General features: G+C 51.2%; 4 protein-coding genes and 1 long non-coding RNA gene across 12 annotated transcripts in view; 2 read left to right on the forward strand and 3 right to left on the reverse strand.

The window, feature by feature from the left end:
- Window positions 1-1,295: 1,295 nt before the first annotated feature.
- On the reverse strand, window positions 1,296-10,298 carry ZNF428 (zinc finger protein 428). Of its 3 annotated transcripts, XM_081216389.1 has the most exons (4): window positions 10,206-10,283; window positions 9,246-9,382; window positions 6,168-6,371; window positions 1,296-1,854 (listed from the first exon to the last, which is right to left on the reverse strand). In XM_081216389.1, exons 3-4 carry the CDS (start codon window positions 6,241-6,243, stop codon window positions 1,322-1,324), a joined length of 609 nt encoding a protein of 202 aa, XP_081072515.1. In that variant the 5' UTR covers window positions 6,244-6,371; window positions 9,246-9,382; window positions 10,206-10,283; the 3' UTR covers window positions 1,296-1,321. The 3 variants fall into 3 exon arrangements, with proteins under 3 accessions (XP_081072515.1, XP_081072516.1, XP_081072517.1); XM_081216390.1 differs by lacking the exon at window positions 9,246-9,382 and having other exon boundaries at window positions 10,206-10,298; XM_081216391.1 differs by lacking the exon at window positions 10,206-10,283 and having other exon boundaries at window positions 9,227-9,766.
- On the forward strand, window positions 4,311-6,208 carry SRRM5 (serine/arginine repetitive matrix 5; the record flags this gene model as incomplete). Its single annotated transcript, XM_081216388.1, is given in 5 exon segments — window positions 4,311-5,204; window positions 5,208-5,431; window positions 5,433-5,600; window positions 5,602-5,698; window positions 5,702-6,208. Coding segments are annotated over 5 exon segments (1,890 nt in total).
- A 1,984-nt stretch (window positions 10,299-12,282) lies between the features above and the next one.
- On the reverse strand, window positions 12,283-25,460 carry CADM4 (cell adhesion molecule 4; the record flags this gene model as incomplete). Its single annotated transcript, XM_081216817.1, has 9 exons — window positions 12,283-12,625; window positions 13,133-13,261; window positions 14,073-14,245; window positions 14,644-14,734; window positions 14,861-15,025; window positions 15,445-15,579; window positions 15,847-15,999; window positions 16,307-16,453; window positions 25,397-25,460. 9 exons carry the CDS (start codon window positions 25,458-25,460, stop codon window positions 12,516-12,518), a joined length of 1,167 nt encoding a protein of 388 aa, XP_081072943.1. The 3' UTR covers window positions 12,283-12,515.
- An 8,766-nt stretch (window positions 25,461-34,226) lies between these two features.
- On the reverse strand, window positions 34,227-49,336 carry PLAUR (plasminogen activator, urokinase receptor). Of its 6 annotated transcripts, none has more exons than XM_081216512.1 (7): window positions 49,122-49,334; window positions 47,418-47,528; window positions 45,995-46,138; window positions 38,792-38,884; window positions 38,082-38,216; window positions 35,702-35,848; window positions 34,229-34,805 (listed from the first exon to the last, which is right to left on the reverse strand). In XM_081216512.1, exons 1-7 carry the CDS (start codon window positions 49,171-49,173, stop codon window positions 34,552-34,554), a joined length of 936 nt encoding a protein of 311 aa, XP_081072638.1. In that variant the 5' UTR covers window positions 49,174-49,334; the 3' UTR covers window positions 34,229-34,551. The 6 variants fall into 6 exon arrangements, with proteins under 6 accessions (XP_081072641.1, XP_081072638.1, XP_081072637.1 ...); XM_081216511.1 differs by having other exon boundaries at window positions 34,230-34,805; window positions 38,792-38,944; window positions 45,995-46,135; window positions 49,122-49,333; XM_081216510.1 differs by having other exon boundaries at window positions 34,230-34,805; window positions 38,792-38,944; window positions 49,122-49,327.
- Window positions 49,337-67,197: 17,861 nt separating this feature from the next.
- The window catches only part of LOC308606345, a 3,970-nt gene continuing 1,837 nt past the window's right edge, over window positions 67,198-69,330 (forward strand). The window contains exons 1-2 of the long non-coding RNA XR_014013803.1: window positions 67,198-67,336; window positions 68,998-69,129. This is a non-coding gene — a long non-coding RNA (uncharacterized lncRNA). The remainder of the gene's footprint in view (window positions 67,337-68,997; window positions 69,130-69,330) is intronic.

Raw genomic sequence — 69,330 nt, forward strand, 5'->3', positions numbered from 1 at the left:
TTTCTCAGGTCTCTGCTTAGGTCTCTGTCACCTCCTCAGGGAGGACTACACTATTTAAAACTGCACCCTCTTCCAGAACTGTTCTCCCTTCTCTTCTCTATTTTTCTCCACAGCACTTACCACCATCCAGCATATGTTACATCCTTTTTGTTTACTTTTTGTTTACTATCTGTCCCCACCGGTGGCCCCTTTCCACCTCCATGTACGCTCCACGAGGACAAGGATTTTATTTTATTCACTGGTGTGTTCCCAATGCTTAGCACACGGCAAGTATTCAAAAGATATTTGTTAAATGAATTAATGGATCACGGTCCCTACCTCGCAGAGTTATTCTAAGGACCCGATGATCTCATGTAAATAAAATGCAGCACTCTGTAAGTGCTGGGAAAATGGCAGCTGTAATTATAATTAAAGTTCTATTTTTGTAAGTTCCTAGATGCACAACTTCTCTAAGTCAATATACATAAAGCTCTTGGACTGGCACTTGGCACCCGGGAAGCGCTCAGGAAGCAGAGCTATGATTATAATTAAAGTCCTCTTTGTGAAGGTTCTTGGATGAAGTGGCAGAGAGCACTAGCTGTCTTCCACAAACCGTTTTCTGGGCACTTGGCTAGACCGCCTTTCCCAGACTCCCTTGCCGCAGGCTGTGGCCATGTGACTAATCTCTCAGCAAAGGAACATAAGTGGAAGCACTGTGTGCCACCTCCAGGCTGGGGCCTCTAAGAGAACACGTGTACCTCTCCAGGCTCTCTTTCCTCTTCCTCTGGCAGAACCCAGGCCATGGACACCCAGCCATGACCATGTGAATGACAAAAGGCTTACAGGATGGCCTGGGTCCCCAAATCACCATATGGAGGTTACCTGCCAACCTGAAACACCCATCCTGGACTATGATGTGAGCAAGAAAATTCTGTTGTGTTTGAGCCTGTACATCATGGGGTCTATGATGAAATACATGGGAACCACACTGAACATATGCACTTAGTAAACGTTAATTATCTTGGCAACAACGATCCTTAGCTTTCCCCAAGGAGCCCAGGGATGGTGAGGTAAATGCCCAGGCACATGCCTTACACACTCGAGCTTACACACACACATACACACACACACACACACACAGACCTCAAATGCACACTCGGCCGACACACAGAATTTGGCTTTTATTCTGGCTTTCACACAACTACTGCTAAGACGACACAGATCGGTGGGACCCCATCCCCGTGACCACCGCGACCACCCTGATGTCCTCAGCCCCCTCCTCCCACCCCACCCGCCCCACCCGCCCCACCCCTCTGCCAAGCTCCCTAGGTCGGGGCGCTGCCTACACCTCACCCCGGGCATGCAGCATGAAGTGCCCGTGCAGCTCCCCGAGGTTGTCAAAGGAATCCTCGCACTCGGTACAGTGGTAGGCGCCGCCCTCCTCCTCCTCCTCCTCCCCCTCCCCCTCCTCCTCCTCCCCCTCCCCCTCCTCCCCCCTCCCAGCTGGTCGGCCCTCCCCAGCCCGAGGCGGCTCCTCCTCTTCCTCCCCGAGGGCCCTACTTTCAGGAGCTGGCGCTTCCTGGGGGGCTGTAGCGGGGCAGCAGAGCCGGCAAGGCGGGGTGCCCGGTGGGGCCTCCCCAAGGGCGGAGCGGCCACAGAGCTGGCAGGGCTGGGCTGGGGGGCCCGGGAGCTGGGCTGCACGGGGGGCCCGGCGGGATGGGCCCCCCCGGCCCCCCCCCAGGCGCTGCTTCACCTTGTAGCCGGGGTCATATTCGGGATCATCAGTGGTCTCCTCTTCCTCCTCCTCCTCATCTTCTTCCTCTTCGGAGTCCGGCTCTGAGAGAGTATATTCGGAGTCAGAGGAATGCTCGGGGCCTAGAGGGGGCGGAAGAGGAAAGACGGCGGCCTCAGGGGACAGAGGGCTGTGCCCGGCTGTCCGCTCCCTGAGCCCCGTTCAGACGCGCCACAGTATGGAGAGGGCGGCCCGGGCCCGACCCTGCTCTCCCCACAGATGGATCCGCATCGTGCCGAACAGGCCGTATCTGGGTGTCAAGCAAATGAACGTCTTGCAAGAACTGCACCTTAGGGGTTTAAAAAGAACAAAGTAGGAGACGTAGGAGTAATAAAAACAACAATGACAGTGTCCACTGCTATTTTAAGAACCTTGTTTTTTATATATTAACTCAACGAATCCTTACAACAACCCCGAGGGAGGTACTATTATCCCTAAGTGACAAGTGGGGAAACTGAGGCACAGAAAGGTTAGGCGACTCACTGGCCTCCAGTCACACAGCTAAACGGGGAAACAGCTAAATGTGGGTGATGGCCTACACTGGATCATTTTAGGGAGACAAACACTCGAACGGGTACTTTGGCAAATTAAAACATATACATACTCTGATATATGTGGTTTTATATATATATATATATATATATATATATAAATATCTAGTTCAGTGAGTTAAAATATTTATTTATAAGTACAGATATATTACTGTGATTTCATGGCTATGGAGGACATGCCTAGGACAAGTTTAGGTTTAAAACAAAAAGAAAAAAGGGAAAGTCAATGTACAGGAAGGGTGACACCAACAACTGTTACGGGGGGGTGTGGAGAGGGGAGCCCCCACTACGGTGGCAGCAAAATACCAGCTTCTACAGACGTGGTGGCAGGAGCCTGCCCAAAGCATCTCCTAGGACTGTGACAGCCTAGCCCTGTACCCACTGGCCCCCCTTCCTCAGTTTCCCCTGGCAGCGTACGGGAGCCCCGTTCCCACTGAGCCGGCCCCATTGCCCCCTCGCGTCCCTCGACTCCCCAGGCCGGCACCCACCTCGGGGCCTTTGCCACCCTTTCTGCAGGCGGACTAAGGCTTGATCCCTCCCCTCTGTCACATCTGTGCTCAAGTGTCACTTCAGTGACACCCTGGTCAGTCTGTCTAAGCAGCAATCCCTCCCTAGCACTCTCTACGCCCCTAACTCTGCTTTAGTTTTCTCCTCAAGGTATTGTATGCAACACCTGCTTATACATTTACTGCCTGTCCCTGAAAGCAGGGACTTCGTGTGGCTCATGACTGCGTCCCTAGCGTCTAGAACACTTTCTTTGTGCCTGGCATTCAGTTTGACGGAGCTTTTCTGCGGCTTTCACACGTGCCATTCCCTCTGCTGGGAATGTCTCCCGTTATCCTTTAAGGACCCAGAAGGAGGCCTTCCTCCCTGGTGAGGGCATCCCAGATCTCCTAACCCCAGGCAGCCGGTCACTTGTTTTTGCCCCCTGGCTGTCCTAGCCCCGTCCAAAGTCCTTTCCCCACCAGACCAGCGGGCAGGCCTGCTCTGACTCATCGCTGGGTCCCCAGCATCACCCAGCTCAGAAGAACAAGTTATGTTTGCTGAGCGTCCGTCCTTCCCTGCAGCTCTCTCTGTCTCTTGTTCCTGCCTCTGTCCTGCTGTCTGTCCGCCACTTAACAAATGTTTCCCGAGGCCTTGGCGTGGGCTGGTCCCTCTGCCTGGAACACTGCTCCCCACTCTATCTGCCTGGCGATCTCCTCCTCACCCTCCAGGGCCCAGCACAGGCTCTGTCCTCTGCGAAGTCACCACCCCCGCCGACTTCAGGCAGAGGGTCTCTCCCCTGTTCCCTCCACCCTGGCTCCATCTCCCCTGTCGCTGTCCTAAAGGCTGTAGCCATCTGGGCCCCAGAATGTCTCCTCCTTCAGGCTAGAAACCCCTCAGGGGCAGCTCTGACTCATCTGGGGTCCCCAACGGGACGTGTGGATTGAATGAACAAGGGTGGCCCGGCTCTCCCTCCTCCAGGCCTTCGCCTCTGCTCTTCTCCCACCTGGGGCGACCCTCTCCTTCTCGACTAGCCAACTCCTGCTCCTCTTTAAGGCTCCAGCTCCACGTCACCTCCTCTGTGAGGTCCTCCCTGACTGCCCAGGCGGTCAGTGCCTCTCTCGTCTGGGGTCGCCCTGCCCCCTAACACACACTGACAGCCTGGACAGTGACGGTCTGGGTCTGGAGACTGGAGACTCCTGGAAGGCAGGACCTGGGCCTGACCCATCTCTGTGTCCCCAGCAACGCTGAGCATAAGGCAGCCTGGGGAGGCATTTGCTGAACGGCTGCAAACCACAGACGAAACACCTCCAGCTTTGAGCTGGGGCCCCACCCCTCTTTCTCCTCCCACCCCTGACTTCACACCACCTCCCCTCCAGAGTCTTCACTGCCCACTGTGACTTCATGAAGTTCGCCTGGGAAAGGCAATCAGGTGGTCACCCACGGCTACCAAGCCTTTTGTGTCCACCGTGACTTCCTGGACCATAAGCCCTTTCGCAGCCACCATGCCTTCTCCATCTGCGAGAGCTCGGAAGCCCAGCATGTCTCCGGCGTCCGTGGGACCCTCGATGCCCTCAGCGTCTCCCAATCCTCCTGCCTCACTGAAGACCACCAAATCGGCAATGCCCAACAGCCCCTCAGTGTCCACCAAACCTGTGACCGCCCCTAACTCGGTCACGAGCCCAAGCAGTTCCGAAGCTCCCAAATGGGCAAGTACAAAGGCAGCCCCTTGTAACCAGCCCAGCAGCAAGTCCCGAGCCCATGGCAAGGCCCGAACGCCTAGCAAAGCTAGCACTGACACCAGGGCCAGCACTGACACCAGGACCAGCAAAGCCAGCAAGGCCAGCAGGGTAAGATGCCCCCGGCGCAGAGGCACCCACAGCCGAGGCAGAACTCCCGGCAGAAGGGGAAGCCGCAGCTCCAAGAGGTCAGCCAACAGGGCCAGCACTCCCAGCAGGATAAGAACTAATGGTGCCAGACCAGGTATGCCCAGCAGGGTGAGAACTCCTACTTCCCAGCAAAAACAGAGTTGGGGGAAGAGTTACAGCCAGCTGAGAACCAACAACCGGGAAAGGAGTGACAGCCAGCCTAGAAATGTGAGCAGAAAGAGGAGCTACAGCCCCCCAGGAGCCTTGGATATGGGGAAGAGTTCCAGCCTGGCTGGAACCCCCAGTAGGGCAAAGAGCTATAGCCCCGCTAGAACTCCCTTTGAGGAGAAAGGTCACTGCCCATCTCCGTCATCATCGAGGAGGGTGAAGAGTTATAGTCAGAAGATCACCCCCAGCAGGGGATGGAGTTACAGCCCTACTGAAGTGTTCAGGAGGGTAGAGAGTTACAACCAAGGTAGTGCACCCAGCAGGCCCCAAAGTCACAGCCAGTCTAGCACCCCCAGCCAGCCCTGAAGTCGCAGCCGGTCTAGAATGCCCAGAAGGGCAAGAAGTCGCAGTAGGGAGAGGGCCCACAGCAGGGTGAGAAGTCACAGTTGGAAGAGAAATCATAGCAGGGCAAGAAGTCGTACCCGGAAGGGAACTCCCAGTCAGATGGGAAGACATAGCCACTCTAGAATGTGCAGCAAGGGGAAAAGTTATAACCAATTTAGAACCCCCAAAAGGGAAAGATGTTACAGCATCTAGAAGCCCCAGCACGGAGGGAGGTCACAGACGATCTAGAACCCACGGCAAGGAGAGAGGTCGCAGATGGTCTAGAAGCCCCAGCAAGGAGAGAGTCCACAGCCGATCTAGAACACCCAGTAAGGAGAGAGGTTGCACCCTGTCTAGAACCCCCAGTAAGGAGAGCGGTCAGACACTCCAGAACCCCCAGCACGGAGAGAGATTACAGCCAAACTAGAATCTCCAGCAAGGAAAGAGATCACAGCCGATTTAGAACCTCCAGCTAGGAAAGAAATCACAGCCAATCTAGAACCCTCAGAAAGGAGAAAGATCACAGCCAAACTAGAACCTCCAGCAAGGAAAGATATTACAGTCGATCCAGAACCCCCAGAAAAGAGAGTGCTCTCAGACGATCTCGAACCTCCAGCAAGGGGAGAGATCTCAGCCAAACTAGAACTTCTAGCAAGGAGAATGATTACAGCCAATCTAGAACTCCCAGAAAGAAGAGAGACCACAGCCGATCCAGAACTTCCAGCAAAGAAAGCGATCACAAGAAGGAGAGCAATCCCAGCCAATCTATAACCCCCAGAAGTCTCAGCAGGAAGGGATCCCCTAGCAGGGCAGAGAGTCCTAATCAGAACAGAAAACCTAGCGAGATAAGGAGCCACTCCCCGTCAAGATTTCTCAGCGGAGCCCCAATCCCAAACCAGGAAGATAGTCAAGCCAACACCACCACCTCGAAGGCCATCTCACCTGGAGAGAGGTCCTCATCGTCTTCCTCCAGGCTGGCGTAGCCCCCAGTCTCAGCCGGCTCACGGGTTTCTGTCATGGCCAGGGGAGGGGACAGGAGACAGGAGCGAGCAGCAGCTGGGCAGTGTCCCTCCCTGGCCAGCTTTCCACAGCCACACGTCGGCCACAAGTCCTCTGAGGCAGGATGTCAGCAGGTAGAGAGGGATGCTGGACAGGGGAAGGAAAGGCCTGTGATGACTCAATAAACTTTTACATAGCATCTGCCTCCCCAGGACTCAGTGTGCTCAGTGTTGTGGGCAAGGAAAAGATGATCCCAACCCTGTCCTTGACTGCCTAAAGGGCCTTGACTGCCTACACAGCCTTCACTGCAGGCTCTGCCCCTCTGTAGGCCTTAATTTCCCCATGTGGTTCTCTTTCAATGGGGTGGGGAAGGGTAATATTCCAAATATTTAACAGCGAGTACCAACATGGGCACCAGTCAGAACTGAGAGGGGAACATGGGCCTACGGCAGGCATTAACCCTTTACTTGCTAGGCTGTGGGAAAGTCTGGGGCAGGGGGAAGAGTCCAAAGTGGCAGCTGGGGGTAGGGATCACTTGGAATAGTGGTGATATACCAACCAGTCTAGAAGTAGGTCCATATTTTAAAAACTAGTATGGTTGCACTGATTTGTGAATGTCAGCCCTAACTCTTTTTTTTCTTTTAATTTAGTTTTTATTTATTTTTGGCTGCACTGGGTCTTCGTTTCTGCACACGGGCTTTCTCTAACTGCGGCGAGCGGCGGCTACTCTTCCTTGTGGTGCACGGGCTTCTCACTGAGGTGGCTTCTCCTGTTGCGGAGCACAGGCTCTAGGCGCGCGGGCTCAGTAGTTGTGGCTCGCAGGCTCTAGAGCGCAGCAGTTGTGACGCACAGGCTTAGTCACTCCACAGCATGTGGGATCTTCCTGGACCAGGGCTCGAACCCGTGTCCCCTGCATTGGCAGGCGGATTCTTAACCACTGCGCCACCAGGGAAGTCCCTGCCCTAATTCTTTATCAATTTACACCTTGGCAAGATGATGCCTAGGTTTGAGTCCTAAATCTGCCACATTCTAGCTGTGTAGCTTCAAACAAAGGACCTTTCTTCTCTAGCCTGTTTCCTTCTAGGTACAAAAAGGGCTTCTAGGGCTTAACTTACGTACTTGTAACCACATTGAGACATTATTATCTCCTTTGCACAGATGAGGAAATTGAGGCACAAAGAGAATTATCACACCAACTGGTAGGTGGGTGAACTACGATTTGAAGCCATGTCATCCTACCTCTCATAAAATGATCCTTTAGCGGAAAAGATTTTTTGAAGATTCAGTAGGCTCGTTGATATAAATTGGTGGTATGTGGCAGGTACTCCATGAGCAGTGGCTATTACCACCCGCAACCCCAACCCTCTATAAACCCCCACCATTCCAGACTTCTCACCTCTCCCTGTGCACAACAGGACTTTTCACATCTGTGGGTCTTAGTAAATCCTACAACTGCTGTCTGGAATGTGCTCCTTCCCCCATGTCTGCCTGGAGAACTCTTACTCTCTCTCCAAAGCCCACCTCAAACAGAAGAACCTCTATACTTCTCCTCAGCCAAACACCACCTCTGCCTCTTCCAAGAAGCCTTCTCTGACTCCTCTTTCTCTCCCTCTTCATCAATACTCCCTACACACACACACGCGCACACACACGCACACACACACACAGCACTTCTTGTTCTCCCACTGCGCTCCCTGAGAGTAGAGAGCCAGACAGAGCAAGTTATGAAGGGGCTGGCAGCCTCAGCTGCACCTCTTATATACCAAGGCCTGTGCTGGGCACTGGCTAATATGGTGGAAAACGCATGATTCCCTTCAAACTCTAGGGGTCGAGTTTAATGCTGGGGACTAAAGAGAAAAAGATTAGGATTGAAGCCTGGAGGAGGCTGGGGCACGGGAAAGCTGGCATCAATGGCAGGTGAGCTTTCTAAAGACACTTGGATTGGGCTTTAAGGACAGAGAGGATTCATAACTGGCAGAGGAGAGTTCTCCTAATACCCTATTGCCTATAGGGCTCCATTTCATTTGGGAACTCTACTTTATGCCAGGATAGGTTGCCAGATTTAGTAAATAAAAGCATACAATACCCAGTTAAATTTGAATTCCAGATAAAGAGTCTTTTAGAAATGTACACCTCAAATACTGCATGGAACATGGGTATATTAAATAGTTCTTTGTTGTTAATCTGAAATTCAAATTTAACTGGGGGTTCTATATTTTAACCGGCAACCATACACCAGGGACAATCAGAACTTCCTATGGGATTAGCAGGAGACATTGCTCACCAGTGCAGCCTACCCTTCCCCAAGCCCACATCACACAAAGCCCATTCCAGAGTATTCCAGATGTGATGTGGAGGCAGTCCTTGGTGCCTAAGTCCCATTCCTACAGTGAACATGGCGGCCAGACAGGCTTCTACGATCTTAGAGGGGCATAAATGAGGTTCTCTCACTACCATAACGCAAACAGTGCCGGAGACCCCACAGTGTCATGAGCCTACAGCAACCAACTCCCAAGATGCCGTGCGCGAACGTAATAGGCACCCATTCCCACAACGCCAGGGAGAGGAGGCAAGAACAAAACCTTAGCCAGGACCATAAGGCCCAGTCCCCACTGCTGCTGCAATTTTCCCCAGGATGCCTCGGGCCTATAATGACCACCTTCCAAGGCGCTCTTCGACGAAGCACTCCAGGCTTCCAGGATGCTCAGCGGAAGGTGTATGACAAAAGGCACGGTTCCCCACAAGAAGCAAGGATAATCCCAGAATGCACCAGGCCCATAACGACTAGCTGACAGACTCCCACAGTGCTTTAGGGCACGGCGTCCCATTTTCCCAGGATGCCCCAGGACGGCACGGAGAAGCGTTGGGGGAGAAAAGGGAGCCTGGATTTCGCCCTCAAGCCATCACGGCCCAAGACTGCGGCCGGCTCCTCCGTGACGGGAGCCGTCACTCCCATCATGCAGCGGTGCCGTAGTGCCCGCTTCCCAGCATGCCCCGCGCACCTCCATCCCGGACACTCACCGGCGCTGGCGGCCCCAGCTCCGGCTCGGCGGCAGCGGCTGCACGCCCCGGCTTTGCGCCTGCGCTGCAAGTGGGGTAGGAGGGAGTGCGAGGGGCGTGAAGAGCCTAGGGCGCTTGCGCGGCGAGATAGACCATTCCTGTAGCATAGTGGGAAGAGGGGCTGAGTCGGGCCATCGACAAGGCTCGAGCAGGGGGTTCCGGGCCTTGCCCCTCGCTGTCCGGGTTTACTTGGTACAGTCCGCAGCCGGACGGAACGAGAAACTGCAAGGCTTGCGCGTGCGTGATCGATCATGAACGCGCCTTACAGAGAATGGGATGCGCTGGGGGTGGGGTGGGGTGGGGGTACCAGCTCTGCCTGGATCCTGGACCTGAGGCCTGCTCATTTGCATAATCTTAGCGCGGGACAATGGGAGGCCTCGGGCGGTGGAAGAGCTGATTTGCATATTCCCCGGAGGGGCCATACTCCGGAGCGCATTGATTAGCATATGAGGGGCTTGGTGGGGGGGAATGGAAAACGCCGGGCAATAGCGCACGCGCACAGGGACTGCGGACTAGCGCGAAGCGGGCATCCTCAGTTCAGTCGGAATCAGTTTGCATCCGGAGAGGGGGCACAAGGGACAAGACCCTTACCAACCCTCACAACCCTCTCCCCATAACCAGGATAAATATTTATTGCTCTCTTGTGTGTCAGGCCCTGTGCTAGAGGGCACTATGGTTTCCGCGGTGAACATAACCGGCCTCTATCCTGCTGGCCACCCAGTCAAAGGAAGGAGATTCACACATAATCAGAACCACAACCCGGAGTGGTCAGACTTGGGATGAGTAAAGCAGAGGAAGCTGTGGGAGCCACAGGAGGCGCCTGCCCCAGGGAGTCTTTCTGGCAGAGGGAACAGCAAGGGCAAAGGCCTAGGGGCAAAAAAAAATTGCTTGGTTGGAGAAAGTGAAAGCACTTTACTGTACCTGGAACAGAGTCAGAGAGGGGGAGGTCTCCTACAGGCGTCGTTAGGAGCTCAGTCTTCACGATGAAGGTATAGGAAGCTATTGTAGAATTCCAGGCTTCCTGGACGTGACTCACATTCCAGTTTAAGATTCTCCAATGAGACCCCGTTACATTTAGAAAAAAATCCAAACCCTTTATCATGGCCCAGGAGCTATACACATGGTCTAACCCTGCTCATCTCTGACTTCAACCCCCATCCCCATCCAATCCTGTCTACTTCCACTTCCCCTCTAACACCCCAATCTCTTTACCATCTCAGGTCTTTGCCCTTGCTGTTCCCTTTGCCTGAAAATGCTTTTCCCTCTGATCTTCGGGTAGCTGCTCTTGTGCTCATCATTCATATCTTGGCACAGATGTCAATGTGACAGGCTTCCTCTGATCTTTTTAAGATAGCACCTCCAGATTGGCTTTAGAGAAGTGAGCGGGTTATGGATAAAGCAGGATTGGCTATGAGGTGATGGTTGTTGAAGCTGGGGTGACAGATGCATGGGGCTTCATTGTCCTGTTCTGTCTACTTCTGTATGTTTGATGTTTTCCATAATAACAAGTTAAAAGAAAACAGTACCCGCATCCCCTTACTCTGTATTTTATATTAATAGTACTTATGGCAATCTGAAGTTAAGTTTTTATTTTGTTTTGTTTTTTCCGTCCTTGCTGTAGTCTGGTTTCCTCATGAAAGCTTTGTGAAGCTAAGACCGGAGTCAACCTTTTTCACTTTGGGTTCTCAGTGCCTAGAACAGGATCAAGTTTGTGCTTAGTGCTAAGCTGTCTGGAACACCTAACATTTGCCTGTTTTATTCACCATGGCATCTCCAGCCCTTTGAGCAGCGCTTGGCACTCAAGTAAGGTCAATGTATTTCTGACTCAAAAATTAGAATCACTTGTCTAAAATGTAGATGAATGAATGAGGGGCCTGGAATGCCAGGCTAAGGGGCTTTGACTTGATCTAGAGATGAGGGGGAGCTAGGGAAAGACTTTTGAGCAGGGCAGGGACAGGTTTTGACAGGGCAAGATGTGAGTAATTGAAAGCTCCTCTGGAGATTGATGTTAGGGGTGGAGGTAAGCCAGGGGAAGGGTCCAGGCTATTGGGTGGGGATGGGGTAGCTCAGTGGCTACTGAAGAGACAAGACTTGGTGACTTTTGGCTGAAAGACTGACCAGAAAACAAACAGGTTTCTTGGAAGGGTGGAGGCGCCCTTGGAGAAGTAAGGACCCTCTCCTGGCCTACACCGTCCACCAGCAACCATCACCCTCCCTCCCTCCTCCCTCAGTTCAGCACCCCTCCCAACATGGTACAGCTCTGGGCAGAGGGACAGACACACAGCCACCCCAAACACTTGTTCTCTCCTCAGTTTAATGGTGGTTAGTGGGATTGCCAAACCCCCTCCCCGTTCCCCTCCCTGCCCCGTACAAAATGTGTGTGTGTTTATTTTTTTAAACAAGAAAAAGGGGGCAAAAGCCAGGAATGGGGGGGAGGGGGGCGCAATCTGATATTTTCATACAGATTTTTGATTTTTTTTTAATATATTATATATAAAACCATAGAGAGCAACGCACCCTCCCCCCAGACTCCTTTCCCCCTCCCCGGGGGGCCTGGAGGAGAGATGGGGAAGGCCCCCCAAGGAGTGGGTGGACAGAGAGACAAATATGGAAGGGACAGATGTGAGGGAAGGAGGTGGAGGGAAGGAGAGCCCAGGAGCCTGGGGAAGCGGGGACTGGAGAAAGGTTGGGGCTGTCTCCCTCATCGCCCCCATCAACGTTATGACACAAAGACACAGAATCCCTGTTTCCACACCCTCCCCCCACCCTTACCCCCACCGTGCAAACATGGCTTTGCAAAGAGGTGCCCAGAGCTCTGTGGAACTCCTCCAATGGCTGGCATGGGGTCTGGGACCCCCAAAGATATCTCTGTTCCCCTTCCCTGCCCACCCCACCCTTCCCAGAATCTGACCCCTCCCCACAAGACCTGGTTCTGCAGCCTAGGGGCCTTGGCCTTCCCCCAGTTATCTTCCCCCAACCCAATCCCTACCGCCCTCCCTGGACTTGGGGGTCTGGACCTTTGGCCCTTGCCCCCGTGGGGGACCCAGACCTCTGGGCCCTTGCTTCTGGCCCTTGCAGAGACCCAGGCATCCGACACCCCCATCCCTGCCCAAGCGTCTGAGGTGTTAGTGGTGGGGGGAGAAGCCCACCATCCCAGACTCTGGTAAATGTCTTTGCAGCTGGCAGTGGGGTGGACCCCAGCCCAGGCCCATGCCTGGGGTGGAGGTGGGGTCAGATGAAGAATTCTTCTTTCCTCTTGTGTCCATCGCTGCCATTGAGAAAGGCTTCTCTTGCTTCTCCCTGCTCATCCAGGCCACTGGCCTCATGGGTCAGATAGGAGCCTGAGGGGTGACAGACCCCGGGGCAGAGGCAACAGATAAGTGTGGACCCAAGAGTCAGACAGGGAGGCCGACAAGACATACCAGACGAAGGAAGAGAGAGAGACGGAACATACAGGGAGAGGGAATCAAGTCCAGGGAATAGCAAAACGGGGGCAGAGGAAGAGGTAAAAGCAGAATTAGGAAGACTCCAAAAGTTCACGGAAAGATCAACCCTTATCCGTTCTCTTGATAGTATCCCCTTGCTCCGCTCCCAACGAACTCAGCAATTAGAAATTCAAACGCATGGCCTTAATTCAGCTTCAACCCTTCACCTCTTTTAGGGTCCTGGACCAAAAGACCCGCCCCTTTTCGGGATCTGGGCCTCAGGTTTCAAATCCTGGATCTAGGTTCCTCGCCCTCCCGGCTCTACGCCCGCCCTCTTTCGAATCGGGTTTTAGGCCCCACCCCTTCCCGAACGCCACAACCAACCACACCCCTCGCTGAATTTGAGACCCCGCCCCCACTCACCCTTCTGCCGTACTGAGCACCAGACCATGCCCACCAGCACACAGATGATCAGAAACACCAGTAGCGCCAGGATGCCGCCCACAATGGCGTACGGCACCGACGTCTGAGCCTCTACCACCGCACCAGGGTCTGCCAAAGGGACAGGGGGCAGGCCCAGGTCATCAGAGGACGGTCCCAGCCCGGGCCAATCGCTGCCAATCTCTTAAACCATTCTGCACGCCAGGTCCAACCGCGCCCCCTTATGTGCCACGCCCCTCAAATCACTGCCACCTGGTGGCCCCTTCCCTTGGTGCCATTCTTAATGCTCCGCTTCCTCAAGGAATGCGTGTAGGTTTGTACAATGCCCGACCCGGCCCCCGAGTCATTTCGCTAACATCTACCTGCCTCCTCACCCCCCGCACCACCCCACCCCCCAGAGAACAGAAAGAACACATCCCTTTTCTTTTGACTTCAGGTCCAAGTCCCTCTCCATCTTGTCTGAAACGCTCCAGGTATTTAAAATGCTGAGCTAGGGCCCAACCACTCCAAAATTCCTGCCCCACCGTTATAGGAGCTAAACACATAACACTTATTTTGTGCTAGGGGCCTCCAACCGCTTTATATATTTAGCTCATATAGTCTTCACAACAACCCTATGAGGTAGGTGCTGTTGTTTATTTCCACTTTACCGATGAGGAAACTGAGGCACGAAGTTACCCGCAACAGGACGCTGCAGAACTGAATCTGAACCCAGACGATCAGTCTGGCCCCAGAACTATAAGAACTCCGTGGGCTTTTGACCCCCTGGAATCATTCTTTGTACAGGCCGGGGCCTCAAACACCATCCAATCCAGCCCGCCCGTTCCCAAGGCCCAGTCCCACACAGGACAGTGCGGACACCCCGGGAGGCCCCGCCCCTACCCTGAGCCCTGCCCCCAGGCCTGCCGCCGGGCGTCCTCACCGTAGACCACGAGCACATAGAGCGCCCTCGCGTGGCCGTGCTTGTTCGACGCCTCGCAGGTGTAGGTGCCATTATCCGCGGATACCAGGCCGGGCAGCGTAAGCGTCTCCCCGACTGCCTCGGCCCGCTCTGGCAAAGACTCATTACCGCGGTTCCAGCGGATCTGGTTTGGCCTGGGCGGGGGTATATAATGAGAGTTAGGGACGCAGGTGCCAGCACCCGATTCGGACGTCTCAGGAATCTAGACATGCCGCATCTCCAAATAAGAGGGTCCTTATTAGCCCTTTCCTTTCTAGAAAACCAACAGTCCTGGACCCAGCTTCCACCCATCACCAGGGTCTCAGGAATCCCAGCCTTTCCCCCAGCCCCTTCCACCCTGAGAATCCAGGAGTCCGGGACCCCACGGCCTCCTTCCTCACGATCTAGCTCCAGACCCCTCCTTTCTCAGGACTCAGAAGTCTGGGCCGTAGCCCCCTCTGTTAGCCCAGTCCCCTCTTTCCTGAGACACAGGTGTCCAGGTCCCCAGCCCTGTTCTCCTCAGGACCCTGGAGTCTCAGGCCCTAGAGCTCACCTGGGGTTCCCCGTCACAGCACAGGTCAGCACCAGCGTGTCTCCCTCCCTCACCACGGCTTGGGAGGCATGGATCCGGGCCGTGGGGGAGTCTGTGGGCAGAAGTGAGATGAGAGAGTGGCTGTCCGGGTCATCATGCAGACTAGGAACTCCCCCCGCGACAGGCGGCGGGGGTTGGTACACTCCCTCCCCCGGGTGCTGGCCCGCCAGGCACTTACACTGCACATCCAGCACGTACTGCGTCTGTTTGCTGTGTCCGGAGGGCAGCGCCTGGTTCTGCGCCTCGCAGATGACGATACCGCCGTCGTCCTTGCGGTCCACACGAAGCCGCACTGTGCTCGCCACGCTCCAGACCTTGCCATTTTCCTGGCTGCTGCTCACTCCTGCCAAGACCCGCCCATACACTGTCAGGTCGGGGGCGGGGGTTATGGCTCCGCCCACCGAAGGAGCACCCCACCCCCAAGCCAATCCCGAAGCAGGCTATTTGCCAAGCTCCGCCCCTTATCCACAGCCCTCGCCTCTACCTCTCCAAACCACGCCGTCCTCGAAAGAGGCCCACCACCCCACGTGGCTCTTCCCAAAGCTCACCCCTCTTTCACCCCACGCCCTCATCTATCAGTTCATTCAATAGCTATATATTGAGTGACTAGTGTCTTCTCAACCTGTGCACTCTTCTTCAGGCCCCGCCCACATATAAACCAGCCCTTCCCAAGCCATGCCTCCTGGAACGCCGCCTCTTCGTAAGTCCCGCCCTTCGCTGGCACCTCCCCCGCCCACCCCCATCCCTGACCCCAGGTAGTACCTTTCAGCTCCTTTCGGTCCCGGTACCAGCGCAGGACGGCGGCCGGGCGGGACCGTGGAACGAGGCAGCTGAGCTCCACCTCGCCGCCCTCCACCGCCTGTTCCCGGACCTCCACTATAGGATTCTCCGGGGCCACTGCCGCAGGGAGAAGGGGGCAAGGAGGAGGTCAAGGGAGGCACCAAGGTGGGCTCAAAGTAACCAGGCTGCGGGATTCCAGGGACCAAAGGGAACAAGGGTCCCAGGTGGCAGGGGTCAAACAGAGGCCAGAGGTCAGGAAGGCCGGCCTTATTTACTGGGACCAGGTGTCCAGGAGGTTACGAACAGCCAGGGTCAGGTCTCAGGATAAGGGACAAGCAGAGGAGAAAGGAGAAGGGATGGGTCTGAGGAGGGGGAGGCCGTTACCCAGTACAGTGAGCGTGGCAATCTGGTGGTGGGTATCCTCCGTGTAGAGCTGGCAGAAGTAGCCGCCCTCGTCCTCCAGGCGCGCATCTGAGAGCCGGATCCGTACCCGGCGTGGGGAGAACTCCTCAAGCTGGAAACGCTCATCCTTCAGGGCTAGAGAGTGAACGACAAGAGTGAACTTGGGGCATCCTGACCTCAGAAGTCCCAGCCTTTCTCCAGGAGCTTAGAGTGCAGCCCTCTGCCTCTTTTCTCCAACCATACGCATGCGTCTAAGGTGCCCACCTAGTTACTCCCTTGGGTACCCAGAACGTTTCATGCCCTCCCACCCACAGGATCAGGAGCCCAGGCCCCCGGCCCCCTCCTTCCTCAGACCCTGGAGTCCAGAGTCTCAGCTCTGTCCTCTGTCAGGCCCCAGCCCTCTCCTCCTTCAAGACTCAGGATTCCAGACCCCAGCACTCACCACGGGTACCATTGAAGAAGAGGGTCTGCCGGGCGGGGTTCTGAATGACAACTATAGATCCATCATACTGGTGCAGACGGCAGGTTATCTCGGCCACCCCACCCTCAGCCACTGTTACATTCTCTGTCTGTACTTCCTGGGCTGCCCCTGGACCAGCAGACAGAGAGACAGGATAGGAGACTCATTGAGGGGTGCAGTTCAGTCTTTGCTCTCTCCCTCTGTTCCTCGCCCATCCAAACCTCCAATCCCTCTCCTTTCCCTCTCATTCAGTTCATCACACCCAACACTTCCTGCAGGCTGGAGTTCGGGAGATGGAGAAAACCTGCCCCCTGCTCTAGAGGAGGTGCAGTCAAGATCCAGCGGAATATGCTCTAATGGGGGTAGCACAGGGCACGCTGGGAGCCCAGAGGAAGTGGAGACTAAGACCACCCAGGGAGAGGGGTGATCAGGGAAGGCTCTACAAGAAAGCTCCATTGGATCCACATTTTAAAGAGTGCACAGGAGTTCACCAGGTACGGGAAACTGCTATGTGTTCACCAAACCCCGTCTTTCACACCTGAGCACATGTTGTAACTTGTCTGTAGAGATGGCCACGATATTCTTCCCATCCCTGTATGTGCCCTTTGTGAGCTGACTTTGCTGCTCTTCCCATTAACGAAGCACTCTGACCCTGCGAATCTGGGGAGGCCCTGTGACTTTCTTTGAAGTCAATATCACTTTGCTAGAAGTGATATTGTATGAGTTCTGGAACCTAGGTCTCAAGAGACCTTGCAGCTTCCGTGCATGCCCTCTTGCTGCCCTGACACTGTCAGGCGAACATGCCCGAACCAGCTTCCTTGAGGATGAGAGACCACATGGAGAGAGAAGCCCAGCCAGAAGCCAGCACCAACTGCCAGCCATGTGAGTGAGGCCATCCCAGACCACCCAGCCCCAGTGGCACCACCAGGTGACTGTAGCCACATGAGTGACTCCAGGTGAGACCAAGAGAAGAAATACCCGACTGATACAGTCCAAATTGCTGACCCCCAGAGTCATGAGCAAAAAGCATAATTGTTTGAAGACACTATGTTTTGGAGGGTCTCTTAACACCGCTCAAGTTAACTGGTACCACACTCTATTAGGCTACATTTCCTAGGATCCCTTGTGCTTAGGTGGGGCCATGTGACTGATTTCTGGCCAATGGGCTGTAGGCAGAAGAGAGAAACCCCTCTTCCAGCCTGGCTCATTTCACTTGCAATCCTTCATACTGGCTGAATGCAGAGGACTCCCAAAAACCCAGAGGAGGACAGGATCACAAGCTAGAAGGAGCCCAGGGCCCTGACTTCCTGCCCCCTGTGACCTGCCTGCATAGGACTGTAGCATGAGTGAGAAATACACTTTTTTGTTAAGCCATTGAGATTTCAGGGCTGTTGTTACAGCAGTTAACTTACCCTGATCAATCCAACAGAGGGACGAGGTAAGGGGTTAGTGAGGGGGTGCTTCCAGCCAAGGAAACAGCGTAAAGCTCAAAGCTGAGATTCATCAGCATCATCATTGTCACTGTCATCTTCAAAACAACAATAACCATAATAGCTTCTGTTTATTAGGCACTTCCTGTTCCAGGCTTTGTGCTAGGGGCATTACCTATATAATTTCCATTTAATCACCACAATACCTGAACAAGGGAGGCATTATTATCAATCCCCAGTTTTTTTTTTCCCCAGTTCCCATTTTATAGATGAGAAAATTGGTCCAGAGAGAGAAAATGACTTGGCCAACGTCACAGCCTGAGAGTGGCAGAGGCAGTGTCTGCCTCCAGATCTTTCTGATTCCGTAACCTGCATCCACATCCATTCCTGGTTCTCTGGGTGAAAAGTGTCCAGCATTGGTGAGGGGCTGTGGGATGTGCTTATGAAGGGCCTCAAATGCCAGGCTAGGAGATTAGCTTTTATCCTGAAGGCCAGTGGAGAAACTGAAGCAGGAAAGAGCCATGATCAGATCTGCTTATTTACCTTTAAATGCTGGACAACTAGTGCTTCATGTCGCTTACATACTGTCTCATTCATTCATTCGAGCAGCGGGGAGGTTTTCAGGGGCTGGGTGCCCAGAGATGAGTCACATGAGGTCCCTGTCCTGCAAGGCCTTCAATATTTATGGGGAGGTAGACACAGATCACTGTAAAATCCCATCAGAAGTGGTACGGTCCCTGTAAGAGGGACAGGTCATCTGATTTGGGGGGCTGAGGGGCGGAAGAGATTAATTCTGGGGAGAGGAGGCAGAGACAGCTAGCTTCCTACCCAGCAGCCATTCTTCCCTTTCTCTTTAGAAAAAGAACCCTGGTCGTATTTTACGGTTGCCCTATATCCAGCAGAAAGAGAAATTTCCCAGACTCCTTTGCAGCTAAGTGAGGCCATGTGATAAAATTTTGTCCGACTGGATATCAGGAGAAGTGTCATGTGATAATTTTGAGAGGACTTTCTAAAGAAAGGGGATAAGTCCTTTTTCCACCAGGTCACCTTTATGGAATTAGGATGTGATAGAATTCTGGAACCAAGAGCTGGAAGGTGCCTGGGTCTCTGGTGATGACATGGAGCTGCCATAAAAGGCCTGGATGCCTACTGCTGGCTTCTTTTACCTTTGAATATAATCTTTGTGAGTTTAAGCCACTATTAGGGGTTTATCTAGTCCTTCCCAGAGTATCAATTTTAACATGTCCAATCCTTGCCCCAAATACTTTCCTTCCCACGTTTTCTCAGTCTCGGTAAATGTCACAACCTGGTTGCTCAGACCAAAATACCTAGAAATCATCCAAGTTTTCACCCTTTCCCTCACCTCTAACATCAGCAAGATCTATCCATTCTATTTCCAAAATATATCCCAAACCTGTTCACCTTTGGCTACCTCACCTACCATCACCTAGTCCAAGGACACCATCTGTTACCTGGTCCTTCCAGAGCTATTCATGAGTCTCCCTTCTTCCCCACCTGCCTCCCCGCCAGGCCAGTCTCAACACAGCCAGAGTGTTTACAACACTCTGAAGGCTGTCCATTACACTTAGAATAAAGTCTAGACCCCTTCCCTGGGTCTTCAAGGTGTTTGGTGGTGGCCCTTCTCTGACCACAGTTCCGACCACCCTCCTGCCACTCACTTCACTCTCGGCTCACTGGCCTTGATGTCCCTTAAACATGCTGAGCTTGTTCCCACCTCAGGGCCTTTGCACTGGCTCTTCCATCTGCCAGGAATGTTCTTCCCCCTGATCATCCCAGGACTGCCTCCTGTTCTCATTCAGGCCTCTGTGCCTCAGATCAGAGAGGCCTTTGCTCACTCCCTGTGCCTTCCCCTCCAGAACACTTCCTGTTTCGTCACAACTGTTTTATTTCCTCTATGGAAATTTCAGTGAAATTATTTTATTAATTTGCATACTTGTTTGTTGTCTGTTTGTCCCTCATCGCTCGAATATACACCCCATGAAGGCAGGGATGTAATCCCTTGGGTTTACTGCTGCACCCTAGTGCCTGGAAGTGTGCCTGGGGAGGCACATGCATGGGGATGTCTCTGGGGAGGCTGATGCAGGAATCGCACGAGTCAGGCAGGATCTCATTTCATCCTCACAACAACTTTCTGACATCACATTATTCTCATCTTAAACGCCTGGGTGGATCCCAGCTGGACCACTTGCCATCTGTGTGACCTGGGACAACTGGCTTAACCTTTCTGAGCCTCAGATGCCCTGTCTGTGAAGTGGGGATGATGCCAATGCCTGATTCACAAGGATTAGCCCAGGACCTGAGGCTCAGGGAGCCCTCTGTGCAAAGCTGCTGTTATTATAACCTCCGGAAACATGCCCATCCACCTGAAAACTGGCCCATCCACCTGAAAACTGGCCTGCCTGCACACTCTGGCACTTTAAAAAAAAAACCATCTTGAAGCCTATCCGTGGATCCTGGACCTCAGGACTAGCCCAATGCTAGCCCCCCATTTTATAGATGTGGAAAACGAGGCTCAGGGGTCCCAGGCAAGTCAGTGGCAGAAACTCAACATCTCTTGGGAGCCCTCAGGACCTCTGGGTCTGCCCCCCCAAATGTATCCCCTGCTCTCTGCTTGAGGGTGCACATGGGGTGAGGGTGGGGGGCTTTTGTCTTATTCCCTCCCCCTCCTGAGGAGTCAGTAACCAACAGTGTCTGTGCCTGGAATATTAATGTCCTAGGAGCTTTTGTTTCGGGGTTGGGGGGTGGTGAGGCAGGACTTTCTGGTTAGAGAGGGGCTGAGCTTGGGGACTGGGGCACTGGCCCTTTAAACTGTGTTGACAGCCTGGAGTCGTCATGGGGATGGTGCCTGGAAAAAGGGACTGGGGAGGGTTCGGGGAAGAGTGGCTGAACAGGTGATATGTAGAGACCCAGAATCCAGCACTCTTCTCCTTTAGACCTGGAAATCCAGCCCCCCCAGCTGCCTCCTCTCCCAGGATCCACGAGTCCTGGTTTCTAGTGCCCTCCTCCATCAGGATCAGGAATCGGGGTCCTCAGCATCTTCTTCCCTCAAATCCAGAAGTCCCAAGCCCTCAGCCTTCTCCCTCCTCAAATCCAGGATTCTGGGCCTCCAACCCCCTCCTCCTTCAGGACCCAGGAGTCTGGGGTCCAGACTACACAGCTGGTGGATGTTTCCACGGAGACTAAGCCGGGTGGGAGGAGTACTTCCTGGGTCCTGAGTCAGCAAATACCCAAGGGAGTCTCAAGGTCACAGTTCCGGGAAGGTCACAGCTACCACCTCCATATCCTCTCCCCAGGGGGCTTGTGGCATCATGCCTCCTTCCCCCACATCCTCCCCTAGGGAGATGGTACATCCCTGCATCCTGACCGAACCCCCCCTCAGCCCCCCATCAATGGCGGAGTCCGAACATCCTCGCACAAAGCATCAATTCTTCCCCAACTCAGCCTTGTGAAGGCGCCTGTATTCGCAGGACCTAGGCATCAGGGTCCCAGCCCCTCCTCCCTCAGAAACCTGGACTGGGACCCCCAGCGCCTTCCTCTCTCAGGACTCAAGAGTCTGTACCCACCCCACCCTCCATCAAGACCTAGGAGTCTGGGACCCCAGCCCCCTTCTCCCTCTGGACCCAGGAGTTTAAGCTCCATTCCTCCCTCAGATCCAGGAGTCTAAGACCCCAGGCCCTCCTCCCTCAGACCCAGAGTCCAGGCCCCCGGCCCCTCTCCCCTCAGACCCAGAGTCCAGGCCCCCAGCCCCTCCCCGCTCAGACCCAGGATCCAGGCCCCCGGCCCCTCCCCCCTCAGACCCAGGATCCAGACCCCCGGCCCCTCCCCCCCTCAGACTCAGGATCCAGGCCCCCGGCCCCTCCCCCGTCAGACCCAGGATCCAGACCCCCGGCCCCTCCCTCCTCAGACCCAGGATCCAGGCCCCCGGCCCCTCCCCGCTCAGACCCAGAGTCCAGACCCCCGGCCCCTCCTCCCTCAGACCCAGAGTCCAGACCCCCGGCCCCTCCTCCCTCAGACCCGGAGTCCAGGCCCCCAGCTCCCTCCTGGGAACTTCTGACTCCAGCTCCACAGTCCTCAACCCCCAGAACCACAGCCCGGCTCCGCAGCCCGCTCGTCCTCCTCCTGTCTGCGAAGCAAGCATCAGGTGGGGGCGTAGGGGTGCGTCAGCAGCTCACACACAAAGTTCCCCCTGTGGTCCCCACGTTCCTGGGATACTTAGAGCTCCCTGGATTCCGGGCCTCAAGCCCAGCCAGGGGGTAGGGGAGTCCTCCGGAGGTTCCCCCTGGGTGTGGAGTCAGGGGAAGAATTCCTGCTTCAGGAAGGGGGTGAGCCTGCACTGAGCACCTACTGTCCTCTCCTCCACCCCCAGCGCCCTCTATTTGCCCCCTTCCAGAGGAGCCCGGGCTCTGCAGCCGCCCTCTTGCCCCACTGGGTGCCGGCTGAGGAGCCTTGGTGCCCCGTTCCCAGAGGACCTATGGGCCCGGGGTCTGCACAGGCAGGAACCAGTGGGTGCTTGTGTCCTGGTGCCACAGGCCAATGGGTGCTGGCGCGTCCAACGGTCTCCCGGCCCCCCCCCCCGCCCCTCACCCCACCCAGAGAGAGAAAGCTGCCTTTGTGTTCCCCAAGACGGGGACAGGCCAGGCTCACACGACATTAACCCACCCCAGGCCCCAGCCCTGCTGCGTCTAAGGTCTTGGAATCCATCGCAGAACCTGACCCCCGCTCCGGGGACTCCGGCATTCGGCTCATGGGTGGGTGAGGATCAGTGACAGAAGCCTGTTTTCAGAGTGGCTGGGCAGGACTTTAGGAGGAGGGAGGGCTGAGTCACTTGGGAGGGAAACACTCGGGATCAACAGACTCTCCCTCCACAAAGCCCCCCAACTCTTCATAGCTTCTTTATCTTCTCTTTGGATCTGGAGATCTGTTTCCTCCGCTCCTTTCTGTGCCATCCAGTTCCTGGCCTGGGGGTCTCTGTTTCTGCCTGTGGGCATCTCTGGGCAGGCAACCCATCTCTCTCTCGCTTCCTCTTGCCCACCCACCCTGGACCCCTTCCTTCTCTTGGCATACATCTCACCAGCCTCTGCTGGTATTCTTGGTAGATGAGGGAGCCAGGAAAGAGAGAATACAGTTTTGAAAGGGTGTAAATGAACCCCATCTTCCATCCCCACTCCTGCTGGCTGGGCAAGGTGAGAGGGGAAGCGGAGTGACGAAGAGGGAAACGTGGGGACCATGGACAACTCCTACAATCTGGAGGCCAAAGCCATTCAGAGATAACCAGAGAAAAGGAAAGCATGAAGGGTCCTCTGAGATCAGGTACTCCAGCTGCCTACTCCATGCTTTACAGAAGGGGAAGTGAGGCTCAGAGCAGGAAAGGGCAGGGGCTGACCCAGAATTACATCAGAGAGGCCTGGCTCCACAGTGCTTCCCATGACACCTAGCTCTCTCCCAACTTGTTAAGTCCCACACCATTTTATTTAGAGAAAGTTTATAGAAGGGATTAGTGTACCAGGAAGCAGTGACTTTAAAACCAAACAAGGGACAAGCCTGTAGAGCTACCTCCCAGAAGTGCTGGAGAAAGGATGCTCGAACTGGGAAGGTGGTCATCTTAGGCTATACTCTGATTCTGAGAATCCAAATTCCCACGATTCTAAGCCGTCAAGATTCTAGATGTCAGAGGTGTCAAGATTCAGGATCTCCAAGAGGTCAAGGTTTCAGAATTGTGAAGATATCAGGAGGCTAGAATGCTAATGCCAGCAAAGATCTAGAACTTTAAAGGTGTCAAGATTCTAAAGACTTTGGGATTCTGGAAGCCTAAAGATGTCAACGGTTCTAAAACACCCTCAGGTTCTTTGTTTACTGGATTCGTTGGTTCTAGGAGTCTATGAGCCTGGGTTTTAGTGCCTAACAAAGAAAGAAAGAAAAACAAAATTGGATGGAGATGTAACTAAGGTACCAAAGTGCTCATCTGGGAAATTGTGGCATGTCTGCCACAAAGAAAGGAGGTAATGGTGAAAGTTTTGAAGCGATGGCAGAAGACTATAAAAGAAAGCAAGGTGGAGGGTGACAGGTCCACTGTGCCCGTCACCTTGCTCCGAGGAGAGGAGAGGGAGGCTCTGCCTCAGACTCGAGTGGGGAAGGTGTCACTGCACCCAACTTGCCAGAAACCTCTTCAGGGGTCCAAGCTGCAGTTCCTTTCCTTTCAGGTCACTGAGTTCAACATCCCCACTTTACAGAAAGGGAAACTGAGGCCCCGAGAGAGGAGGGTGCTTGTCATTGGCTACCCTGGCAAATGGCAAGAGCCAGGATTTAAACCCAGGCAGGCCCCCACCCCTGTGCCATCTGGTCACAGCTCCCAAATTTCTACAGGACATACGACCCTCCCACTTCTGCTCAGCCACCTCCCAGTCATCCATTCCCCCCAGGAGTGGCTTCCCCCACCGGGGACGGGGTGACCTGTGGCAGGTACCAGGCACACACAGTGTGAGAGCGTGAGTGTGGGGCTGACATTTCCTGACCTTGTCCTGGATCTCAGGGTCACCCTATCTTGGAGGTCTCCAGCTTTTCACTGTGCGTGATAAGGGTATGTGGAGGCCTCCCTGGAGGTCCTGGAGGGGGCTTCTCTGTAGGTCGTGGCCTGGGTGTGTGAACGGGTGGGGAGGGGCAGCGTTTGGAAGGCGTTTGCTGAATCCACGTGTGTGTCCACATGCCAAGGTTCCCCATACACATTTTCCCTCCAGGGCCCTTCAGGATGCCCTCCCTGACTCAATTCCTCTTCAGGGGCACAGAGGGATAGAGAGATGGAGAAACGAAGGATGGCAATGGGGGAGCCCAGGGTGGAGGATGTAAGGGTAGAAAGGAGAGGCGGAGAGACAGGGAACAGGGAGACAGTGGGACAGAGAGAGGGGAGAGAGTGGGGAATGAGGGAGACAGGTGATAGAGAGGGCTAGAGAAACAGGAATGACAGAAAGGGGACAGAGAGACAAGGGAATGGGACACATGGGGGACAGAGAACCAGAGGTGACAGTAAGACAGGGACAGAGAAGGAGAACGGGGGCAGAGAGGGAGGGCAAAAATACAGGGGGACAGAGAAGGGAGTCGAGAGGATGATGGGGGGCAGGCAGAGTGACCCAGTAAAAAGGGACAGAGACCAAGGGACAGATGTAGGGGACAAAGACAGGATAGAGAGCTGGGGGACAGGGAGGCAAGGAGAAAGGGGGACAGAGAGGGACAGTCTTGGAGACTGAGGGACAGAGGACAAGGGTAGGGGGACAAGGAGAGAGACTGAGGGACTCAGAGACAGGCGGACAGGGGGACCCAGAGACCGGACAGAAGGACAGCGGGGCCGGCCCCGAGAAGGCTGGCTTGGGGTTGGACTGGGGGTCTCGGGCCCTTTGTCCCGCCGGGATCGGGGCCTGTGCGGGGTTGGGGGGGGCTGCGGCACGACGGCCGGGGCCCGCGCCCCCTCCCCCGCTCCCGGCTCCCGGCTCGCGGCTCCCGGCCCGCGCTGCGCTTTGTCCCGGGGAGGGGGCCCGGCCCGGCCCCGCGCGCATTGTTCCGCCTCTGCGGCCCCGCGGCCGCCGGGCTGTCACTGCGGCGCGCCCCCCGCCCCGGCCCCTGACCCTACCTGGCCCCGCCGCGGCCGCCCACAGCAGCAGCAGCGGCCACTGGAAGCGCCGGGCCCGGCCCATGGTGCCTCCGCCGCCGCCGCCGCCGCCGCCGCCGCCGCTGCTCGCTCCCGGCCGGCACCTGCACCTCCCGCGCTGCCCGCCCCGCCCCGCCCCCGCGCCCCGCGCCCCGCCCCCTGCCCGCCCGGGGGGCGGGGCGCCGAGGCCGGGGCGGGGCCGGCGCAGGGAGAGGCAGGGGGACGCGGGGAGGCCCCAGACAATGGGGGAGAGGGCGCCGCGAGAGGGTTGGGGGAGCCGGACTGAGGGGAGGCGCCGGAGAGCTGGGGGTCCGCGGGCGGGGGCGTGCAGGCGGCGTGTGCGAGCACGACTCTCGGCCAGAGAGTGCGGGGGCTGGGTGACGGCAGAGGGGGTGGGTGATGGAGAAGAGGGGAGCGCGTGCAGGGGGTGTGTGAGGGGGAGTGTGTCACGTGCAAGGTGAGGGTGCTGTTGGAAGGGTGCGCCACGGTGCGGGTGTGTGTGGAGGGGAGAGTGTTGAGTGAGGATGTGTGTGAGGCTGTGTCCAGGGAGGGGGAGTTTGGTGGGAAAGGTGAGCGTGAGAGGTGTTCAGTGGGCAGGTGGAGGTGCTCCGTGGACAGGTGGGTGGAGGTGAAGGCGGGGGCGTGCACGTATTCCAGAGGGGGAGTGTAGGTGAAGCTGTGAGCGTGGAGGGAACGGGAGTGGGCTATGGGAAAGGTGACTGTGAGAGGTATTCTGTGGACAGGTGAGTGTGAGGGTGAAAGTGTCATGTGACAGCCTGTGAGCTGAGCCACTTTGAGAGGAAGGCAGCAGCTTGTTGTCTGGGCAGGTCCAGGATCTCCCAGGGCAGGGCTAGGCTGGGCTGGGGTCAGGTCTCACCCTCCCTCCTGTCCTCACCAGAAACTCCGTGTTTCTGCATCATTCCCCAGAGGGAGAGGCTCCGGTGGACCCCTCCCAGGCCCTAGCGTCTAGCTTCCCCACCCTGTTTCTCTGCTTTTCCAGCCCCAGTCTCTCTTTGTGTCCCTGTCTCTCTATGTGTTCTCCCCGCTTCTCTTCCATTGTTGGTGCTGACTCACCTCTCCAGACTTGAGTCCCTTCTCACTCCTGGGAGGTTGAGTCTCCCTGAGCCCACTTCTGTGGGACCTTGTAGACCTGGTGCAGGATTATCAACCTTAGGACCCAGGAAGAGTGAGAAACCATGGAAGGTAGGAGACCTCAACCTCTCCTACCACCGTTTGACAATCAGGGAAACTGGGATATGCCAACTATGAAAATCCTTGCTCTTTATCTCCATCACTACCAAAACATCCTACATCCAGGTCCTCCAACAGACTCCAGCTCCCGGCACCTCTTCTGTCTTCAGTGCCGAGTTCTCAGGACCCAAGCTCCTGTCAACCTCTGTATCCCCAGGACCATGGCTCCCAGCATCCCTTCTGTCCTTGGGACCCAAGCTCCCAACAACCTCTATGTCCCCAGGGCCACAGCTCCAACTGATTCCTTTCCTTTTCAATTCTCAGTTTACCTTTCTGTAAACTGGGGAAAGAGGTGTCGTGCTGGATAATCTCTAGTCTTCCCAGGGCTCACATTCTCTGTGTTAAGATAAGTGGGAAAGAGGTGTCCAACCTGGATTTGGGATACTGGGTTAGGGGTTAGCTAAGGGTTATCTTTCCTCCCAAGAACCTATAGGTCCCCTGCTCGAGGCTTTAACCAATGTCTCCTGCTGCAGCTGCAGGGCACCCTGTGGGATGTTGGTTTGGTTCTCATCTGTCTTTTTTTTTTTTTTTTTTTTTTTTTTGCTGTACGCGGGCCTCTCACTGCTGCGGCCTCTCCCGCTGCGGAGCACAGGCTCCGGACACACAGGCTCCGCGGCCATGGCTCGCGGGCCCAGCCGCTCCGCGGCACGTGGGATCTTCCGGGATAGGGGCACGAACCCGTGTCCCCTGCATCGGCAGGCGGACTCTCAACCACTGCGCCACCAGGGAAGCCCTCATCTGTCTTTTTTGGTCCCACCTTTTCTTCCACCTGACGTGGTCCTGTCCTTATCCTACTCCAGGGTACTTTATCCATCAGGGTTTTCATGCCAGTGACAGAAAATCCAACCCAACTCGGTTAAGAAAAAGAGGATTGGTTCACATATAAAAAAGCCTTGGGGGCCTTCCCTGGTGGCTCAGTGGTTGGGAATCCGCCTGCCAATGCAGGGGACACGGGTTCGAGCCCTGGTCCGGGAAGATCTCACATGCCACGGAGCAACTAAGCCCGTGCACCACAACTACTGAGCCTGCGCTCCAGAGCCCATGAGCCATAACTACTGAGTCCACATGCCACAACTACTGAAGCCCACGCACCTAGAGCCCGTGCTCCGCAACAAGAGAAGCCACCACAATGAAAAACCCGCGCACCACAACGAAGAGTAGCCCCCGCTCACCGCAACCAGAGAAAAGCCCATGTACAGCAACAAAGACAACGCAGCCAAAAAAATTAAATGAATAAAATAAAAATAATAAAATAACTTTATTTAAAAAAAAAGTCTTGGGTATGACTGGCTTCAAAATGGTCTTTCCTAAGGGTAAATAGTCCCTTCATGTTGCAGGATGGCTGGCAAATACCTCTGGGGCCACACTTTTCCCTCACATTTGGAGAGGGGTAGAGAGAGAAAAAGACAGACTGAGAGAGTCAGACTGTGGGAGACTGAGCAGAGGAGAGACTTGAAGAAGCTCCCTCAGCAGAGTGAGGAAATAGTTTTCCTTAGAAGTCCCCCCAAAAACCTTCCATTGTGTCTCATTGGTCCAGATGATGCCACCTGCTTATCACTGAACCAATATCAATGACCAGGGGATGAGATTAAGCTGGTTAAATTAGATATGAGGCACAGGCTGCCCCTACCACCAGGTCAGAGGTGAAATTAGATTTCTCAAACAGAAATAGACATTGGGGAGACAACTGCTGTGCCTGCTATTCTGGGGGGATGGGTTGCACGCCGTGGGTTGACTATTCTTGAGTTTTTGAGGTCTAGGGATGGTTCAGAGTCTGTTAGTTGTTTTCTCAGCATTATTCTGCAAGATAATTAAAATATATATTGGTCTCTGCCCCTGGTTCCTGGCACGGAGCTCCTGAAACCCTCGTAGGTACGTAAGTGATAAGAACACCAGGAGAATCTTTTGTTCTAATATTTAGTCTTTGACCCCAGTTCCCCACACAGGGATCCTGAAATCCTTGTAATTTCTTGGGTGATAAGAGTGTCTCTTGTTCTAATAGGTGACATTTGGGGGGCTCCTGGATAAGGGCTGGTCACCAAAAAGACCAAACTATGATTACAAGCATGGACTTTTCAGCCCTGATCCCCATTTTCTTGAAAATGGAGTTAATGATCCATGATGCCTACGTGATAAAGCCTCCATAAAAATCCCAATAGTATGGGGTTCGGGGAGCTTCTAGTTTGGTGAACACATGCAGGTGCTGGGAGAATGACATGCCCAGAGAGGGCATGGAAGCTGTGTGCCCGCTGACACATACCTTGCCCTATTCATCTTTTCCATCTGGATGTTCTTCTGTATCCTTTATCGTATCCTCTTATAATAAACTGGTAAAGGTAAGTAATTGTTTTCCTAAGTCCTGTGAGCCCCTCTAGCAGGTTAATCAAACCTGAAGAGGGAGTCATGGGAACTTCTGATTTGTAGCCGATTGGCCAGGAGCACAACTGGACTTTCAATTGTCATCTGAAGTGGGGACTGTGGGACTGAGTCCTTAATATGTGGGATCTGACGCTATTTCCAGGTAGGTAGTGTCAGAATTGACCAGAAGGTGTCACAGAGAATTGTTTGGTGTGGGGGAACGCCACCCCTACATTTGGTGACCAGAAGTGTTGTGAGTGTGGTAGTAGTGTGAGAATAAAGGAGACAGACACACAGGAGAAAGACATAGTAGGGAAGAACTGAGTTGTTCCCTATACAGGAGGAAGACTGGGTGGGTGTTTTTTCCTAATACACATTCCCTCCTCCTTTGTTGCTTCCTAAGAGAATCCTGATTTTGTTCAGGCATCAGCCTTTCTTTAATAGCCAGATGATGTGCAGGAAGCCCTAGGAGTAGGGTCTGAATATACTTTGCCAAATATTGTGGGTCCATGCCCCTTTCTGTGAATGCTATAGGCATGGGGGTATGAAACAAATCAGGCGAATAAAATGTGGGGAGGGCAAGTCAGCCTGGAAGTTTTGGGATAAGCTTTCTTTGTTTTAAAAAATACACCCAAGAAGAGATGGCCCTTTGTTATTGCTTCTGAATGTGGGTGTGATGTCTGGAACTGCAGTGGCCATCTTAAGGCCATGAGGTAGATAAGCTTGAATGGATCCTTCAGGACATAATGGAAACATTGAATAAGTCAACCCAGGAACTGCCCTAACTCCTGAGCTCTTGTTCTGTGAGATAATCAATTTCCTCTTTGTTTCAACCATTTTGAGTTGGGTGTCCTCTTAAATACAGCCCTGCCTACCATATTGCCTGTGATTCACATAGAATACATGGAGGCAGCCCTGCTTGCAGATTAAAACACTGTAAGCGGTAGTTTTCTTTTTTGATTGCTCCCCCATCCTTGTGATAGGATCTCTCTCACAGAGGTTGTTTTCTCAGCTCTGGCCAAGTGGGTTGTTTACCATGAGAATTGCCTGACCAGTGGATGCCTGTTTACAACCTGAACAACTGTATGTGGTGACTTTGATGTAAACTTCCCTGGCCATAGCAGCGGAGGTCGTAGGCAGAGCCCTCACCCAAACTGGACCCCACCAGAGAAGAGTCTGTCCGTTAAAATTTTAGAACCAGACAAAAGTAGTTCTTGACATTTCAAGGGCATATTTAGCTACTATGCTTGAAGCAGAAGGTAGTCTGTGAAGAGACAAAAATAAAGTGAAAGCCCAGCCCATGAGGGAAACCACACACTCAGGGTAGGAGAGAGAGTGACACAGAGGGACAGAGAGATTTTGCAAAACAGAGACAACATTGATTTCACACAGCTTTTCAATTCTGTTTCTTGTCCCTGGTGCAGCCCAGAGACCTAGCTCTTGCTTGGATCTAAACTTCCAATAAAGCTGTCGTTTTTGCTTGAGTCAGCTTAAACAGATTTTATTTCTTGCAACAGAGATCCCTGAACAAAAACTTGGGAGCCATTAACTATGAGGTCCTGATCACAAGGTCTGGTGTAGAACATTCTGAGAAATGTATCTCTAGCCTCACTGTCTGCACCATGGGACATGTATTTCCATCCTTTGATCCCCACAGTAGGGCATCATAGGAGATGCAGTCTTAGCCTCCAATCTCTGCCATAGGGTCTCCTGGGAAGTGCAGCCCTAGCTTCAATTTCTGCTGTAAGGCATCATGGGAAATGTATTCCTTAGCCTCCAATCTCTGCTGTGGGGTATCATGATGGATGCAATCCTAGCCTCCACTTGTCACCCAGGGGAGCAATCCGAGGGTTCCTAACCCACACTTAAACTCTCTCTATAAAACATGTACACCTATCTTAGGCAAGGAGGTAAGGAAGCCACCCCCACCCCTCCCATTTCTAATAAAAACCTCACTCTGGGCAAACTTGCAAAAAACCTGACTGTATCTGTATTTTCTAGCTGTGTTTACAAGACAGGAACAAGAGAGCCTTAACCATAAGACATCGGCATAAGCTGACTGAACTTCAAAACTGGGATAAAGGTTGCTCTACAGCTCATTACCATCTCATTGTAATAATAAGATCTCTGCCCACCGGGCCATATTGGTTCAACCCAATTCCCACCCAGACACTCAAGGGCCGAACAAGGAAAGAAAAAGGCATGAACTGCATTCTGGGAAATCACCACTCATTTCCATGAATCAGGATGACAAAAGACCCCCATCCCCAATCACCTTTTTCAGCTTTTTCTATAAAAAGCTTGTCCCCGGTTGTAATCAGAGCTTCCCTTCTCCATTCTTGGGCCATTGAATAAAAACCTGTCTTGCTGGCACCAAACTCAATTTCGTTATTGGCAGAACCTGAGCGGGAAAGAACATCCTGAAGGACGGGGTTGAGGTTGGGTGGGAGGCGGGGCCTTGGTTCCGTTAGGGCCCCACGATGGGGGGCCTCCCATCTAATTCAGTAACACAATTTCTACTGTAGGGCATCACGGGAATGGTGAAATTAGCCTCAATTTTAATTATGAAGCATCTTAGAAAAATGTCATCTTAGCCTCATCTCTGCCTTAGGGCATCATGGGAGATATAGCCCTAGCCCAGGTTTTGTTGTAAGGTCCCACAGAAGATGTAGTCTTTCCTTCCTTCCCTCCCTCCTTTCTTCATCACCTGCCATGTCCTGGGCGCTAATCTAGGTACTGAGAATACAGTAATGAGCAAATAGAAGGGCTTGCCTTTTATGGAGATTCTAGCGGGGAGAGTTAGCAAAAAAACAGACAAACAAACAAGTGACTGTTTCAGCCAACCATTGCAGCATAACAAAATACTCCAAAACTCAGCTATGTAAAACCACAACCTCTTTATGTTTCTGTGGGTTGGGAATTTGAGCAAGGCATAGTGAGATCAGTGAGTATCTGCTCCACAATGGACTGGGGCCAAAATGGGCTGGCTTGAACAGTTGGAGATGGATGGGCTGATTCATATCTGAAACCTTGGTGCTGGCTGTTGGCTGGTGGTGTGGGTTGAATTGTGTCCCCCCAAAATATGCTGAAATCCTAACCCCCAGTTGCCATGAATGTGACCTTATAAGGAAATAAGATCTTTGTACATGTGATAAGTTAAGATGAGGTCAAACTGCGTTAGGGTGGGCCCCTAAATCCAATGACTGGTACCCTTATAAGGACAGAGAGATTTGGAGACACACAGCCATATTCACAGGAAAGAAGTTCACGTGACAACAGAGGCAAGGACTGGAGTGATGCAGCCACAAGCCAAGGACAGCCGGGGACTGTCGGCAACCCTCAGAAGCTAGGAAGAGGCCCGGAAAGATTCTTCCCCAGAGACTTTAGAATAAGCATGGCTCTGCTAACACCTTGATTTTTTTGTTTCTAGTATCCAGAAGTCGAGAGAATAATACATTTCTGTTGTTTGAAGCCATTGCATTTGTAACTTCGTAGTAATTTATCATGGCAGCCCTAGGAAATGAAAACAGCTGGGTTTCTTGGGTCTCCTGCACATTACATCTGCTGGGGTTGCCATGTCCAGGGTAGCTCCTTCACCCACTTGGCTGGTGCGTGGGCTGAGATGGCTGGAACATCTGGGGCTCTCTTCATGTGGCATCCACGCACGAGTAGCTTGGGTGTCCTCAGAGCATGGCAGTCTCAGTGCAGGAGGACTCTGACCCAGCAACCAGCTTCCCCAGGGTTGGATGGTTTCTGAAACCCCTGGCCCAGAGCATGGCATGGTGTCACTTCCACCACGTTCTCTTGGCCAAAGCGGTCACAGAGCCAGTCATGCTCAAGGGGTGGTGATATTGACCCCATCCCTTTAGGCGACCACAGAGACAGTTGGTGATATGTGATTTGAGGAGATCCTAAAAAGAAATCCTGGGCTTTCCTGGTGGCGCAGTTGTTGAGAGTCCGCCTGCCGATGCAGGGGACACGGGTTTGAGCCCTGGTCTGGGAAGATCCCACATGCCGCGGAGCAGTTAGGCCCGTGAGCCATGGCTGCTGAGTCTGCGCGTCCGGAGCCTGTGCTCCGCAACGGGAGAGGCCACAACAGTGAGAGGCCCACGTACCGCCAAAAAAAAAAAAGAAAAGAAATCCTGTCCCTCAGGGGGGGAGGGAAAATTGGGAGTTTGGGATTGACATACACACACTACTATATTCAAAAAAATGGGCTTCCCTGGTGGCACAGTGGTTGAGAGTCCACCTGCCGATGCAAGGGACATGGGTTCATGCCCCGGTCCGGGAAGATCCCACATGCCGCAGAGCGCCTGGGGCCGTGAGCCATGGCCGCTGAGCCTGTGCACCCGGAGCCTGTGCTCCACAACGGGAGAGGCCCCAAGAGTGAGAGGCCCGCGTACCGCAAAAAAAAAAAAAAAGGTAACCAACAAGGACCTACTGTATAGCACAGGGAACTCTGCTCAATATTCTGTAGTAACCTAAATGGAAAAAGAACTTGAAAAAGAATAGATACATGGATATGTATAACTGAATCCCTTTGCTGTACACCTGAAACTAACACAACGTTGTTAATCAGCTATACTCCAATATAAAATAAAAAAATTTTTTTAAAAAGAAAAGAAACCCTGTCCTTCACTTGCTCCCAAATACCACGGAAAATGTCCTTTTTCTTCATCAGTCGTAGGGCTCCAGGGGAACGTAATTTTGTGTCTGTGGGCTTGCCTCAGCGAACCATGGAAAACATGAATTCTGCCATGGTACTCAGTCCCACTGAAATGGTAGTTCTGTCTTTTTCTCAGTTTGTCTGAGGGTATCCTAGGAAATATAGCCCGGCCTTTATCTCCTGCCCCCAGGGCAGCAGGGGAATGCGGTCCAGTCTCTACTCCTCACTGCAGGGCATCCAGGGGTCATCCCTAGTCATTTCCTATCTCAGAGCCCCCTAGGAAATGCAGACATGTCTCCTTAGAACAACAAAGTAGTCTGGACCTTTGGATGTGGGAGAAGAGACTGGAAGGTTAGTGCTTGGGTGAGTGAGTTGGAAGGGTGCATTTGGAGCCCAGAAATAGATGTGGAGGTGGCTTAGGGTGGAAGGCTGCATGGGACAGCTCCCAAGGCTGGGACCTCAAGTGCTTGGGTCCTACAATATGACCCCTAATTCCAGGATCCTGAGGAAAGGTGTCCCCCAGTCATCCTCTCTGGAGAAGGGCAGATCTGGCTTTGTTCACTGATACAAAAATCTTTATTTAAGTACAAAATATTAAATAAAACAAATATTAATTAATAATAATAGCGGCAACAATATTAATATCACAAGAGCTCTCGCCTGCTGGCCCGTAGCCTTCCTCTAGTTTTTCTCCTCTGATTCTCACAGTTCTTTGAGATAGGTGTTTTGGCAGCTGGGAAAACTGAGGCCCAGAGAGGGGAGCACACTGGTCTGAGGTCACACAGCAAGTCAGTAGGGCTGGGAGCTAAGGGAAGGGCAAAGGGGTCCCCTGGATCCAGCCAGGGCAGTGGGATTGTGGGGTTCAGGTGCAGAGGAAAGTACCTCCCCACAGTCTGGCAGTCATAAGCAGGGTGACAAAGAGGCTGAGGTGGGCAGGGCCAGGCAGGGGGGCACCCCCCGTGTGGGGCTGGGTAACCAGGGCTGGATGGTTACAGCCATTTCCAGTACAGCAAGAGACGCTGAAATGGGTGAGGCTGAAAGCTTCAGCCACATGGAGGCCTTGGCACCAGGAGGGGGCTGCACAGCCTCTTATGGTGTAGCTTGGGTTCCCCAGTCCTGAGGAGAAAGAAGACCATGTGAGACTCCCAGCTCTCGGGCCTGTACTGGGATTCTCACTGGGTACCAGTGAGAATACTGGTACCCAGTGAGAATTACCCAGGTAGAATACTACCCCGTGGTGGGTATCCCCGGAGAAAGCAGCAGTTCTAAGTGTGGTCCTGGGACCCCTGGGGTTCCTTCCCTCAGACCCTTCCAGGGGATCTGTGAAGTCAAACTTATTCTTGTAATAATGCTAAAACCTCATTTGCCTTTTCTTGCTTCCACAAATGTTTTTTGCTCTCACAAGGGGTTTCCTAGAAACCCTAGGACATGTGATCTTGCAACAGACTGAATGCAGAAGCAGATATGAGGGTCCAGCTGTCTTCTATTAAGCCAGATATTAAAAAGATTGCAAAACGGTAGAACAAGGCCAGTCTTCTCGTTCAGTTTTTTCATTTTGGAAAATGTCTCCTTTTTTCTTTCATAAAAATATGTCCACATGTCGTGAGTTTTCAACGGTTCTTTTAAAATGAACAAATACTATAGATATGACTGACGTAAGCAGTAGTTTTTAAGAGCGTGAAGGAATTTTGAGAGCCCAAAGTTTGAGAACCTCTGGAATAAAGGAACCTGCCCAGAACTTCACAGGAGAGGATCCTGGGAGGTCCACCGGAAGTCACACCCACCCACGGAAGTCCCACCCCCAAAGAAATCCACATTTCTGTGGCCCAAGTATACATTTCCTAATGAACAAGTCCTAATTTCTTACTGCGCTTTGCACCCTCCTGAAGGAAGTCCCACCTTCTCCAACAGGATGATCCACCTCAGTTAAGTCCAGCTTCATGGGAAGTTACCTCTTGCAGAACCCCCCATCCACCCCATAAGTATCCTCTCCCAGCCTCCTAATGGCTCACCATTAGTGCCAGTGGCTTCCAGACATTGATTCATGGGGCCTCGGCAGTCAGTGAGGGAAGTCTCTTCGGAGGAACATCCATAGGTGCTGTTCCCCTCACAGCTGTAACACTGGAAGCCGTTCAGTGGCAGGTTTTGAAGCTCCAGGACTTGGAAGAAGACCAAGTGACACAGAAACCAAAGAAATTAGCATGAGCGGTTCACAGCATTACATCCCCAGGACTCCCAACTCTCAGCCCTAGATGTCGTGGAGCCCTCTTGTGGTCAGTCATTGGAACAGCATGCTCTTCTTGGGGGGGGCGGTTCTCTAGGGCCTGCGAGAGAAATTCCAACCCTCAGCTCTCCACGAGCTCCCACCTGCCTAGACACAGGGTAAGACGAAACAGTCCTTGCCCTCAGAGAACTTACGATTTAGAGCTACACTGTCCCATATGGTAGCCACTAGCCACATGTGGTTGTTTACATTGACATTGAAATTAATATTAAATAATAAAAAATTATTGCTTATGTCAGTCATATCTATAGGTATTTACTGCATTAGAAATGAAAACCAAGAGACTTTAAAAATGTATTTGTTCATTTTAAAAGAACAATTGAAAACTCACGACATGTGGACATATTTTTATGAAAGAAAAAAAGAAAAAGGAGACATTTTCCAAGTATCAAGTGCTCAAAAGCCATATATAGTAGAGGCTGCCATATCCGACAGTACAGATACAGAACATTTCCATCACCATGGAAAGTCCTGTTGGACAGTAGTGATTTATAGAGACAGAATAACACAAAGGATCTAGATTATACTGAAGGGCACAGTTAGGGAAACTTTCCCTGAGGACAATGCTTTAAAGCTGAGACCTAACGAATCAGAAGTAGCCAGCCAGGTGAACTCCTGGGGGAGAGGTGTTCCTGGTGGAGGGTGCTGCATGTGCAAAGGCCATGAGACAGACACATGCTGGATTAGAGAGGGCATAGTAGAGTCTTTGCATTTCATTCTAAAAGCAAGGGGAAAGGGGCTTCCCTGGTGGCGCAGTGGTTAAGAGTCCGCCTGCCGATGCAGGGGACGTGGGTTCGTGCCCCGGTCTGGGAAGATCCCACGTGCAGCGGAGCAGCTGGGCCCGTGAGCCATGGCCAGTGGGCCTGCGCGTCCGGAGCCTGTGCTCCACAACGGGAGAGGCCACAACAGTGAGAGGCCCGCGTACCGCCAAAAAAATAAAAAATAAAATAAAATAAAAGCAAGGGGAAGGCATTGAAGTGATTGAGGAAGAGTGACATGATTTGATTTACATTAAACTGTTGGTGGGAATGTAAACTGACACAGCCACTATGGAAAACAGTATGCAGGTTCCTTAAACTAAAAATAGAACTACCATATGACCCAGCAATCCCACTACTGGGCCTATACTCTGAGAAAACCATAATTCAACAAGAGACATGCACCACAATATTCACTGCAGCACTATTTACAATAGCCAGGACATGGAACCAACCTAAATGTCCATCGACAGATGAATGGATAAAGAAGATGTGGCACATATATACAATGGAATATTACTCAGTCATAAAAAGAAACGAAACTGAGTTATTTGTAGTGAGGTAGATGGACCTAGAGTCTGTCATACAGAGTGAAGTAAGTCAGAAAGAGAAAGACAAATACCATATGCTAACGCATATATATGGAATTAAAAAAAATGGCACTGATGAACCTAGTGGCGGGGCAGGAATAAAGATGTAGACATAGAGAATGGACTTGATGCCATGGGGTGGGAAGGCGGAGCTGGGGCAAAGTGAGAGTAGCATCGACGTATATACACTACCGAATGTAAAATAGTTGGCTGGTGGGAAAACAGAAGCATAGCACAGGGAGATCAGCTCAGTGCTTTGCGATGACCTAGAGGGGTGGGTTAGGGAGGGTGGGAGGGAGGCTCAAGAGGGAGGGGATATGGGGACACGTGTATGCATATGGCTGATTCGCCTTGTTGTGCAACAGAAACTAACACGGTATTGTGAAGCAATTATACTCCAATGAAGATCTATTAAAAAAAAAATCACTCTTGCTGCTGTGTTTAACATTGGCTGTAGGGTAGCAGGAGGACCAGCAAGGTCATTGCAACAATCTAGGTGAGAGGCCATGGTGGCTTGCACCAGGATGGTGAGCAGTGAAAGGATTCAAGAGGATATAGAAGCATAAAGCACAGGTCTTGGTGAAGCTTTGATAGTTTCATTGAATTCCCACAGAATCCTTCTTTGAGAAAGGGCTTGATAGGTCCACTTTTCAGAGAAGGAAACAGAGAGGAGGGGTTTCCCTTCAAGCAAGCAGCAGTCAGCCTGAGTGCACCTCCCCACACCAATCCCGGGCCTCATGCCGGGTCCCCTGCCCCTTACCTGGCCCCCCATTGCATTTGGTGGTGTTGCAGCACCGCAGGAAGTGGAAGGTGCGGTTGTTGTGGAAGCCAGTGGGGCCTGGGCAGCCAGGAAGGTTGCCACAGCCTCGGGAGTGGCGCTCATCCCCTGGACTCTCTGTGGGGGCAGAGGAGGAGGTCAGATTGTTGATGAGGGGCTGAGATTGGATTTGCCCATGGTAGCAGTCCTCTGTCCATCCTCTGTTTCATCCTTCATTATAGGACCCTCATGTTACTGGGAGCAGCCATATATCTAGCCAAAAGACACAATTTCCAGCCTCCATAGGTATAGTCAAGTGGCTAAGTTCTGGTCAACGTGATCTAAGTAGGAAGATTTTATGGGACTTCTAGAAAGGAGACCCTTTACAGAAGGAGGGGTGCCCCCCTTTTGCCCCTTCTTTTCCCCCCTCCTTCTTCCTGGAACTTGGACATGAGGTCTGGAGCTCAGGCAACCATCTTGGACTATGAGGCAATCTTGAGAATGGAAGCAATATGTAAGAAATGAGAAGACATTTGGGTTCCTGGTGACTGTGGAACTGTCCTAGTGGCCCTGGACTTCCCATCACTGGACTTTCTGGGTGAGTACTAACTTTCTACCTTGCTTAAATCCCTGTTATTTGGGGGTTGTTGTTTAGTGCAGCCTTGGGGAGGAACAAAGCAGGGAGGGGGAGTTGCTGGCAGGTTGGGGCTCACCTTCCAGGCTCTGGTGGGTTACCACCTCCAGGCACTGTTCTGCAGGGTTGCGGCATTGCAGGGTCCTGTCCCAGCCCCTCTCACAGCTCAGATCTGACGAGGCACAGGAAGCACATTCGAGGTAACGGCTTTGGGGAAAGGTAGAAACCTGGCCTGTTTGGGGAGGATTAGGAGGGTGAGACTCCGTGGGGAGAGTCCTAGAGACCCACGGTTGTTTCAGGAAATTCTTCTAGTACCAGTGTTTCCTCTTCAGCAACTAGTGGCCTAATTGGATGGGCAGCTTTTGCAGCCAAAACTTCTTCTGCTGGTCCATCAACAGCAAAATTGAGTTCAACAACCCAAAACAATAGCGGGAAACCTGCTACCTCAGCACCTAACCAGAAGCCCGTGGGTTTGACTGGCCTGGCAACATCACCCAAAAGTGGAATAGGTTCCAAAATAGCTTCCAGTAACAGCACTTCACCCACTGTACCACTGAAACCACCTCCACCTCTAACTTTGGGCACAACTGGCCTTAGTCGCTCAGTTAGTTGTGACAATGTTAGCAAAGTAGGTCTTCCCAGTCCAAGTAGTTTAGTTCCAGGAAGCAGCAGCCAACTAAGTGGGAATGGAAATAGTGGGACATCAGGGCCTAGTGGAAGTACCACTAACAAAACCACTTCAGAATCAAGCAGCTCTCCCTCAGCATCCCTTAAAGGTCCAACTTCACAAGAATCACAACTCAATGCCATGAAGTGATTACAGATGGTCAAGAAGAAGGCTGCCCAAAAGAAACTCAAGAAGTAATGTGGCCAAGTAGGTTTTTATATCATATTACCCTAAAGATTAAAATCTTATTATTAAGACATAAACTGTAGTATACTATAATTTAATAAAAATCTTCATAATGAAAAAAAAAAAGGACTCACTTGAGGACTCACTTCAGCATCAATTCTTCCTTATCCCACCCTTCAGCCAATCATCAAGTGCTGCCCATCCACCGCCTGAATCTTTCTAGAATCCATCCCCTCTTTTCCAGCTCCATGACCAGGTCAGACCTCCTTCAATACCAGCTTCCTCCCTGGCCTCCTGGTTTCCATTCTTGCCCTTCCCACCCCAATGCATCCCACACAGCCCTAGAAGAATGTTTCTAATACTCAAATCTGACCCTGCCTCTCCTCTGCTCAACACTCTTCCATGGGTCCCCAGTGCCTTCAGAATAAAATCCAAGAAACTCAGTGTGGCTTTCAAGTTCCATCAAAGACTGGGTCCTGGTCACCTTTCCTGCCTCATCTCCCTCCACCAGCCCCTCAGACTCTACACCGGTTTTCCTCAGTCCCCGAGTATACATGCTGACTCCTGCCCAGCCTTTGCGTCTGCTGTGGTCTTTGCCTAGAACCCTTTCCCTGCTCCTTATTTTCCCTATCTCCTACTCATTCTTCAGAGGCCATCTTCTCCAATTTTGCCTCCTCCAAGAAGCCCTCCTTGACCTCCCAGGCTGGATTAGGTGCCTCTCGGGGCTCCCCAATCCCAGCCCTGCCCACTCTGGGTCATCCCCATGTGGTGACAAGTCTGTTTCCCTCACTGTTTGTTTGTTTGTTTGTTTTTGGCCATGCCACATGGCTTCTGAGATCTTAGTACCCCCACCAGGGATGGAACCTGTGGCCCCTGCAGGGAAGCACAGAGTCCTAACCACTGGACTGCCAGGGAATTCCCTGGTTTTTTTTTTTTTTCACTCTTTTTGTTTGTTTGCTTGCTTGTTTCCTTCTATGGATTCAGTCCCAGGAGGGTAGGGCCAGGGCTGTCTTGGTCATTACTATGTCCCAACACAACCCAGCACAAGGCTGGGGCCAGAGAAGATATTCAATAAATATTTGTTAAATGAATGAATGAATGAACAATTACTTAAAACCCTTCTATTGTTCCCTGTGGTAGCCAGCTTCCAAGATGGCCCCCAGTGATCCCTGCTTCCTGGTATTTGTCCCTTGTGTAGTCCCTTCCCATAAGGAATAGAGCTGACCTGTGGAACCAATAAGATACTGTGGAAATGATGGTGTGTGACTTCTGTGTTAGATCACACAAGACACTGAGATTTCTTCCTGGCTCTCTCTTGGATCACCTGCTCTGGGGGAAGCCAGCTGCCATGTTGTAAGGACACTCAAGCAGCCCCACCGTGAGGTCTACATGGTGAGGAACTGAGACTTCTGCCAAAGCCAGGGGAGCTGATCATCCATGTGAATGAAGCTACCCTGGGCGCCTTCAGATGACTGCAGCCCACTGTCATCTTGACTACGACATAATGTAAGATGCAGAACCGCCTAGCTAAGCCACTCCCAGGATCAGGACCTTCAAAAACTTTGTGAAATAATACATGCTTACTTTTGTTTTAAGCTTTGGGGTAATCTGTAATGCAGCAATAGATATTTAATACACTACCCAATCATGTCAGAGGTCAAAGCCTCATTTGACTGATCTGTGATAAACTTGCCTCTCACATGGACCTTCCAGTCCAGGCCAAGTGGATGAGTTACTTTTCCCTGGAAACACCAGAGTCATCCCTCTGCCTAGGCCTTGGCTCACACCATTCCCAAGCCTGGCATGCCCTTCTCTTCGTGACCCCAGATATCCAAGTTTGAGTTTGGGCCAAGTCTTAGAGAAATTAGAGGGCTGTCTCAGCCAAGGCTCTCAACTGGCAGGTCAGCAGCTGTAATTGGGTGAATCACTTACCTCCAAAGCCAGATCTTCTCCACCCTCTCCCAAAAGAAAAATAACTAAAAGGCTGACAACCCACATCTTCTAATATGAACCACCATGAAAATGAAAACACGAACTGCCATCACTGCCAAAATAGCTGTCTCATACCACCCATGGGTCTCCTTTGTGAGCTCTTCTTCTTATGTCACTCTTCTAAATGTGGGTGATCCTCAGGCTCTGTCTTAGGCCCTTTTTTCATTTCTCATGGTACACACTCTCTCCCATAGGATGTTATCCATTGACACAGTTTTATCTCCACCTATCTGCTGGGAACTCAGAAATCTCTCTCCAGGTAAGACTTCTCTCCGAGCTCCATACCTGTATACCCAACGGCCTCCTGGAGGTCCCCTGGCTGTCCATCAAACACCTGAATCTCTACCTGCCCCTAACAAGACTCTCCATCTTCTCCAAACTGCTTCTTCTCCTGAATTCCACGTCTCTGAGATGGCCCCATCTGGCCCCCCAGGGTAGAATCCTGGCAGACTCCTTGATCCTCCATATCTAGGCACCCATCTGATACTTCTACTGCCCTGTCTTCTGGTTCTGTAATCCTTTTGCTCTACTGTTTCTGATCTCCAGTAAGTACATCTATTGAGTTCTTAATTTTAGTTCCTTTTCTTTTTTTTTCTTAGTTCCTGTTCTTATTTCTGTTGGAATCATTTTAAAAATGGTTTCCAGATTTCTGCTAAAAAGTAACGTTTCCTCTATTTTCTTGAATATATTGATCATAGCTCTTTTAAAGTTCCCCTGTCTAATAACTCCAATATCTGATTCATGACAAGTCTGTTTCTATTGTGGGATTTTTCTCTTGGTTTCTGGTCAGTTGGTCCTTTCTGTTTTCTTCAGGATACCTTGTAGGTTTTGACTAGATGCCAGACACAGACGACTATTTGTAAAGGCTCTAGATGATGTTATCTTCTGCCAGAGAGGATTAGGTTTTCTTTCTGTCGAAGATCCGATGTAGGCATTTTTAGGGCTGGTCAATTTCAGTTTTGCCCTTACTCCTAGGATGTGGTCTCAGGGGAAAGCCTGAGACCTCTCTTTCCAACCTGGCAACTTCGGTCCCCCAGCGTCATATGCCTGCTGGAATTCCTGCTCAGTTCTGTAGCTTCCCAGATACTATTTTCTGTAGAGTTCCTTGGAGTCTCACCCTATGCATGTACGGCTTGCCAATGACTTGAAGGAAATTTGCAGATCTGGGGACTCCTTTTTCTGTAGTTCCATGCATTCCAGGATTTTACTTCTCATTTTCCAGACACTCTGGCAACCCCAGACTCCAACCTCTGTCTTGTCAGCCTAGCGACGATCTATTTGCATTCTAGTTCCCTTCCAGAGCAGTGAATTGGCAAGTGCACTCAAGGAAAAAGCCAGCTTGTCTGTGGAATTCGACTTCTGTGCTTCCCTTATTTCGAAGATTGGAGCACCTCAACTTCCTCTCTTCATTTGCTTGTTCTTGAGTGACTTTAATAATTGTTTATAATGTGTCCAGCTTTTATAACTGTCATTGACAGGGGGGTTGGTCTGATACAGGTGACTCCACATGACCAGAACTGCACAACCATCCCTACATCTAATCTATCATCACCTTCTGCTCATCTACCTGCTAAATAGCTCTTAAATCCATCCACTTCTCTCCATTTGCACAGCAGACAGACACTCTCTTCTTCTTCTTCTTCTTTTTTTTTTGGCTGCACCACGCGGCATGCAGGATCTTAGTTCCCCCACCAGGGAATGAACCCGCGTCCCCTGCAGTGGAAGCACGGAGTCTAACCACTGGACCGCCAGGGAAGTCCCTACACTCTCTTCTTTATCTGGACAACCTCACGCAGCTCCAAGTTGGTTTCCCCTCATCTACCTTCCCTCCATCCTTCCTTCCCTCCAATCTCTCTTCCACTCTGAGGTCAGAATAACGTGTCAAAAAATACAAATCTGAGGGCTTCCCTGGTGGCGCAGTGGTTGAGAGTCCGCCTGCCGATGCAGGGGACACGGGTTCGTGCCCCGGTCCGGGAAGGTCCCACATGCCGCGGAGCGGCTGGGCCCGTGAGCCATGGCCGCTGAGCCTGCACATCTGGAGCCTGTGCTCTGCAACGGGAGAGGCCACAACAGTGAGAGGCCCGCGTACCGCAAAAAAAAAAAAAAAAAAAAAACGAATCTGATAGTGATGCTCTGTTTGAAACCCTTTCATGACCTCCCAGTGTTCCCCAGATGAAGTCTATATGCCCCACCATTGCCTAGAAGGCCCTGTATAATGTGACCTTGCCAATTTCAGCAGTTCCTCTTGCCCCATCTCGTCCTTCTTCCAGCCATGCTACTTTCACCCTCCTCTGGGCCTCTATATCTGTTGCTCCCTCTGTCTGGAAAACCCTTTCTACTGTCTTTTTCACAGTCTGACTCCTATTCATCCCTCAAGATCCAGCTTAGCTGTTGCTTCCTGTATAGGAAACCTTCCCTGACCTGAGTCAAGTATCTCTTCTAGGGTCTTACAGCCCCTACTCTTACTTATCTCAGCCCTGGTCACTCTGGCCTCTGTTTCCCCTATCTCAGCCCTGACAATTCTGGACTATGCTTCCCTATTACAGCTCTGACCTCTCTGGTCTGTTTCCCCTATCATGGTCCTGACTCCTTTGCATGTGCTTCCGCATCCCAGCTGCGACTAATCAGGGCAGTCACCGTCAGGTAATGGGTCTGTCTGCCTCACCCAGCCCCACCCACATACACATACACACTAGACTATGAGCCCCACGGGGGCAGGGCCCAAGGCCATCTTGGTCACTCCTGTGTCCCCAGTATCACAGAAGAACAGGATGTGGTTTAACCAACTATTCTAGTCATCACAAGCAGGGTAAAATGGCATTAGATATGGGGCTGATAGGGACTTCCTTGGCGGTCCAGTGATTAAGACTGTGCACTTCCGATGCAGGTGGCATGGGTTTGATCCCTGGTCAGGGAACTAAGATCCTACATGCTGCGTGGCACGGCCAAAAAGATAAAAGGGGGGAAGCTGATATAGATATATTAGTTATTGAATTACTGAATTGATGGCTGCTGCCCAAGAGGACCCCTGACCGCTCCCAACCCTCTCTGTATTTTATTTTTGGGGGCACACTGCATAGCTTGTGGGATCTCAGTTCCCCGACCAGGGATTGAACCTGGGTCACGGCAGTAAAAGCCCGGAATCCTAACCACTAGGCCACCAGGGAACTCCCTGCAAACCTGTCTTTAGAACTCTCATGTCCTCAAGATCCACTAAAGGGGTAACACCAGGCCCAGCAAGCAGCCTCCAGTTCTGACTGGTCAATATTATTCTGTGGCACTGACCAATATTGTTAAATATTTTCACTATTATCTCTGATTACAAGTATTATTTAGACTCAATTACAAGTGCTTTCCTTCAGCACATCTAACAGAGAGGAAGCCGGCATCCTCTCTTGTCATTTCCTTGAAGATAAACATCTGATTCAGTCCCCACCAACAGATGAAAGTTGGAGGTCAGGATAAATGAAAATCTAGTGGAATCAGGATGGATGAAGAACAAGGAAACAAACCCAGTGCAGAGGCATGTGCTCTGCTTCTGACGTCATTGTGACTAGACTGGCCTTAACCCATTTCCTTCCTCACCAGGGCCAGGAAGAGGAATCTCTGTCTGACTGTGCACCATGGGTCCATTCGCTCCCCACCTCTCCTCTGCTGTGAGAACTCGGGGAATGTGAGCCTTTCTAAGTCTTTTTCTTATGCCGACCAGAGCCTAAAGGCATGAAACCCAACAAAAAGCCTTATGGACGTTTCTTCACATTCTTATTTGTTGCCCAACTTATGAATCATTGATTCTAGGGAACTTTCCAAACCCACGGCAGCCTGTCTGATTCCCTGCTATTTTGACTTCCTTTAAGAACTCTGAGTCTTTGGTATCTCCGGTCTTTGTATCCCTTGCTGAGCATCTATTGCTTGAATCATCTCCTGTCCCATGAAAAAAATTACATGGCAAAACATCAGTGAGATACCTCACCCACCTCTCAAGTGGGTGTGTGTGTGTGCGTGGCTTCTTAAAGGCAGGTGTTGCATCTTATAAATAACAACCACACACACACATATACACACACACCCACAAACACATATGAGATGGGGTAGGATTAGGGATGGGATGTGTTTGTAGATGGGAGCGGGATTGCGGACAGTTGAGATGAGATGGGGTTCATTAGGGGATAGGATGAGAGATGTCTTTGGAAGGAGGATGGGTTTGAGTTGGAGCGTGTTGAGGATAAAATGAAGTTGGGGACGGGATTGGAGGTGAGGTTGAGTTGGGGTAGGAGCCAGGCTGGAGATGTGTTTAGGATAAGGAAAGGTTTGGGCCGGGGTAAGGCATGGAGCTGGGGTTGGGGTGGCCTAGGATGAGGGATAGGACCAGGATGATGATGGAGGTTGAGCTGGGGATGGTTTGGGGTTGGGGATGGTGAGGGCTGCCCTACTCACCAGGACTGGGCTTGTTGCACACGTCTGACCCACACACGGTCTCTGTCAGGGTGATGATCTGCATGCCAGTCCGATAGCTCATGGTCCTGTTGGTCTTTTCTGGGTGGGTACAGCCTCTCTCCACCACCTCCAGCGCATCACCTTCTATGAGGAATGTCTCATTGTCACCCCAGAGGCTCCCCTGGGCCCAAACAGCCTCTGACACTCCTGGTTATAAGGTCACCCGCTCCCAGGGCTGATCCCCACCAGGCCTCTCTTCTTGCTTGAGTCCAGCTCTCTTTTTTCCAGAGTTATGCACCCTCTCCCCAACCCCCTACACTGGAAGCCTACTTTCTTTTAGTGATAACACTATCCCTGGGACCTTCTGGATCCATCCACCCCCTCCCTCCCAGCTTGGTGATCTTAGCAGGGAGATGCCTCTGATAGGAATCTTTAAAGGAAAATGCTTCGAGCTTACCAAAAAGTATAAGAGAATGGTATAATAAATACTGTGGCTCCATCCCCGAACTTGATAAAATATTAGCATTTTGCTATATTTGTTTCAGATATTTTTTAAAAAAGAAACCAAGTTTCAAAGACAGTTAAAGCCTCCTGGTTACCTCCCTCCCTCAAATCCCACTTCCCTTATGCTCTGTCCAGAGGCAACCACAGGTGTAGGTAATTCTAACACCTCTGTATGCAGAATATATATTATTGTTTATTTGTATACCGTTTATGTATTTTGATTGTTAGATACTATTTCTATTAAAAGGTGTCAAACTCTGCAACATGCTTTTTTTTTTCTTTCAACCTTACATTTTTGAGATGTACCCAGGTTAATACCTGCAGCCCTAGTGCCTTCATTTGAGCTGCTGTGGGGTATCATGCGTGATTATACTGGAAGGTTTTTCCTCTGCTGACGACTGACTTCAGTCTTTCCAGTTTTCCATATCACAAACATTAGGGCTAAGAACATTCTTTGACATGTGTCTCTGGGTAAGTGTGGCCAAGGTTCTCTGGGGTCTCTACATTCCTAGAAGTCCAACTGCTTGTGTAGGTTATGTTCATCTTTAACCAGATATTGCCTATTGCCACGTCGCTCTGTTTGGTGGATACACTAATTTACCCCCCTAACAGCAAAGCCCGCAGCTCCACATCCTCATCGACCTCAGTATTGTCAGATTTTTCTTTTTTTTCTTTTCTTTTTTGCTGCGCCAAGTGGTATGCCGGATCTTAGTTCCCCAAGCAGGGATCGAACCCGTGCCCCCTGCATTGGGAGCGCAGAGTCTTAATTACTGGACTTCCAGGGAAGTCCCTGTCAGATTTTTAAATGCTTGTCCATCTGGGGGCTTGTAACCGGTCTCCGTGTCTTTTTCATGCGTATTTCCCCGACTGCTCATGAAATAAGGTTTCTTTGTCACTCCCGTTCCCTGCTCCAGCTCACCTTCCCATATGCGCAGGACCGTGGTCCTGCAGAGGTCCTGGCCGGGGGCACACTCTTCCACCCTGCAGGTCCCGGTACTCTTACACAGCATGCACCGCAGGCCCCAGGAGGCTGGGGGCAGAGGGGGGGAGAGGAGAGGTGTTATCGCTCCGCGCCAGGATCCCGCTCTCGCCCCCTTAAGCCCCAATACCTGGACCAAGTCTACAGGCCATGTGCACTCAGGTTCGGGCTCCACTTTTGCCCGCCGCTGGGTTCCAAGGCTGGTTTCCAGCTATACCATCTTTAGGCCAACGTTCTATCTCCATCCTCTACCCTAAAGTTCTTTCTCCGTCCATAGGTCCTTCCTAAGTCCAGCCCTCGCTCGCTTTCCCTTTAATTCTCTCTGAGCGCCGGGCCCATCCTGAAACTCCGACCCCCCACCTCTCCGCGGGTGTGGACGTTCTAGCCCGGCTCCCAATTAGGTCCTTTCCTCCACCCCGCCCGCCTCGGCCTACTCCGCCTCGCGAGCTCTCCTAGGGGTGTTCTAGCCTCACCAACTCCAGCCAGTCTTTATGTTCTACCCCCGTTCCCGGTGCCCTCCACTAATGCCCACTGGCTCTCCTCCCCTCCGTAGCCTCTCCCCAGCGTTCTCTCTCCTCACCCAACAGTCCACACCGAGCTTCTAACTCCGCGCATCAGCCGTGCGGAGATGCTAACCCCACTACTACTGTGGCCTCCCCAGAAGTTCTCCCGCCTCCCATTAGCTGCTCCGGAACTGCTAGCCCCTCCCACTGCCCCACCCCGACGTCCTGGCCCCGCCCACTAGCTCCGCCCCAAGGCCTATCCCTGCCCATCACGTCTCCCTTGCGGTCCCTTCCCCGCTCCAAATTCGGAGTCCCCTCCGGAGGGGAGTTACTCATTCTAGGCCTCCCGCGGTCCGGAAAACTTTCCCAGTTATTTATTAGTTACCGAACCATCTCCCAACCCCTACCCCCAGCCCGGCCCTGCCGCGCCCTGACAGCAGTTCCTTCTCAACTTCCTTTCATTTTCCAACCCTTTTTAGATTTTCCAGAGAAAGGAGGTGAGAAGTCTCGTTGGCTAGAGGATAGTGAAAGGGAAGGCGCCTCGAGGGAGGAGCCTTGGGTCCCCGGCCCCCCGCTCTGCGACGCTGAGCCTGACTTTCTTTAGACCTTTTGTTAAATGAGACGCTGTCCTCCCTGTCTTGCAAATGTGTCTGTGTGTGCGTTTGTGTGTGTAGGGGGGAAGGGGAGGATCTGATACAGGGGAGAGGGCTGTAGGAGCCCCCGCGGGTCAGAATCCCACTTACAAGGACTTGATGTGTGACCTCCGACCAGTTAGTTAACATCTCTCTGCCTCAGTTTCTCTGTAAAACGAGGTTGAAATAGTTCCTCCCGCCCAGTTGGAAATTGCAAGGAAGGAGCTTAGAAGAGTGCCTGGACTAAAGAGCGTACTCACTACATGGCGGCTGTTGTTAAGCGCCTTCGCTCAACGAATATTTCCTGAGCGTCTACTGTGTGCCCGGTACCTTGCCGTGTGAAGCTGCAGACAGCAGGAGAATTATTATTTGAGTGTGGGTGGAGGGGCTGCGGACTGAGCCATCCTCCAAGTCATCAGACTCTGAGCTCTCTTCCCCTCCCCTCCCCCCTCCCTTCCCTCCCGTCTGACCCGGTCCCCAGCGCAGAGATTCGGGCACCCAGCCCCTACCTGGAATGCAGGTGTGAGCCAACAGTAGCAGCACCAGCAGCGGGCGGCCCATGTCCGGCGGCGGCTCCTCTCCGCGGTCTCCCTGCACCTCTCAGTCTGGCCCCCGGGAGGAGGGAGTTTTGTGGCCCTGGGGGCTCCTCCCAGACGTTTGCGAAAGAGCGAGTCAGCTCCAGATGCGTGGGTCATCCACCCCCACCCACCTTCCTCACAAACTTCCTTTACCAGGAAGCGCCAGCGAGGGGTAGGGGGGCTCTGACTCACGCTGGCCGTGGACACAGCTGTCCCCAGACTGCCTGGGTGCAAATTCCACTTCTCTCTCTTCCTGCCATGGGACCTTGGGCAAGGGCCCTCACCCCTCGGATTAAAACTTGTCACCATGGGAAATTTGTGGCTGATTATTAGATAATATAGGTCTTTCTTCAGTTTTGTTAGGAAGGATAATGGTATTGTGGTTATATGGGAAAATGTCTTTATCGTTTAGAGCTGCACGCTGAAATATTTGGGGATGAAATAATACAATGTCTCCATTTACCCTAAAACACATCAGCCAAAAAGTAGATATTGCTGTTATGACCATGGTTTTGTGGTTATGTGGAAAACTTTTTCTTATATTTTACAGAGATGCTCAGTGAAATATTTAGAGGTTGAATGTCATCGATGTCTGCATTTACCTTGAAATATTTTAGGAAAAAAGAAAGACAAAAGAGAAAAATAGCTGTATCAATTATATCGAGGTACTTTATATGCCATTCTGTCTCCTCTGTGTTTGTAAACGTTCATAATAAGTTTTTTAAAAGGAAAATAAAGTGCCAAAGGTAAAATAGTCTCTCCCTCCTGGTCAGAGCAATTTAATGCAGTTGAATTAAATGCCTGAAACAGTCACTGGCCCACATGGAGGGCTCAACAATCTCTGTCAACATTTACTGAGGACCTACTTTGTGCCAGGCACTGATCCAGAAGCTGGGGACACAGCAGGAAAGTCCCTGCCCTTGTGACAATAGGGAGTAAATATATGTTATCTAATCTACTGCTGTCAGGCTGTGATAAGTAAAGTGCAGAAAAACAAACCAGATTGAAGGAGGTGCAAGGGTACAAGTGAGGCAAGGTTGGTTTTAGGCCAGGTAATCCAGGAGGGCTTTCCTGAGGAGGTGATATTTGGAGAGAGGCTGAAGGTAGTGAGGGGGGAAGTCCAGGCAGATGGTCCAGGAAGAATTCCAGGGAGAGGAAACTGCCAGTACAAAGACCCTGAGGTGGGAGCAGACCTGATGAGATCTAGGAACAGCAGAGAGGCCAGTGTGGCTGGAACAGTAGTAAGCTATGAGTAAGCAGTAGCTACCTCTACCACTGCAATAATGATTATACTATTGTTATTCTTACAAATGCATCAAAACCTTAAGCTAATCATTTTAAGATAAGGTAAGAAAAATCCCAAAGAAATTCTCTTTTCTAAGAGGTTAAGAGTGTGGGGGCTGACACCAGACTGTGAGGGTTCAAATTTCAGCTATTCAATAGCTGTGCTGCCTTGGGCAGGTTACTTAACCTCTCTGTGCCTCAAGTCCTCTATCTGGAAAGTAAAGCTAAGCGCCTCCCTCCCAGGGCTTGTGGGCTAGCGACAGAAAAGTGTACATCCAAGGCACTTGCACAGTGCCTGGCACATAGCAAGTGCTCAATAAAAAACATCACTGCCATTGTTATTGCTGTTGGACCCAACTCTAGACTCTGGCCCTGTATTTCCTCTCTGGGGGATAGGGATGGAGGTAGAGCTGTCATGAGTCTTAGGATAGCTGTTGTCCTGCTGATGACAGCAGAACAGGACAGCTCCCTAGCTAGGTCACCCTGGGTCAACTGATACCCTCCTTGTCAAGTTTCAGTTTCCTCACGTGGAAAATGGGGTCCCTCTTGGGGCTGGCGTGAAGACTGAATGAGATATTAATGCATATGGGGAGATAGGAAGTCTGGGTGTTGGTCCAAGTAGGCTTGAGACCCAGCTCACCTACTTGCTCCCTGGGCGACCCTGGGCAGACGGCTTCACACCACAGATCTTTGCTTTTCCCAGCATGGATCTGGGGTGGGTGGAGGCATCTCTCAGTGAAAGGTAGGTTCAAATTTGGGATCACATGGAGCTGTGTGGTCTGGCACAACCACCTCCTGGCCAGATGACCTCACTGCTCTGGACCACGATTTTCTCTTTTTAAAATTTATTTATTTATTTATTTATTTATTTTTGGCTGCACTGGGTCTTTGTTGCTGCGCATGGGCTTTCTCTAGTTGCGGCGAGCAGGGGCTACTCTTCGTTGCGGTGTGTGGGCTTCTCATTGCGGTGGCTTCTCTTGTTGCAGAGCACGGGCTCTAGGTGCGTGGGCTTCAGTAGTTGTGGCACGAGGTCTCAGTAGTTATGGCTCATGGGCTCTAGAGTGCAGGCTCAGTAGCTGTGGCGCACGGGCTTAGTTGGTCCGTGGCATGTGGGATCTTCCCGGACCAGGGCTCGAACCCGTGTCTCATGCATTGCCAGGCGGATTCTTAACCACTGTGCCACCAGGGAAGCCCCACAATTTTCTCTTTTATTTGAAGAATGAGAGAAATACCTCGGAGCCCTCCCATCCCAACCTCAGACTGCTCTGGTCTCCCGATCTGTCCATCTGTCTCTCCCTTTCTGTTTCTCTGTGTTTTTCTATCTCTCTGTCTTGTTCCTTTTCTTTGCCTCTCTCTTTCTCTCTCCATCTTATCTCTCTGACTCTCTGTCCTCTATCTCTGTGTCTCTGTATCTTTTTTTCTGTCTCTCTGTCTCTGTTGTTTGTCTCTCTCAATGCCTGTCTTTGTTTCTTTGTCTCTTTCTGTCTCTCTGTCTCTGTCTCTGACTTGTTCTCTCTCTCTCTCTCAAGTGACACACACTGTGAGGTCCAGTGACGTGTCACAGGAGGGTGCAGGCAGGGGGCTGGGCTGTGCACACTCCCAGATAAGCGGCAGGAGTGTCAGCTCCTTCCTCCCTGTGACTCACCTGGGCCTCACCCAGTTCCTACCTGCCTGCTGGGCCCTGGGCGAGGCCCATGGGTTTCGGGGGCTTCCCGGGGCTGAGGAAAGGAGAATCTCATGCAGAGACAGAGAGGGAGAGAGATCGAGGGAGACAGAGACAGAGAAAGTGACAGGGAAGGAGAGAGAGTGAGAGAGATAGAGCCAGAGGCCAAAGACAGACAGAGTCAGGGGAAATCAGAGAGGGAGAGAGACAGAGACTTGATATATACACACTACTCTATTTAAAATAGATAACCAGGGACTTCCCTGGTGGTCCAGTGGGAAAGACTCTGCGCTTCCACTGCAGTGGACACAGGTTCGATCCCTGGTCGGGGAACTAAGATCCCACAGACTGCGCAGCCAAAAAAAAAAAAAAAAAAAGTAGATAACCAACACAGACCTACTGTATAGCACAGGGAACTCTGCTCAATATTCTGTAATAACCTAAATGGGAAAAGAATTTGAAACAGAATAGATATATGTATATGTATAACTGAATCACTTTGCTGTACACCTGAAACTAACACAACATTGTAAATCAACTATAGTCCAATCTAAAATTAAAATTTTTGCAAAAAGATGAAAAGGTTCTGAAGATTGGTTGCACAACAATGTGAATGTACTTAACACTACTGAACTGTACACGTAAAATAATTAAAATAGTAAATTTTATGTTACATGCATTTTATCAAAATTAATTATTATTATTATTTTTTGCGGTACGCGGGCCTCTCACTGTTGTGGCCTCTCCCGTTGCGGAGCACAGGCTCCGGACGCACAGGCTCAGCGGCCAAGGCTCACGGGCCCTGACGCTCTGCGGCACATGGGATCTTCCCCGACCGGGACACAAACCCGTGTCCCCTGCATCGGCAGGCGGACTCTCAACCACTGCGCCACCAGGGAAGCCCCCCAAAATTATTATTTTTTCATTAAAAAAAGAAAAGGAAAAAAGAAAACAGCAGCTGAGAGCCAAGCAAGAAACAGAGGGACAGAGAGAGACTGACAGACAGAGTTAGTGAGAACGACCTCCAATTGCCTTCAATGAGAGAAAAGTAGAGACAGATTTTTTTTAAAAAATAAATTTATTTATTTATTTTTGGCTGCATTAGGTCTTCGTTGCTGCTCACGGGCTTTCTCTAGTTGCGGCGAGCAGGGGCTACTCTTCGTTGTGGTGCACGGGCTTCTCATGTTGCAGAGCACGGGCTCTAGGCGCGTGGGCCTCAGTAGTTGTGGCACGCTGGCTCAGTAGTTGTGGCGCATGGGCTTAGTTGCTCCACGGCACGTGGGATCTTCCCGGACCAGGGCTCGAACCCATATCCCCTGCATTGGCAGGCGGATTCTTAACCACTGCACCACCAGGGAAGTCCCGTAGAGACAAATTGACAGATACTCTGTGTGTGTGTGTGTGCGCGCGTGTGTGCGCGTGCGCACGCACACGCGCACGCGCACGCGGACGCGCGCGCACATCCAAAACCCCCTCAGCCTCTTTCCATCTGCCTGAGGAAGTGACCCCCTCTGGCCGGGGCTAAGAGTGGGGGTGGGGCTTCAGCTGTTACCTCCCCAACTCCAGGAAGCCTGCCAGGTAACACTCGTGGGCTTTCCCAGCCTGGCCTGGCCGTCTCCTACCTGGGGGACATCTCCTCCCAGGGCCTTGGCTTTCCCTCTGCACAAACGAGGGACAGAAGAGGACTCCCCTTCAGGAGCAGCAGAGCTGGGAGACCCCTGAGGTCCGCACCCATCATTTTCCAGACAGAGAAACTGAGGCCCAAAGGGGAGACTGTCAATGAGGCTCTCCGTGTCTCAATTTGACTGGATGCCAGGGCTATGCAAGACACTGGTCTGAGTGCTTTCTCTGTATAACTCGGTGACTTCTCATGGTCGCCTGTTTTACAGTGGAGGAAACTGGGGTTCACAGGGGTGTTGTAGGCTGAGCCGTGGCCTCCCAAGATATCCAGGTCCTAAGCCCTGCAACCTGTGAATGTTACCTCATGTGAAAAAAGGGTCTTTGCAGATGTGATTAAGTCAAGGAGCTTAAGATGGGGACGTTCATTATCCTGATGATGTGCGTGAGCTCTACCTGTAACCACAAGTGTCCTTATAGAGGGAGGTAGGTGGACCTGTGACTATAGACAGAGTGGAGGAAAGCAGGGTCAGAGAAAGATGTTTTGCTGCTGGCTTTGGGGAGGGAGGGGCCACGAACCAAGGAATGCAGGATGTGCAGCTTGAGCTACTGAAAAAAGGCAAGGAGATCACTGCACCCCTACGGTCTCCGGAGGGAGCGCTGCCCTGCTAACCCCTTGGTTTGGACCCCTTAAGACTCATTTCAGGGACTTCCCTGGCAGTCCAGTGGTTAAGACTTCACCTTCCAGTGCGGAAGGTGCAGGTTCCATCCCTGGTGAGGGAGCTACAATTCTACATTCTACATGCCTCGTGGGCAAAAAAACCAAAACATAAAACAGAAGCAATATTGTAACAAATTCAATAGAAGACTTAAAAAAAAAAAAAAAGAAGAAAGAAGACTTGGACTTCCCTGGTGGCGCAGTGGTTAAGAATCTGCCTGCCAATGCAGGGGACACGGGTTCAAGCCCTGGTCTGGGAAGATCCCACATGCCGTGGCGCAACTAAGCCCGTGTGCCACAACTACTGAGCCTGCGCTCTGGAGCCTGTGAGCCACAACTACTGAAGCCGGCGTGCCTAGAGCCCGTGCTCCACAACAAGACAAGCAACTACAATGAGAAGCCCTCACACCGCAATGAAGAGAAGCCCCCGCTTGCCGCAACTAGAGAAAGCCCGCGTGCAGCGAGGACCCAAGGCAGCCAAAAATAAAAATAAATTAAAAAATATAAATTTATATTAAAAAAAGACTCATTTTAGATTTCCAACCTCCAGTGCTGTAAGAATACATTTCTGTTGCTTTAAGGTACTAAGTGGGTGGTAATTTATTACAGCAACAATAGCAAATGAATACAAGAGGTTAAATCACTTGCCTGTGATGACCTGTAAGTACAGAGTCAGGTTTGGACCCAGGCAGTCTGTCTCTACCGCCTGCTCTCATAACTACCATGCTGAGTGTCTCTGCCTTCGGGGGACAAGAACCAGGAGCTGGAAGCCCCCAGCCTTTTTCCATCCCGTCTTCCACCAGCCCTCTTTGCCACGCCTCCCTCTGGTTTCATGATGCTGGGGTGACCTTGGGAGAATAGGGGAGCCAGAGGAAAAAAATGTACTGAGTTTGTGCAAAGAAAGGTTTTCCTGCCTCTGGCACTTAGCAGCTCAAGTTTCTCCACTTAGCTGCAATAGCAGAAATAACCATTGCAATCCAAGGGCTAATGTTGCTAATAGATAAAAAGCTCCTATCAGGGATTGAAGGGTGTGCCCCACCTCCAAAAAACAAGGAAAGAAAGAGAAAAAGATATGTTGAAGTCTTAACTCACCGTACTCACAATGTGACCTTATTTGGAAACAAGGTTGTTGCTGATGTAATTAGTTAAGCTGAGGTCACAGTGGAGTAGGGTGTTCCCCTCATCCAATATGATTGGTGTCTTTATAAGAAGATAGTCACGTGAAGACAGAGACACAGGGAGAAGGCCATGTTATGCTAAAAGCAGAGATTGGAGTTATGGGTTGCCAGCCAAAAACTACCAGCAAATCACAAGAAGGTGCCAGGAGGCAAGAAAGGATCCCCTGACGGGTTTCAGAGATAGCACAGTCCTGCCAACACCTGAATTTTGGACTTCCAGCCTCCAGATTGTGAGCCAATACTTTTCTGTTGTTTCAGGCCACCCAGTTTGTGGTGCTTTGCTGTGGCAGCCACAGGACACTGATACAACTCCTATGAATCAATAGAAAAATTAGGAAAGGATGGAAGAAGAAACACAATGACTCTTGTAAAAATGACACTGAAATACCATTTGCATCAGCTGGCTTTTGCTAGATTACACCATCTCAAATTTGAGTGGCTTGAAACAGCAAACATTATGCCTTGAGATTCTGTGGCTTGGCTGGGCCCATCTTGGTCTAGGCTGGCTCAGCCGGGCCTGGTTGATCTTGGATGGCTTCACTTGTAGGTTGTCAACTGGAATGGCTGGGATGCCCAGAGCCTCTGCCATCCTACAGGAGGCAAGCTGGTTCGCACAGTGACAAAAGGGTTCTCAGCAGCAACAAGGTGATGACAGAAGCAGCAAGTTCCCCTTAGGCAGAGGCTCAGAACTCATGCAATGTTAATTCTGCCACATTCTATGGTCAAAGCAAGTTCCAGGACTGAGTTGAGGAGAGGGAAATAGACTCCATCTCTCTCTCCCTCTCTCTCTCTCTCTTTCTCTCTCTTTTTATTTTTTTTTTTGGCCACACCGCCCTGCGTGGTATGCGGGATCTTAGTTCCCCAACCAGGGATCGAACTCGCGCCCTCTGCAGTGGAAGCATGGAGTCATAACCACTGGACCGCCAGGGAAGCAAGGACCACCTCTTGATGGAAGGAGCCACACAGAATTGATGGCCACCAGCATCCTACCACATGCCTTCACCTACGGATTGGCAACAATAAAACAGTTGGATGATACACAGAACTGGCCAGTCTGTGGGGAAACGGACACTCCCCCACTGCTGGTGGGAGTGTAAATTGGTAAACCCCGTGGACGGTCATTTTGCAATTGCTCTCAAAATTACAAATGTAGAAAACTTTTTTGATGTTGCAAAACCACTTAACCACTTCTGGGAACTCAGTACCTGTGTTCTTCTTTCACGGCAGCATCGTTTGCAATACCGAGTGATGGGAACTCACCAAACTGTACAAGAGGTACAATTATCCAATGGAAAAAAGAAAGAGGAGACTATGTAATTCAGGTTACATGATTGTCAGGTGGAAAAACCTAGGGGCAGAGCAGTGTGTGTCATATCCTGTTGTTTGTACATAAAAGGGGGGTGTGCACGTGCCCATATTTGCTTGGACATGCATTAGCGAACTGCTCTGATGTCCCCTCACCTCCAGCTTTCAAATTAAGGGCAGGGAAACATCCACCCCTCCCTCCCTGCCCCTCACACTCTTTACCCTGAAAGCCTCGTGTTTGTGCAGCTCATGGCCTGTTTACCCAGCCTGAGTTATCAGCTAACCTTTGAGGAGAGTGGCTGCTAGTCACGAAGCACCAGGAGCCGCTCCCTCCTCCTGGACTCTAGGCTCCCTGGGGACTGTTTCTTCCCACTGCTCCTGGAGCAAGGGGCTCAAGATCCACCTGGGAAGGAGGTGGGCCTCCTCCCCAAACTTGTCCCTGCTGCAGCACCCTGTCAGGAAGAGCCACCTCCAGGCTCCTGTTTTTCTCCCTTAGGACTGGCACCTTCCAGAGAGAGCTCCTTGACTGTACGCCCTGATTGAGGGCCCTTCCCCAGAGTCTGGGAAGCCTGACAGTCCTGCGGAGTGACCTTGGATCGGTCGTTTCTCTCAGCTGGGCTCTCTTGTCTCAGCCAAGGGGGTAGGCCAACCCCAGCCTTGCCATGCCCGCAGCTAAATGATGATGATGATGATGATGATGAGATGATGTTAAGATGATGCTGATGATATGGAGCATCTATTGTTCTCAGTGCCCTTCTCTGCTGCATCAGTTCATTTTATCCTCACAGCAGCCCTGTGATGTAGGTCTTCCTATTTGCCCTCTTTGACAAATGAGGAAACTGAGACTCAGCGGGGTGAAATGTCCAAGACCACCCAGCTTGAAGCAACAGAACTGGAACTTGAATCCAGGCCTTCTGATTCCGCAGTGCTCATCTGCCTCTGCATGGGTGTGTGGTTTCCTTGAAGCCTGAGCATCACTAGTATAAATCACCTCAACAGTAAAGTAGCCAACATTTATGGAGTGCTTACTGAAGGCCCTGGCTTGATGCCAGTTTAATGTCACCAGGGCAGTGACATATCACTCACCTTATCTGCTTAGGGACTGGTGGAGGCCTGATGACCTAACTTGTTTCCTTTCTGGGAAGTGCCAGCCAAGCTGTGGTCTCCTAAGATCTAATATGGATCCTGTGGGTGGGGCAGGGATCCCTGACCTAACCTCTGAGGTCAGAGACTGAGTTTGCAGAAGAATGGAACTGTCCATTGAGGATTAACAATTCTGAATTAAAATCATAGGGCTTGGGACTTCCCTGGTGGTGCAGTGGTTAAGAATCCGCCTGCCAATGCAGGAGACACGGGTTCGAGCCCTGGTCCGGGAAGATCCCACATGCCGTGGAGCAACTAAGCCCATGTGCCACAACTACTGAGCCCACGTGCTGCAACTACTGAAGCCTGTGCACCTAGAGCCCCTGCTCTGCAACAAGACAAGCCACTGCAACGAGAAGCCCGTGCACCACAACGAAGAGTAGCCCCTACTCACCGCAACTAGAGAAAGCCCGCGTGCAACAACGAAGACCCAACGCAGCCAAAAATTAAAAAAAAAAAAATCCAGAATCGAAAGAAAAGGATCTCAGTGTTCAACACAAGGCCGCAAACAAGGGAAGGGATAGCCCCAGGGTTACTCCGCAAAGGAGAGGCCAGTGGGTGGGGGGGGAGGGCGGGACTCAAAGCTCGTGAAGAGACATTCCAAGCATCGGGGCTGGAAGGCCCTTCGTGGGTGGTTGAGATGGACCTTATTCCCACTGAACAGATGAGCAAATCAAGGCTGCCCAGCAGATGCGGGGCAAGAGAGCAATGCAAGCCTCATCCAGAGGAAGGGAGCTGTCTTCCCTCTCCCCTCTTGGTGAAACCCAATGGTCATTTCAGTGGGGCCTGCCTTCAAATCCTGGTTGTGCCAATGTCCTCACTTTGTGGACTTGGACAAGGCCCTGGACAAGGCCCTGGACTGCTCCGAGCCTTAGTTTCCTTCTCTGTTAGATGCGGAAACTCAGGGCTGATTTCAACTGTACCAGTTGTAAAAATATTGAGATACCTCCAGATTTGGTTGGTAAAAATCCGCTCCCCCAAGACCCTGGTTGCCCCCTAACCTATGGCATGTCTGGGTCCTCCCAGACATCCCCAGGTTCTACTAACTAAAAGGGAAACACCAGGTCAGTGGAGGGCACCGGGACATTGCTCTAGTAATGGGCCCGAATTGTTACTGCTGCATAGCCTGGCCTATACTGACTGATGCTCAAATATTTTGAATATGCCTCCTGGGGTTAATGGTGACAGCTTGTAGGATTACTGTAAGGATCTAGTGAGTTAACATCTCTATGGAATGACCAGCTAACCTATTAGTAATAATAATAATAATAACAACAACATGCCCATCATTCTTCTTTGGCTTAGCTGAGTAGCCTCCAGCTTGTCCTACATGCCCCTCAGGACTCAGTTTCCCCATCTCCACATTCCCTAAGCCCTTTCCCCCACTCCCAGTGGCCAGGATGGCAGGTGGGCCCGCTATCTCCCCAGCCTATTTGCTCTCCCTCTTCCAGGGCTGCCACCCTAGCCAATGCCCTTGAATAAAAGGGCAGGGCACCTGGGTTCTGCTTCCTCCTCTCTGGCCTGGATCATGCTCTGGCTCCTCTCTCCTCTGGCGCTCCTGGGAGCGCTGGCAGCCTCAGAAGGTAGATGCATTGTGTGTGGTCCCTCAGAGAGGGAGAGGGTGGGCCCCAAGGCCACATGGGTGGTGGGAGTCTGAGGGCCTGCTTCTTGTGTCTTGGCTTTTTGTCCAACGGAAGCAGCTGGAGGGAGTGTTTGAGAGCATAGTTCTGGAGCCAGGCTGCCTGGGTTCAAATCCTGGCTCTGCCATTTCTTAGCTGTGACCTTGAGCAAGCCACTTAACCTCTCTGTGCCTCAGTTTCCCCATCTGTGAAATGAGGGTGATAATGACTTTGCCTCAGGGGGCTCTTGGGGGCATTCACTGAATTAATATGTTTGAAGAGATAGAAAAGTGTTAAATTCATTAACTTGAGATGTCTGGGTTTTGGGGGGGTTTTAATAAATTTATTTATTTTTGGCTGCATTGGGTCTTTGGTGCTGAGCGCGGGCTTTCTCTAGTTGCGGCAAGCTGGGGCTGCTCTTCGTTGCGGAGCACGGGCTCTAGGCGCGTGGGCTTCAGTAGTTGTGGTACGTGGGCTCAGTACTTGTGGCTTGCAGGCTCTAGAGGGCGGTTCAGTAGTTGTGGCACACGGGCTTAGTTGCTCCGCAGCATGTGGGATCTTCCAGGACCAGGGCTCGAACCCGTGTGTCCTGCATTGGCAGGCGGATTCTTAAGCACTGCACCACCAGGGAAGTCCCTGGGTTTTCTTTAATTAGCAGTAGTCTTTTTATTTTATTTTATTTTATTTTTTTTTGCGTTACACGGGCCTCTCACTGTTGTGGCCTCTCCCGTTGCGGAGCACAGGCTCCGGACGCGCAGGCTCAGTGGCCATGGCTCACGGGCCCAGCCGCTCCGCATCATGTGGGATCCTCCCAGACCGGGGCACGAACCCGCGTCCCCTTCATCGGCAGGCGGACTCTCAACCACTGCGCCACCAGGGAGGCCCAGCAGTAGCCTTTTGATGTTCGACTACCTGTGGGGTTTTTTGTTTGTCTTTGCAGAAACTCCTATATACCCTGGCTCCTCCCCTACCTTTCTGGAGCAGTCCCTCAGAACTATCTGAGAGGGTGTATCCCAGGCTTAAGTCCTCAGGAATGCCCGAAATAAAACATAATCCTCAACTTTAAAAAAATTTTCTTTTGTTTGAGGAGCTTTTTAAGAGCTTAGAACAGTATCAGGTCATAAGTGGCCCTGCCTGAAGGTGAGTTATTATTCATAACTTATTATTATTCCTTTACCTCGTCTGCCTATCTCCCCCCTGGTTCTCATTCTACCCGCTTTGGCTGGGAATTAAGTGGTCAAAACCTAGCCAGCACCTTGCTGCGTGAGATTCTAAGTACCACCACCGCCCCCACCCCACCCCGGGCTTCACTTTCCTCATCTGTAAGAGGAAGGTATGAGTCAAGGTCAGAACTTTTCAGACTGTGTGTCTTAGAGCCTTGAGGTTTCTTGGAAGAGCCTCAGGGGCCTCTTGGGGGTTAAGATGAAGACTCACTAGACATTGTCCTCAGCCCAGCTGATAAAGAGAAATGATGAAGGGGAATGACACTCTTATCTGTTCACTTCTGGACTTGGAGGGGGGAAACGTTGCAAAAAAGAGTTCCACGTTGAGAACTAATAGATTACACGGAGACTATCCTCAGCCCCAGCTTGGAGGTGCTGATTCCAGCTCCCAAAGTTTGCCCACACTGTTTCGCCCACCTGGAATGCCATTTACTCACCACCAGGAAACTGTTCCTTGATCTTCTCCCAACAGTCCTCCCACCCCCAGCTCTTAGTTCTATTCTTTATTTTTATTATTAGCCTTTTTTGGCCGTGCCAAGCAGCTTGCGGGATCTTAGTTCCCCAGCCAGAGATTGAACCCAGGCCCTTGGCAGTGAATGGGCCGAATCCTAACCACTGGACCACCAGGGAATTCCCCTTTAGTTCTGTTCTTGAATTGTGCGTGAGAGTGTGTGTGTTTGTTCCCCTTTTTTCCTTCTCAAATCACAAGTTCTGATCACCCCTCTCTCTCCACAGGGACCTCCAAGAAGTGTCCAGTCTGCTCTCTGCCAGGAAACTGCGCGGAGATAACCTGTCCTCAAGCCCGGAACTCCTGCTTGTTTTGCCAGTTGCAGCTGGGTGGGGCATCGGCCAGGGGGTAGGCAGGGAGGATGGACAAAGTACCCAAAGTAGGTGGGCAGGGGTCAGAGGGGAGAGGTCTGGACCTGCCGCCCTGGGACTGAAGGTTCCAAACTTTGCCTGGTAGCTCAGCTCACTGCCGCGGGGGGTTGGGGGATGGGTGCTCTCAACACCAGCTGAGGCCCCAGATTGACCTCTGGGCATTGCTGCAGAGGGGCAGAGGTCTGGGAGGGCTCAACTTCTGTCGCCAGCAAATGGAACTCTCGTCAAGAATGGGTCCTGCATGGCCCCTGGGGAATGCCGAAGAGATGTCTACTCCCTGACCTACGGCTTGAGACTCTGGATCAGCAGAGCCTGTTGTGAAAACAACTGTAGCAAGTTTACCCGACAAGGTTGGTCAGCGGGACCTGGGGGGTCACACACCCGGGTGGGGTGTCATGGGAACTTGGCCTTGGTTTCCGGCTCTGCCTGGCTGCCTGGGACAGGAAGAACCTCAGTTTTCTCATCTGGAAAATGGGTGTGAAATAACTTTGGCAAGGGGTGCATCCAGCACAGGGCTGGCATATAGTAGGCACTCTATAAATTGTAGCTGTGCTTATCCAGTTATTGGCAGTGGGGCTGGAGAGAAGCCCCAGACTCTTATTTCTCCTTAGGAGAGGGGCTTCCCCAGAGGATAGTCAAGCAGAACAGAAATGTCATGGGTGGTGATGGGCTCTGGTCTAGGGTAAGGGGAGGTGCTCATTTTTAGGTGCTGACTTTGCACTTGTTCAACCTTGACAATGAGCATCTCCTTGCTGGCTCACTGCAGACCTGTCTCTGAGTGGTGATAAAGATCACTTTTGGTTGCCTGGTTATTTTTTCCAGAGAAGGAATTTTGTATTTGGCAGGTATAGCGGTGGGGAGACTTGAGACAGCTCCACAGTCAGGGCTACTAGCCATCCTTCCAGACACCCGGGATTTCCCTCCTCCTAAACTGTACACGTCAGCCAAATAAAATAGCCAAGTCCAAGCTGAGAGGTGGGCATGCTATTCAGCATATAAAATGCCAATTATGAGTATAACTGCATCAAACAAAACTCCTATGTGTAAAGAAAGGTTGAAGGGACTACCTCGGAATACTCTTTTACTATTATTAAATTTTTTTTTATTTTAAAATAAATGTATACATATATCCATTCTTTTTCAGATTCTTCTACTGATCATTTTTATTTTATTTTTTGTTCTGTTTTACTTTTTTTTTAGTATGAAAAATTCTTAGCATGATGTTTTTTTCTTAATATTTAAAAATTTATTAAAAAAACAAAACATAATGGTACAAAAAGGTTGAAAGTAAAAAAGTTGGAAAAGATATACTGTGCAAATATAAACCAAAAGGAAATTATATAATAACAGATATAGTAGACTTGAAAGCAAAAGCGTTACTAGAAATAAACAAGGGCACTTCATATCAACAAGACCAATTTACCAGGAAGTTTTAAATTTGTATTAAATTTTTATTTTATATTGGAGTATAGTTGATTTACATTGTTGTGTTAATTTCTGCTGTACAGCAAAGTGATTCAGTTATACATATACATATATCCATTCTTTTTCAGATTCTTCTACTGATCATTTTTTTTTTAGTTCTTTTAAAAATTTTTTTATTTTATTTATTTATTTTTGCCATACCACACGGCTTGTGGAATCTTAGTTCCCTGACCAGGGATTGAACCCAGGCCCTCGGCAGTGAGAGCGTGGAGTCCTAATGACTGGACCACCAGGGAATTCCCTAAAAATCTTTATTTTATATTGGACTATAGTTGATTTACAATATTGTGTGTTTCAGGTGTACTAGAGTAATTGTCTCTTGGTAGATGCTGATGGCAGTGCTGTCTGTAGAAATACAATGTGAGCCATATTAGGGAATGAAAGCCTTTCTAGTAGCCACATTCAAAAGCACAAAGAAACAGGTGAAATTAATTTAAGAATCGACCTTATTTAAGGTACCATATCTAAACTATTACTTCAACATGGAGATAATCAATATAAAATTATTAATGAGATATTTTACTTTCTTTTCCCAAACTAAGCCTCTGAAATCTAGAGTGTGTTTATACTCACGACGCATCCCAAAGGGAACCAGCCACAGTTTAACTACTTAATAGCCATGTGTAGACAGCAGCCACGTATTAATCAGCACAGTTCTCTACTTTCCTATATCTGCCAATGTTTCAGTATAAACCCATGTTAAAACGATATGTGGCTTAGTTTTGACTCAGGAAAAACATGCTTAAATGGCTTCCTCTTAAATGTTTCAGATCTCTAAGAAAACTCTGAAAACTAATCAGGTGGTGGAGTACCACTCTTTTGTAGAACACCACAATATCTTAAAACCTAAAATAACAGGATCACCTTTTTGTCACATTTGGAATTTGGGGTCTTTGAGGGAGGGCTTCTGTCTGTGTGGTCAGTGCTGTGTATTGAAAACAGGGGCTGGCACACAGTAGGTGCTCAAGAAATGTTTGTGGGATGAATGAAAGAAGCCTTGGGATTCAGCCTGAAGGTTTGTGTCAGACAAATGAACAGCGTGGGGCCAGCTCCACCTTCGGTTCTGTTCACTCTGCTCCTCGGAATAAATCTTCAAGGGCCAGAAGGGTGTCTGAGACCAGGCTGGTCCCACTTTGGAGGAAAATGCTCTGGGTTTTTTTGTTTTTAATTTTTGGCTGCATTGGGTCTTCACTGCTGCGCGTGGGCTTTCTCTAGTTGCGGTGAGCAGGGGCTACTCTTTGTTCCAGTGCGTGGGTTTCTCATTGTGGTGGCTTCCCTTGTTGTGGAGCGCAGGCTCTAGGTGCGCGGGCTTCAGCAGTTGCGGCTCGTAGGCTCAGTAGCTGTGGCTTTCAGGCTCTAGAGCGCAGGCTCAGTCGTTGTGGCGCACGGGCTTAGTTGCTCCACGGCATGTGGGATATTCCTGGACCAGGGATCAAACCCATGTGCCCTGGGTTGGCAGGCGGATTCTGAACCACTGCACTACCAGGGAAGTCCTGCTCTGGGTTGTTGTGAGTGGAAACAGCAAGAACAGAGGGCTGGAGGGGGAAAGAAGGACTGAGAGGGGGTCTCTCTCAGCCCCATCCTACCCTCACCACAACCGCTCCCACCAGAAGCAAGACCCGAAGCTCAGCCCAACGGGGTGAAGTGTTTTTACTGTTCTTGGAATAAGTCGGCCCCATGTGACTCCCTTTCGGTCATGAACTGCACCGGAACCAGACTGTGTGTTTCACTCTCATTGGAACATGGTGTGGAGGTAAGGGTTCTCTTCAGGAGGTCAGTTGCATGGCTGGCCTCCCTCCCACCTGCACAAATCAGTGTTGAGGTTTATTTGCATGTATATTCTGGTTATCTATCGCTACTTAACAAATCACTCTCACCCGTAGTGGCTTAAAACAACAACAATCATTTTACTAACTCTTACAGTTTCTCTAGGCTGGGAATTCAGGAAAAGTTCAGCTGGACAGTTCTGGGTCTCTCATATAGTTACAGTCAGAGGGTTGCTGGAGCTAGAACTGCAGGGCTGAGGGTGACTAAGGGCTTGATGAGCATCTCATACATGTAGAATCCAGGCTTTTCCATGTGTTCTCTCCACATTGGTTAGATTGGGCTTCCTCACAGCATGGCTGCCTTGGGGTTTTTTTGTATGGTGGCGGAGACTCCAATACACTGAATAATGCAGAAACAAGGCAGCAACTTGGGCTAGTTGGCCCCCTTCTCTCTCCATGTAATCTCCAAGCTTCTCTGTGTGATTTCTCCTCGTTGGTCAAATTGGGCTTCCTCACATCATGGCTGCCACCATCTTTACATGGCAGCTGAAGAATTCAAGAGCAAGTATTCCAACAAACAAGGTGGCAGCTGCATGGTCTTTAATGACCTAGCCTTGGAAATCACACCTTGTCACTTCTGTCATGCTTTATTGGTTGAAATGGTCACAAAAGTCCATCTGATTTCATGGAGAGGAGGTATAGACCCTCACCTCTTGGTCTTAAATAATTTGCAGATGTATTTTTTTTTTTTTTTTTTTTTTTTTCTTTTTGCGGTATGCGGGCCTCTCACTGTTGTGGCCTCTCCCGTTGCGGAGCACAGGCTCTGGACGCGCAGGCCCAGAGGCCATGGCTCACGGGCCCAGCCGCTCCGCGGCATATGGGATCCTCCCAGACCGGGGCACGAACCCGTATCCCCTGCATCGGCAGGCGGACTCTCAACCACTGCACCACCAGGGAGGCCCTGCAGATGTATTTTTAAATCATCACTATTTCTTGCAAATCGTTGGAGCAGAGGCTTTTTGAACAAAAGGCTTAGAATAGAACCAAACTGATCAGAGAATAGACTAACCATGAAGGCAGCAAAGTGAAAGAGAGAAGTGGCTGGGCTTCTGTTCCTGGCAGTCTAGCCTGGCAGACTAGATTCTCGGAAGGGTTTTCCTTCTGCAAACAGTGGCATGCTGGAAAGGTGGAGGTGGGAGGAGCAAAAATGGGGGGAGTGGCCCACTCCAGTGGAGAGAGGTATTTTATCACCACCAGTGTTTAGAAATGCGGGAATATGGTGATAATAAAAAGCAGATTGACTTTCAGTTCATTTTATTGCTGTTTTTAACTGCTCTGCAGACAATACACCCTCTTATAGCCTACTTCCAGGATGGATTGCTCCCACCACCATCCCCCTTGGTCCCGTTTACAGATGAACTAGATGCTGTCAAAAAAGTTCTTCCATGATTTTGGGGGCTTATGGAAAGTTAGGGAAATTTCCAAGGGTCCCCAAATAAAACTAAAATGTGAGCAGAAATCAGAAGGAGATCAGTGAGTGAAAATGAAAGGCGCAGTGGCCCTGAGAGCGAATGCTGGTAACAGCCTGGTTTAAGTGACTAGGTCTTGGGTCCACAGCATGGCTGGGCAGCTGACTCTTTAATCCCCACATAGGCCAGGGACCATGGAAGGAGGCTGAAATGATCCCAAGTTGGTAGCACCTCTGGCTCTCAGTATAAGCAAAGGCAAATTGTCTCCAGGGAAAAGCCCCCAGGACTCCCACAGATTGACATCAACCAAATGTGAGCTCACAATCCAGAGCCCATGAAATGCACAAGGAAACAAGCCACCATGAGTGATAGCAGAAGAAACAAACAGCAGATAGAGGTCCACAGGGAACTCAGCTATTATAATTAGCAGCTACAGAACACAGCACAGCTATATGTGACATACATGAAGGAATAAAGTTAGAACCCTCCAAATGAGCAGGCAACAAGCGGTTGTAAGAAATGACCAGATAGATTTGAAAATGAATCATAAAGAACAATCAAGTGAGCTGGGAACTTTCAGACAGAGAAAGACAGACATCAAGTTGGGAAGGCTCAAGCTCTGAGTCTCCCCCTCAAGCTTCCCCCTGTTTCTGCAGGGGGCCCCCAAATCCTGAAGGGCTGTGCTACACCAGAGGTCTGCCACCTGCGAGCGAACACCACCCTGGGCCCGGAAGCGTCTGGATTTCCTCTCATCACCAAGCCTGAATGCAGCTACGTGTCTCCTACCACCCACCCAGGTGCTTTGAACCCTGACTTCCTGACACCCTACCCTTTCTGCCCTCTCTGGATCCCAAACGCCCTTCGCGATCCTATGTGTTCCCAGGGTATCCCCTCCCCCTACCATCATGCTCCCAGGGAGTGCGATTAACCATAGGCGCGTGCACGCGCGCACACACACGTACAGACTCATACCACCTGACACCTGGAAGCAGAAAATCACATTGGCATATATCCACACCTCCACAGACATCTACATTTACATCCCAGCACCCAAAACACACCTACAGAAGAGCATGTACTTCAAAACATGAATATCCTGTTGTGTAAGTGAGATTAGACATCTAAACTCGATTTAGACAAGAAATCTAGCGGTCTTTCCCTTTTCTTCACTTCCTTGCTTGTGAAAGAAGCCAGATTTGCCAATAGTCTTCTTTCAGCTTAACAAAGAACATTGACAATAATTTTTGTCTTCCAGAAAAGAGAGATGTTAATTGAGATAGTATTTACCAGGGCAACAGCTTTTTTTTTTTTTTTTTTTTGCGGTACGCGGGCCTCTCACTGCTGTGGCCTCTCCCGTTGCGGAGCACAGGCTCTGGACGCGCAGACTCAGCGGCCGTGGCTCACAGGCCCAGCCGCCCCGCGGCACGTGGGATCCTCCCGGACCGGGGCACGAACCCGTGTCCCCTAGCATCGGCAGGCGGACTCTCAACCACTGCGCCACCAGGGAAGCGCCCGCAACAGCTTTTTAAGTGAGACAACTGACCAGAATTACAGACATTTCAGACCAGCAGAGAAACATTTCAAACCTGGACAGAGCAGTATCCCCTCAGCTCCGGGGATGTAGAAGATGCTCTTCTTAGAAACCCGCACAGCAAGGACAGTTCTGTGACGAAGGGGATCTGTTTGCTGAATCTGCAGGCAAAGCAGGAACATTCTCACCTTCACTTTCTCGGATTACCAGCTGCTAGGCGGTTTACTTTTCAAAACCGAGCAGAGGATTAAATGAATGATCACGATGAAGAAAAAAAAAAGGAAAACTTGGGAGCTAAAATTTACAACGTGGAAAGGGAAAAAGGGCAAAATAGGATTACTAAGCACTGGAAGATGGGACTTGGAATTTTTGTGTATACAGTCCCTGCGGGTATATAACATATCTGTGCAGGGACACATCAGTTGTCAGATCCAGACACGTGGACAGGGAAAGAGACAGGTACAAACACACAAACATACAAAAGTATAAAATATACACAGACATACTGAAACACTTTACTAACATCCATATCTGTGCGCCGACATATATATCCAAGCACTCCAAACGTTGCTGGAAACACGGACCCCCCTCAAACAGCCTCCTACATATACACGTAAACACAGACATGCTCATAGATACCTATACACACAGGGGTCCATGGAAGCGGACACACAGACATCCCCAGCCCTCCTCAGGCAATTCCAGAACACACAGAGTACAATGTATGCACGCACAACCACATGACCACATGTGCACACAGAGAAACAGACCTGCATGATCCTACACACAAACTGCATCATCGCAGTAGTGCATCCACGCAGCACAGTCACAGGCATATAGCTGTGTGCCCAGAAATGTACACACACACACACACACACACACACACACACGTTGTCCTCCAGCCAGTTCATCTTCCTCTCTCCCCAGGTCCCCATGTACCTGCGACCCATACCAAGGCTAAGGTCACCGTCTGTTTCACCTGCTCAGACCTCCACCACTGCACCCCTCTCCCCTGCACGGAAGATAGGAACCACTGCCTTCAGACAGCAGGCATCACAGGTGGGTGCCCCTGTGGACAGGATTGGGCAGGAGGGGAAGAAATGGGACCCGAGACACCCAAGACCTCTCCTGGCCCTCCTGTGTTTGCTGCCTTGACTCCAGTCATGGTAGCCCTTTCCTGGCCATGGAGGACAGAAGCTGGTTGCAGTGGAGGATGTGAGCTTAAAATCCGATGTCACGCTTGTCATAGTTATTCCTGAG

Source organism: Mesoplodon bidens (assembly GCF_964165515.1).
Source record: "Mesoplodon bidens genome assembly, chromosome: 18".
NCBI classification, from domain to species: Eukaryota; Metazoa; Chordata; class Mammalia; order Artiodactyla; family Ziphiidae; genus Mesoplodon; species Mesoplodon bidens.

Excerpts from the sequence above, each read along its gene's own strand:
- ZNF428 (XM_081216390.1), bottom strand. The coding sequence starts at position 6,243 with ATGACAGAAACCCGTGAGCCGGCTGAGACTGGGGGCTACGCCAGCCTG. Across the intron at positions 1,855-6,167 it reads CGATGAGGACCTCTCTCCAG|GCCCCGAGCATTCCTCTGAC; the intron begins GTGAGATGGCCT and ends CGCCCCCTCTAG.
- PLAUR (XM_081216510.1), bottom strand. The coding sequence starts at position 49,173 with ATGGGCCGCCCGCTGCTGGTGCTGCTACTGTTGGCTCACACCTGCATT. Across the intron at positions 46,139-47,417 it reads GGTCCTGCGCATATGGGAAG|AAGGTGATGCGCTGGAGGTG; the intron begins GTGAGCTGGAGC and ends CATTCCTCATAG. Across the intron at positions 38,945-45,994 it reads GTGCAACAAGCCCAGTCCTG|GCCAGGTTTCTACCTTTCCC; the intron begins GTGAGTAGGGCA and ends CTCCCCAAACAG.